At 37.0% G+C, this 72,089-nt stretch overlaps 5 protein-coding genes and 1 long non-coding RNA gene across 7 annotated transcripts in view; 2 read left to right on the top strand and 4 right to left on the bottom strand.

Annotated features, from left to right (window-relative positions):
* The first annotated feature begins 27,368 nt into the window (after nt 1-27,368).
* Nucleotides 27,369-28,238, top strand: LOC103958714 (calcium load-activated calcium channel). Its single transcript, XM_009371020.3, has one exon. It carries the CDS (start codon nt 27,384-27,386, stop codon nt 27,963-27,965), a length of 582 nt encoding a protein of 193 aa, XP_009369295.1. The 5' UTR covers nt 27,369-27,383; the 3' UTR covers nt 27,966-28,238.
* Nucleotides 28,239-33,644: 5,406 nt separating this feature from the next.
* Nucleotides 33,645-40,443, bottom strand: LOC103958729. Its single transcript, XM_048570466.1, has 8 exons — nt 40,201-40,443; nt 39,017-39,385; nt 38,674-38,933; nt 37,926-38,067; nt 37,378-37,749; nt 37,128-37,259; nt 36,454-36,582; nt 33,645-36,314 (listed from the first exon to the last, which is right to left on the bottom strand). Exons 1-8 carry the CDS (start codon nt 40,324-40,326, stop codon nt 34,041-34,043), a joined length of 3,804 nt encoding a protein of 1,267 aa, XP_048426423.1. The 5' UTR covers nt 40,327-40,443; the 3' UTR covers nt 33,645-34,040.
* A 2,866-nt stretch (nt 40,444-43,309) lies between these two features.
* Nucleotides 43,310-46,765, bottom strand: LOC103958739 (probable protein kinase At2g41970). The gene is made up of 7 exons (XM_009371049.3): nt 46,557-46,765; nt 45,606-45,859; nt 45,399-45,525; nt 45,039-45,312; nt 44,402-44,534; nt 44,221-44,307; nt 43,310-43,544 (listed from the first exon to the last, which is right to left on the bottom strand). The coding sequence occupies exons 1-7, from the start codon at nt 46,654-46,656 to the stop codon at nt 43,419-43,421; spliced, it is 1,101 nt and encodes a 366-aa protein (XP_009369324.2). The 5' UTR covers nt 46,657-46,765; the 3' UTR covers nt 43,310-43,418.
* A 4,775-nt stretch (nt 46,766-51,540) lies between these two features.
* On the top strand, nt 51,541-52,959 carry LOC103958758. The gene is made up of 3 exons (XR_001954180.2): nt 51,541-52,462; nt 52,632-52,770; nt 52,867-52,959. It is a non-coding gene; the product is annotated as an uncharacterized LOC103958758 (long non-coding RNA).
* Nucleotides 52,960-58,316: 5,357 nt separating this feature from the next.
* On the bottom strand, nt 58,317-58,877 carry LOC103960778. Its single transcript, XM_009373261.2, has one exon. It carries the CDS (start codon nt 58,875-58,877, stop codon nt 58,317-58,319), a length of 561 nt encoding a protein of 186 aa, XP_009371536.2.
* Nucleotides 58,878-70,777: 11,900 nt separating this feature from the next.
* Nucleotides 70,778-72,089, bottom strand: part of LOC103958772 (E3 ubiquitin-protein ligase SINAT2) — a 3,866-nt gene continuing 2,554 nt past the window's right edge. For both annotated transcript variants that reach the window (XM_009371099.3, XM_048570569.1), the window contains exons 3-4: nt 71,684-72,070; nt 70,778-71,484 (exon numbers count right to left, since the gene is read on the bottom strand). In XM_009371099.3, the coding sequence (XP_009369374.1) occupies nt 71,164-71,484; nt 71,684-72,070 (708 nt within the window). In that variant the 3' untranslated portion in view covers nt 70,778-71,163. The remainder of the gene's footprint in view (nt 71,485-71,683; nt 72,071-72,089) is intronic.

Here is a 72,089-nt window from a genome sequence, read left to right as displayed (position 1 = left end):
AAAACGAAGCAAAAGCTAATACTGTTCTCTCTCCCTCGCTACCTAGCGATAATACTTTTTATTTTATTTTATTAATTGTTACCTCTAAATAAAACTAAGCATGCAAGGATATGCATATTTATTATGTGAGGAAAGAGAGAAAGCGAAGACCGTAATAATAACATATTAGGGTTTGAGATTTAGGTCTGGCTTTTCAGTCTTGGAAGTACTTTCTTCACTGATACCTCCAGAACCAGACTTCCTCATGCCACCACTTCCTGTTGCCGAGCTCAGGGTCAGAATAGGTATCCCCAACTTCAAATCATTTTCAACATCAACATACATACCCTTCTTCCTCTTGTGACGATCTGCCTCGGCATCATTATCATCATCATGAACACGGTTCTTTTTAGACCCTACCCCAGTCAATTTCGGATTACAATCCCCCGCCGTTCCCATGAAATGGAAGAACTCATATGCCATCACTATAGTCGTGTTTTTGTCGTCGGTGGTAATGAAATTGTCGTTGCGAGCTGTCGGTGCCCATCTCAAGGGTTCAGGTGACAAAACCAAGGGTATGGAGCTGTCGTTTTCTTCAGCAAAGCTAGAGCTGTGAGCTGAGGATCTCGAATTGTTGAACATGGAAGTGGACTTAAACATGCTAAACACTTTTTTCTGTGATGGAAAGAAACTGGCAAGGCGAGAAGAAGGAAGGGCTAGAGGAAAGAGAGGTGATAAGCAAATGGAGCTTGCTGTGACAGCACCAAGTTGAGGAGGAGGAGGAGGGTATAAATAGGGAAAGGGAGGTCAACGGGGGTGGAGTATAGTGGGTTAAAACTTACAAGTGAGGAGTTTCTTTTATTTTGGTCAAGAAGTGAGGAGTTATTTAAGAGGAGGGTAATGTAAATTGAAAGTTGAGGATTTGGTTTGGGCTACAGGGTACTATAAACCAAATAATGCAACATACTACCACAATTTAAGAGACTTGCATATGCTTCCAGTACATATTAAATAAGCCCGTCAATACAAATCATGGAATTTGACATAACTTTATTATTACAGGATTTAGGTTTTGTGTGGAAATTAAAACCAACAAATCAGTCAATAGCCAAAGAATCATGAAGGACACTACTATACTAACTAAAAATAGTATAAAAAGGACAAGCATTATAAGCTTGTAAGCTGTACAATGTGCGTAAGAACATTCGAGCAAAATATTTTTTTTTCTCTTGCAAAGGGAGATACTAATGGCACTCTAAAAATGTACGTATGCACTCATCTTTGTATATTTTTTTTTTCTTCTAATATTTAATAAATAAAGAGTGCATGATAGCTTTTAGAGTGTGAATAACAATTTTTCAAAATATATGCATGCACCTATTGTAGGCCTAATTTATTGAACTGTATTTAGGACTATATGGGGAGAGGGCCGGCGGCAAGAGAGAGAAGAGAGAGATATGTAATTCTGAGGTGTGTGTTGTATCACTCCATTGTGCCTTTATTTATAGTAGTAGGGTAGGTTAAATCCTTACCCTAATAGGATTACAACTCTAATATGATAATATCTAACCCTAGGGAATATTCCAAGATATCCCTAGATACACTAGGATTTACACAATCATATTCATAATCTAATAGGACTGCAACACTTCCCCTTGAGTATGTAAATACTCAAACAATACTTCGCATCAGGTCTTTAGCAGTGGAGGTAGAACAATTGATGAAGTCATCGGTACAATGGGCGAATGTGAGTCTCAAATTTAAAGAAAGTATACATTGGTAGTAAAGCTCACAAAACCTCGCTATGGTAAAACCTAAGATATGTCAAAGCTCATAGACTAAGGAGAAAAGTGAAAAGTTTGCATAATGTCTAAAACAAAAGTCAAACGGGACGAAAGTAGTGAACTCAAGGGAGTATGAGCATCCCAGAATGGGTGTCTCATCAAAACCTCGTTAGGTAGCAAAAACCTAGTGGAAAAAATGCTCATAATCGTAGAAAAAAAAGTACATTAAGATCAAGTAAGTATGCTTCTGGATATTCCCCCTGAGTTAGACATAACTTCCAAATAAGAGAACTACAAGCAATTCAACTCAGATAATTTATGCATACCGATTCCTTGGACGAGCTTCTAAAAAGTAGACTTGGGCAATGACTTGGTAAATAGATCGGTCATGTTGTCCTGGGAACAGATTTGCTTGACTTCAATGTTTAGATGTTGTTGTTGCTGGTGAGAGTAAAATAATTTCAACGCAATGTGCTTGGTGTTGTATCCATTGATATAATCATAATTACATACATTTTCAGGCCCTTTAGTTTAGATTTTTGTTATTTTTTTGAGTGAATTTAGTTTGTTTCATTTAGTTTTATGTTTTTCTTAGATTTGAAGAGTGAAGATGAAGAAAGAAGAAAAATGAGCACTTTTGCAATTGAAATGAGTTTGGCATGCTAGAAGCAGAAGCTGTTTGTGCAGATCAGCCAAATTTACGGATTAAACTGTGCTTCCTCAGAAGAAACCAGATGTTGAACTTATACCATTGGAAAGATATGAAAGTTAGCTTTCAGAGGAATTTTACAGATTGTGATTCCGAGTTTTCTAGAAGACGTTATAGTGATTCTTGTACCAGATGTCGGTCAGCCAAGTCTAAGCGGAAATTGCAAATTCTATTGGGTTTGTCAAGTCATGATTCAGTCGAAGGCCAAAGCCTAAGATTAAATGTGTTGAGATGACCTTTATCCTATTTCAAATGGGTTTGAAGTAATTAATTGGGAAGTTTACTTGCCACATCATTCAGTCATGTAATACAAAGGATATCACAAGACCTAATTATGTTAGGACTTGTCTATCATATAAAGGGGGTTTTTGGGAATGTGCTTTTGGAGAGTCTAAGGAGGGGGTCGTAGCAAGGAGCAAAAGAGAAGAGCAGCATCCGCTGATTATCTTTCCTAAGTTTTTCATGTTTTTTAGAATTTTAATTATGTTTTCGTATTCTATGAGTAACTAAACTCTTTTCTTAGGGTTAGGATGATGCCCTAGCATGGATGTTTATGGTTTTTAATGTTATTCATTGAATTTCTAGTTTCTTTTAGATGAATGTCTAATCACTGTTTGAATTGTAACTTTTTGCTTGAGTTCTTTGATTGATCACCTTAGGACTTTGTATCTAGTAAGATTGGAAGATGAATTTGAGGCTGAACTAGCAATATAATTCAATTAGCTTCTTGTGGTTAAGTGAGGTAAATTACATTGTTGCTTGACAAAGAATAATGGTTTGTTTGGTTTCCTTGTTTTCTAGAGCATAAAGAGTCCTATTTGTTAAATTTATGCCTTAACCAGGATAGATTACATGTTAGGATATACGACCTTTGCCTAAACTAGGAGAGAATCATTCACTTAAGGAAAACTATGGTCTAATGTGCCTGACAAGGACTTAGATACTGGAATTATCATCTAAAGAATCGAAAGATCCATTGAATGCATTGAAACCTAAACTAGATTGCTTGTGGTTGATTCCGAATCCCTAGACTTTTTCATCACTTGCTTTAAAACACAACGTTTTCTTCTCTTTAATTTTAATTTTTATTTAAGGTTCTGTTTTTATTTGTTTATAAAATCATCACAACAAACTCTTCACACCTTTGATTGATTTATTAATTAAGATTGAGTCTAGTTCGTTGTTTGGGTTTATATTTTATAATTTTGGATTTGTGTGTCTTTAATATAACTAGATTTGGGTTAGTTTATCAAATTGGAGATTGAATTAGAATCCTCGTGAGAACGATACTTGGACTTGAAAAACGCTATATTACGATTATCTTGTGCATTTGCAAGTTTACACCATCCATTCTTTAACTACTCAGTACATATTGCATTGTCTGCTTTCAACCAAAAGCACTCACATGAGGTTTCATGCAAGGTGAGAATCTCAGCATGGTTCAAAAAAGTCGCAACTAGTGTTTGCTTGGTAGACCTCCAAGATATTGCGATGTCTTTAACGGTAAAGACATAGCTCGTTTGAGAACTTGCCCTATGTGGGTCAGACAGATAACCAGCATCTGCGTAGCCAACGAGGCGAAATCAACTCGAGGACCGAGGGAGACGGCGTCTTTTCTTGAGGATTCATGGGTGTAGAACAAGCCTAAATCCGTCGTACCTTTGAGGTAGCATAAAATGTCTTTAACACCATTCCAATGTCTATGTGCAGGCGCGTTACTGTATCTAGCCAAAAGATTAATAGCGAAGGAGATGTCAAGTTTACTGCATTGAGCCAAGTACAATAAAGCACCAATTGCACTTAGGTATGGAACTTTAGGCTCCAAAATCTCTTCCTCATCTTCCTTGGTACGGAAGGGATCTCGTTTAGAATCTAGAGTTTGAATGACCATAGGAGTACTTGAAGGCTTCGCTTTATCCTTATTAAAATGTCGCAACACCTTCTGAGTGTAGTTCAATTGATGTACTAGGATTCCATCCGAACAATGCTCGATCTCCAGGCCAAGACAATATCGAGTTTTCCCAAGATTCTTCATCTCAATTCCGATTTCAAGTGAATGGCAATTTTCTCAAGCTCTGTGGGAGTTTCGATGAGGTTCATGCCGTCGACATAAATTGTAACGATCGCAAATCCAGAATGTGACTTCTTGATGAACACGAATGGACATAGTTCATTTTTCACATTACTCTGACTCGTCAAATATTCATCCAGATAGTTATACCACATCCGCCCGCATTGTTTCAATTCGTATAGTGATCTACTCAATCTAATCGAGAGGGTGTTATGTGGTCTAGAACTATTTGAACCAGTCAATGGAAGTCCTTCTAAAACTTTCATGTAGATTTTCATACCTAAACCTTCATAGAAATACGCGGTTACCATGTCCTTAAGATGCATATTAAGTTTTTCAGAAACTACCAAACTGATAAGGTAGTAGAACGTTATGACGTTCATTACGAGGGAATACGTCTCCTTGTAATCAATTCCAGGGTGTTGACAGAAGTTTTGCACTACAAGGCGTGCTTTGTATCGTACTATTTCTTTCTTCTCATTACACTTCCTCATGAAAATCCACTTGTAGCCCACGGGCTTCATATGTGGTGGAGTAAAAGTTACGGGCCCAAACACTTTACGTTTTGCAAGTGAATCGAGTTCGACCTGAATTGCTTGTTTCTAGTTTGACCAATCGGTTCTACGCCGACGTTCATTAATGGAACGTGGTTCAATGTCATCACTAAGCATGATGTCGGTAACAATTGTATATGCGAATGCATCATCGACAATCATCTTATTTTGCTTCCAAACCTTATCCAATACTGTGTAATGGATCGAAATCTCACTATTCTCGGGAGGCTAGTTTGTCTCGACCAATACATTACCGTAATCTGGAATAACCTCATGCGTTGGAACAGATAAGTAAGCGGTGGTTAAATTTAAACTAGGTTCACTAGTTTGTGCCGTTTTCCACTTCCAGGGTTTTGAATCCTTTGAACCAAATGGTCTACCACGGTTCTGGGTATAAGAAGATGATTGGCTAGCTGCTAGTGTACCGAGCCGTGTGGAAGGTACAGCCGCCCCACCTTCGGGATGGTTCGGCCTTCCAGGGCGTTATTATAGCGTACATTAAGTACGTCGATCCTTGTAGGTACATTTGTAGCAGGTATATGTGATCTCGTCACCTTTGCTATCTCAGTAAAAGCATCTAACATACTTTCAACAATGCTCTGAAGATCTAGAATAAGTCACATTTCAGTTTCAGACTGAGGAGTGCGGGGATCTAAGTGTGATAAAGTGGGAGTAATCCACAACAATTCGTGGCATTCTGTAGGAACACTAGTGATCTTATCTCTCTTTAATGACAGGAAGACTGTCTCATCAAAGTGACAATCTACAAAGTATGCGGTAAAGAGATCTTCTGTCAAAGGCTCTAAGTAGTGAATAATTGATGGCGGATCATAACCAACATAGATTCTTATTTTTCTATAAGGACCCATTTTGGTACGTAGTGGGGGCACTGTTGGCATATAGACTGCACACTCAAACACATGTAAATGCAAGATGTCAGGCTCGTATCAAATACCAACTGTAACGATGAATGAGGTTGGGTAGCGGTGGGCCTCAGGCAGACCAACATAGTTGCATGCAATATTGCATGGCCCCAAGCAAATATCGACGATTCGGTTCGCGTAACTAAAGTTTGAGCTATGGTTTGAAGGCGCTTTATAAAAGCTTCTACCGTCTCGTTTTTGGTGTGAACATGGGGTACAAGATGTTCAATTTCAATCCCAACAGACATGCAATAATCTTCAAAAATCTGTGACGTAAACTCTCCAGCATTATCCAGTCAAATTGACTTAATCGGATAATCAGGGTGGTGAGCCCTAAGCTTAATGATTTGAGCTAGGAGTTCGCAAATGCAGCATTACATGTGGACAATAAGTAACATGTGACTAACGCATTGATGCATCAACCAATATCATGAAGTATCTAAATGGTCTACATGTTGTTTAGATAGGTTCACAAATATCCCCTTGAATCATCTAAAGAAACTTAGGGGGGTCGTGAAAAATCTTTGTAGCTGAGGGTTGAATATTCAACTTCCTTATGGAGCATGCTTTGCATGATAGATGACCGGGATAAGATTTAGGTGACGCTGGTGTGATACTTTGAGGATACGGCGCATCATATCTCGTCCAGGATGTCCCATTCGATCATGCTAAAGCAGGAGAATGCTCTGGAACCCAAGCATAGGGCCGACCACGTGGTGGGTCTCCACGGATCAAATAGTTGTTATGTACAACCCACTCGGGAGATGTTCTAGCTTCTTGTGAATACGCTTTTGGCCATATTCGTAAGAAGTGATACAAAGAAATTCAAAACCATTCTCTTCAATGGTTTGAACATGATATTGATTATCTCGAATATCTCTAAAGCTCAACAATGTTCTTTCAAAACGGGGAGAATATAATGTCTCTTTAATGGTTAATTCAGTACCATTAGACAACATTATATAGGCCTTTTTGTATTTTTCTATCAAGTTAGATAGGCCTAATAGGGTTATCAGAGGTGCATTTTTAGGCACGAAGTTAGTAAAATAATGTTGCTCACGCAAGATGGTGTGTGTGGTAGCACTATCAGCCAGATAACTAACTTCCCCACTAGTCATACCTAGAAATAAATTAATTTAATTAGTCACATGCATAAATATAATTCCACTCTTTCAATTAATCAATCGAGAAATAATATCCATAAAAATAATTATCCATAATTCAAAACAAACCAAAACTAAACAAATAATTCCAAAGACTTAGAAAAATTGTCCAAAATAAAACCATAAACCTAGAAAAATAGAGGGGGATTTGGCCACTAGGGGTGTAAAACACCCTAACCTGTCTTAGAAAAATACAACTTTATTCTTCCATGGGAGCGGATGCCTCCTAAAAATATGAAACCTTCATAGTTGTAGTAGCATCTTCGAAATGTTTCACATGCATAAAGTTAGTCTCACAACGGGAATGATACTTGTTAATAGTCTCGGGGGTAGCTTGACATACGAGTGACCAATGATCCTTTGATCTATAACGGTAGCACATGTCTAGCTTAGTGGAAGCCGATTGAATGGTAGATTTTCCCTTGTTCTTGAAGTTTGGGGCTTTGGGGGCAAAGAGTTGGTGCTTCTGGTCAAATTTCCTCCATTGGGTGAGCCTCTTCTATGTTGACATTAGGCCTATGGTGAGGCCTGCCGCCTATTTCCACGACCATGACGGGGTTTTCGTTGGTTGTGGCTACTAGAATTAGTTACATGTGCTTTAGGCGAAGCGTTCGAGCTAGTAAATCGAGATCAAATCCAAAAATTTGGTGAACTTCTGTGCCCTATATTGTTGCTACAGGACAACATTAATGGCATTAAAGGTCGAATAGGTCTTTTCCAGGAGATCATCTTTAGTTAAGTCCTCTTCACAAAACTTAATCAGTGATTGAATTCTACAAAGTTCAGAGTTGTATTCATTCACAGACTTAAAGTCTTGGAAGCGTAAATACTGCTAGTCTTGTCTTGCTTCAAGCAAGTAAATGTTTTTCTGGTGATCGAAGCGATTAGCCAGAGCAACCTATAGGTTGCGTGAGTCCTCTTCAGCGAGGTACTGGGTCTGCTGTGCATCATGGATATGTTTTTGAATGAAGATCATAGTAGTAATTTTCTGAGCTTCGTCAACTGGGTCGTTGGTAGGTTCCTCAATGGTGGCTCGAAAACTCTTTGCAGTAAGATGAAGCTTCATGTCATGAACCCACTTTAAGTAGTTTTTTTTCCAGATACTTCCAAAGCAGTGAAATCTAGCTTGTTCAAGTTTGACATGTCCCTCAAACAGAGGGTACAACAAAAACATGGTTAGTCATATAGAAAGTCATAGACATACATTGTAGGACATTCGGGTTCTATAGACATGTATTGGTTTAATTTAAGCATGAAAGCTAGGGGTTTCATGTGGTAAGTTTTGAATGAAAAACTTCGGGTTTCAAAGGTGCTAAATTCAAAACTATAGGTTCAATTTAGTTATAAAGTCTAGTTCATATATATGAGTACTTGCAAAAACACATAATACAATATAAAACTAAGTGTAGTGAATTTGTGGATTGCGTTTATTTTAAAAGAACCTGATTGGCAGAAAATGATTAAGCCTTTGATTGTGTAGAAAAGCCTCATCCATGATCCTTCAGTTCCTTAGCTTGAGGCAAAATCGTGCTGATAACGTGTTGTAGGCCTAATTTACTGAACTGTATTTAGGACTAGAGAGGGAGAAGGCCAGCGGCAAGAGAGAGAAGAGAGAGTGAGATATGTAAATCTAAGGTGTATGATGTATCACCCCATTGTGACTTTATTTATAATAGTAGGGTATGTTAAATCCTTATCCTAATAGGATTACAACTCTAATAGGATAATATCTAACCCTCGGAAATATTCCAAGTTATCCTTAGATACACTAAGATTTACATAATTATATTCCTCTCATAGGTTTATGTTGTTTGTGACAAATTGTAATTTTTTTGTGAGAAAACTGTTGGTCACGAACAACATAAACCTATAAGTTACCATATATTCAAATGCCTAAAGCTATAGGGCAATATAAAAGGGGATGTAAGAGTAGTTGAGAGTATGAAACTCATATCGGAGTTGGGCCATTCTTCATATTTTCAATTGGTTTTATAGTGGAATTTTAACTTTTTTTATGGTATCAAAGAATAGTTGTTTCATGTGGGAAGCCTAATGACCACACGTACTCTACATTACCCAATATGTATTGTCTAGGTCTTAGATTTGAAAATTTGTCACATGTGACTGTACGTGTTAAGAGTATGAATCTCACATGGAACAAATAATGGACCTTACATGTGCTTCTAAGTAATTGGGCTACTCCTCATTTTGTCAATAAATTTTATGGTGGAATCTAAAAGTTCTTCGATAGCATCTCTGATTATGTTCAATACTTTCAAGCCAAATATTAGAAAATTATTTTAGGGAGCTTTGTATAAAATTTATACTCCAACCATATATAAAATCTCTATTTTACAATGGTTATGAACCAATAGTATAGAGTTTTTATTTTAAATATTGTTAAAATATTTATAATCAATGCTAGGAACTCATTTTTCCCTCTCCAAATTTACGAGGTCCTACTCCTACTGGTATTGCTATTCTAAGGGCAGGATATAGAGTGTGATTGGAGACGGATTTTTCTAACTTCTGGTTAAATTTTAATTAAGGCTCATTTAGAGATCCCTTTGAAGATTTTCTAAGAGAATATGCTTAGGGGGCGTTTGTTGCGCCGGACTATCTCGGACTGGATTGGCTTCAAGGACTAAGCTGGACTGGCTTAGACTAGACTAAACTGGACTAACTTAGTGAAGCGTTTGGTGCAGTATTGGACTAAGAAGCTGGATAATAACAAATTCTAATATTATATTATTTAATATATAAATTATTAATATTTTATTATGATCTTATCTTTTTCTCCATCTTTTCCTACCATTTCCGTCCCACTCTTTTCCTCTTCTCTCATCGTCCCACCCTCTCCCTCTTTTTTTCCTCTTAGACCCCTCAATTCATGTCTCTTTCTCATTCCTGGTCAAACTCCTTATTGATTCCAGTCTCTATTTCTCTGTCCTCCCTCCCTCTCTAACTATGCGTTGTTCGAACGGAACCTCACGGCTTCAATTTTCCCGACGAGTTGCAGGTTTCCTGATGTGTTTTCCAGCCAACCCTCGTTAAATTGGATGAAGTTAGCACTGCCAAAAAATTCATCACCATCCCTGGACCGAGATCTTAGCTTTGAATGCTCGAATCTGTCATGGATTTGAAGAAGCCCAAACAGGCCGGGACTTCCAGGCCATTTTTCGGCCACATTCGACCACATTTTAGCCTCGATTCAGGTAAAATCGTAATCTTGTCACTCCCAGCTTCAATTTGGTATATTTTATATGAAAGTTGGTTGTGAAATGGATCTGAAAGAGAGTCGGAAAGTTAATGATTGATCTAGGTGACCGGAAATGACGAGGAGTCTGTTGGGAGTGGTCGTTGAGCATGACGAGGATGAGAAAGAGAGGATAGTCTTAGCTAGTCCCATGGTTATTGGGGGGTCTCGCTAAGACCTCTTAGTGAAGGGTTTTGTCCATGCTAGTCCCCTTTAGTCTCATTAATGTTAGTCCCAGCATGGAACAAACACAGTATTGGACTAATAGCTAGTCCAATCCAGTCCAGTCCAACTTAGTGAGGGCAAACAAACACCCCCTTAAAGTTTAGGAAAGTAGAAATAAGCAGCAAGGGCCACAACAACAACAATAACAACAAACTCTTTTTCCCACTAAGTGGGGTTGGCTATATGAATCATAGAACGTCATTACACTTGGTTTTGTGCCACGTCTACCATTAGATCCAAGTACTCCAAATCTTTTTTAGAGTCACTTCCAAAGTCTTCCCAGGTCTTCTGCTACCCCTTCGGCCTTGATCCTTTGTCTCATAGTCGCATCTTCTAATCGGAGTGTCTGTAGGCCTTCGTTTCACATGCACATACCATCGTAACTGATTTTCTCTCATCTTTCCTTCAATTTCGGCTACTCTTACTCTACTTCTGGTATCCTCGTTCCTAATCTTATCATTTCTCATGTGCTCACGCATCCAACGAAGCATTCTCATCTCCGCTACTCTTATTTTATATAAGTGTTGATACTTCACTGCCTAACATTCCATGCCATAAAACATTGTTGGCCTTATTGCCGTCCTCTAAAATTTTCCCTTGAGGTTTAGTGGCATACGGCTATCGCACAACACACCCAATGCACTCTTCCACTTCATCCATCCAACTTGTATTCTATGGTTAAGGCCTTCATCCAACTCTCCATTCTTTTGCAAGATAGATCCTAGGTAGCAAGGGCCAAATTATAATAATTGATGACTAAATCTCTTTCTATACTAAGAGAGCTATTTCCCTAGTAATTTCATGGAACAAATTAAGGGCTAGTTTGGTATTGTTATGCTTTGAAAAAAAACTGCTTCTGCTGTGCTGTGAGAATAAGCGGTTGTGAAATAAAGCAGCAGAGTGCTTGGTAAATTTTTTTTATAAAAGTGCTTTTGGAAAAAAAAAAAAAAAAAAAAAAAAAAAAAAAAAACAGTATGATAGTGTTTGGTAAACTTTTATGTAAACAACCGTGACTGTGTAAAATGACCAAAAATGGTATAATACTAGATGTGCTATTAATTTAATTTTCTTAACAAATATAGGTTAATTTTCCTTACAATTTTTAATCCACTATTGCCATTTTTTTTTTCATTCCAGCATTATCTAGTCATTATTCTTACAATATTTTAATCCACTTTGCCATTTTTTATTCCATTCCATTACCCTCTGGTCTTCTTTTTCAATGATACATATGCAAGCACTCCATCCAAATCCTCTCTCTCTGAAAAGCTCAAATCACCTTTTTTTTTTTTTTTTTTTTTGGTGAAAAAACCCAGATCAAAATTCTTCATTTTCGCCGCCATTGGGGTGCCCCGGTCCAGATCAACTGAAACCAGCGCAATGCAGCACAGCAGGTTCATCTTCAACCCTAATCAGACAAAAAGCGAATTCAATCACTGAAATCCGAATCCTTTCCAGCGCCAATCAAACGGCTCCGATTTATACAAAAGCAGGACTCGATCCGAAGCCAAAACGAACCTTAAAGACTCGGAGCTTCTAGTTCTAGAGAGAGAGAGAGAGACAGAGACTCATGAAGAGCTCTGCGCAACAAGAAGGAGAAATGGAGGAGGGTATTTCTGAAATTGTGAAAGTTTCATTAATTAATTACAGCTAAAATTGAAAGCAAGTTGAGTACCTGGTACCTAGAAGGCGACGACGGTGTGGCACTGGGACTGATGGAGAGAAAGGAAAATGAGGAGGAGGAAGAGGTGCAGTGGCAGGAGGGAAGAGGGGCGTGCAGAGTGTTTTGCAAGAGAGAAAGAGAGAGTGCAGAGTGTAGGAATCAGGAGACGGAGAAAGGAGAAAGGAGGGGGTAGTATTGGCAAATTGAAAAAATTCATTAACTTGGTGCTGTAGCTCCGTGTTTTGGATAATAAGCGGCTTCTTGAAGCTGCAAAATGTAGCTTCCACTTTTTGGCTTTTTTTCATGTGAAACTTTGAAATAAAGCTGTTTTGGGATATTTACCAAACACCAAAATCCCTACCAGCTTTTTTTCATCCCAGCTTTTTTTTTAATCACCTCAATCCCAAACTGCACCTAAGTATCAGTTCTTGGGAGAATTTTGAATGACAAATTGAAATAGGGCATGGTTACCCTTCTTGAAAATGTCGTCACTTTAATCTTAAAAACCATTTTTCTGGGCAAAGAGATAATCATCCACTTAGTTCTAATATACAAAAGGGCATCTCTTTTGCTTGGAGTAGTCAACACCAAAAATGATAGTCGAAGCCTCCAGTAGCCGTTTCTAATTACCAGTAAGATTGCATCCAGCTTTGCAATCAACTTCCTAACTGGTTCTTTTTTAATTCCCAATATTTGAATTGAACTTATCTACTTCTCTGCAGCCAGATATGTAAAGAACCAGCACGCACATGCACACACATCAATAAGATGAAAGAGCAGTTACAAATTTTCAAATACAAACAAAGACTTAACATATATTCCATGATGTCTCACAATTACATGCATTTTGAATTCATGGAGGACATAGCCTCCTACAGCTCATCATCAGTAAGCATGGCGACAACAGCAAGAAAAGCTGAAACAGTACAAAGACACTAGAACTGGACCCAAAAACAATAAGAAAAAGCAAGTATTCATCTCTCCCACTCCCTCTACCTGGCCATAACATACATATTTTTTTAGGGAATTATTATTTGCACTCCAAATATATATATAGCTCCAAGTTTGAAGAAATTGTTTTCGGAGTGCAGATATCAAGCTCCCTAAATTTTATTATTACTTACTACCTCTAAATAAGCTAAGCATGCATACAAGGATGCATATTTATTATGTGAGGAAAGAGAGAAAGAGAAAGAAATTAACTTATTAGAGTTTCAGATTTAAGTCCAGTTCTTCAGTCCTGGAAGTACTTGCTTCACCGTCACCTCCAACAACGTACATATACTCCCCGTCCTCCCAATCTAAACCAGAATCGGACTTCTCCACGTCACCACTTCCTGTTGCCAAGCTTAGAGTCACATTAGACATAGACACTTTCAAATCATCAACGACACCAACATACTTACCCTTCTTCTTGTCATGATCCGCCCTGGCATCGTCGTTGTCATCATAACCACGCTTCTTTCTTTTAGAACCTGATCCAAACCCTAACCCTGCACCCCATTTTGGATTACAATCCCCCGCCATTCCCAGGAAATGGTAGAAATCGTATGAACGCATTCGAGGCTTGGTTTTGTTAATGAAATCGTTGTAGATAGATGGCGGTGCCCATCTCCAGGGGTCATGTGGGAAAACGTAGGGTCTGAACCTGAGATTTTCCCGAGCAGCGCGCGCAACCTCATTCGCACGGAGATCGTTTCGCTCTTTCCGGTGAGCGTTCTGGTGGCCTCCCAAAGCCTGAGTTGTTGGGAAGGCCTTGTCGCAACTATTGCATGCATACTTGCAGGAACCATGATTATGAAAATAGAGACATGAACCAAGGATTGGTGACATGGGGTACATCATTGAAATTGAGGTATCTGAGGTGATAGGGTTGCATGGAGAGATGCTAGGGCTACGGTTACATGGAGCGATGGTAGAGCGGTGAGCTGAGGATCTGGAATTGTTGAACATGGAAGGGGACTTGAACATGAAATTCAGCATCTTTTTCTTGAGATGGAAAAGAAATAGGAGGCCAGAAGATGGAAGGGAATGAGGAAAGAGAGGTGATGAGCAATGGTGCTTGTGTGTAGCACAACTGGAGGAGGAGGGTATATATAGGGAAAAGGCAGGTTAATTTTGTGGTTGCATGGGTGGGGTCTAGTGGGTTAAAAGTGAAGGATTTTGGGTTTTACACCCACAAAACTGATGAATTTGCTAACATACTCTCTAATACAAGAGGAATTCAATGGTATAGCCCGCGTATGCATTAGGGAGTTTTACTACGAGGGTAATGTAAATTGGAAAGGAATCTATCTGAAAGTTGAGGATGAAGTTTGGGCTAGGGTTTGAAGCAACGTGGGAAGAGGAATGAAGACTTGTACAAGCTTCATGCATTGGGTGAGTAGGAGTAATGACACCTGGACTAGATGGCCAAACTTATGACTCACTAACCTGAGTTCTCACCAGATAGAAAAGGACTAACTAGAGTTAAGTCAGTGTAGTCTCTAATCACTTTTGAAACTGCAGAGTAGTTACATGCACCTTCGGTTTCACTTGGTCAGGCTCAAAGCTCGCAAAGACAAATTGTTTGGTACAGGAACTCTGCAAACCAGCTAAGTAGACCAAACGATGCCCTCATATATATGGACTGCCCTAATGTGGGTCTGAAAAGAATAGGTAAACTATCGATTTAGTAACTGAATTATTATTTTAGTAAAAATTAAGTCTTAAATTTTTTTTTTATATAAAATAAATTTATGTCTCTAATATTATATTCAAATTAACCTATTTATTATCTAATTTTTCATCAACAAATCACAAGATACAATGATAGAAAAAATTTTAATGTTCATAGTCAATTAATCATTTTTTTTTCTTCACGCAGTGCTATCTGAGTTTTAGATAATTACTAGAAACGGAGTAAAGTACTTTGTCTTAACACAAATAAATAAGATTCTAAATTACCTCGGTTAATGTATAGAGTTAAGAGTGTATAACCAAACAAATCTGTCTTGTTCCTTTTGAGTCCAATAGATTTCATTAATATGAGCAGTATAACGCCTGCGTCTTCAACGATCACTTTATTGGCTGAAGGATAATGAAACCCCTGTGAACCATAGTTGTGTGAATGATTATTAAATCTTGATTGACATATTAAACTTCTTGTGAAATTTACATGGATTAACATCTAGAGTGGGTGACATTTCACTTAATTTTGTATGGCATTTGTAATATTAGTTAACCTTCTCACACTCATTTCATGGACTTCCAAATAACGAGTGCAAAATATCAACTTTGGAGTGGAATAACATCCTTCTTATGAGGAAGTTAAGGTTGAGGTTGGGCTTCGCACTCAAGTTAATCTGCTTTGATATCAAAAATTGAGGTTTTATCCAAAAACTAATTGATAGAAGAGTACCTCAAATTCTTATAAATACTTGAAATATTTCTTGACTTATTCTAATGCGGAATAACGCTCTACATACTCACGTCTTATCGAGGTCATGAGTCACTAATGTTTGAAGGGTTAGTGACGCTTTTCAATCGTAACCAAAAATGTCCGAATCGATAGTTGGATTACAAGACTTGCAAAATCAGTGGCCCTGAAGAAGTTAGCTTCAAACTTAAGCCATGCAGATCTGTTCGGACATTTTTTTTTTTTTTTGCGACGTTCTCTTAACTGCAAAAATTACTCCCCAGAAAAAGACATAATAAATGCCATCTGATACTACCAACAACTGCCTTCCATTGAGATTTTGTCTTCAATTAATTATGAGGCATGCAACACTTTTCATATTTTTTGTACCATATTTATACAAGGTTTTTAATAGAGATATAACCCAGCAACATTGTCTTCCTCCTCTCTCTTTCATTTTTTAAAATATTTTTTTCTTGTATTATGAGGAGTTATGTTTATGTCTCTTCTAACTAGATGTACCTTTTTTTTTTCAATATCAATAAAATTCTTCTCATACCGTCAAGATTTTCTGAAGAAAAAAAGAAGAAGGTATGACCGACAACACATGTAGGTCCCAACTTTATTAGAGAGGTGATACAAATGTGGTATGAAAAATGTGATATGAAAAAATGTGATAAGAATAGCATTTTTGATCGGTTATACTTTCTACTATACAACTAGATGTGATTTCCACTCATCGATTTTCTCCTTGTGCACTTCTCCTCTTGTTTTTGTCATGTTTCTTTGATTCCGTATTTATCACCTAATTCTCCTTTAATTTATTTAATCTAAGTACTAAAAAAGTGAGTACATCCCTTAATTTAGTACAGTGATTTTCATGCACTCTTTTTAGTCTCTCACATGCCTTGTTTAATCCTGACCGTTGATTTTCTTTGATTTAGGACTAGTTTGGTATTGTTGTGCTTTTTAAAAAAAATGTTTCTTGATGTACTGTGATAATAAACAACTGTAAAATAAAGTTATTGAGTGTTTGGTAAAAAAAATTTGTAAAAGTGCTTTTAACAAAAAAAATAGTTTCTAAGTATTTGGTAAACTTTTATATAAATTAATGTGAATATGTTAAATTAATGAAAATGATGTGGTATTTAATGTGATATAATAATTGTCAAAGAAAATAATTTAGGGGCAATGATTGTAATTTTTTTAAATATGTGGATGTATACTTACCATTTGAAAATTTCATTAATAGGCACTGATTACTATGCTTTGAAAAAAAAAAAAAAAAAACCACTTTTTTTAAGCATGGTAAATCCTGCTTCTGTTTTTCTATGTTTTTCTACTGTCATTGATAGCAATTTAAAAAGAAAAAACACTTTATTTTTTGTTTTACCAAACATATTTGATGTTCTAGATTTTCTAATAAGCTGTTTTTTTTTCTTTTTTATTTTATTTTATTTTTTTAAACACTACAATCCCAAACTAGCTCTTATTCAACCCAATTTTCAAAAATAAAAAGCAGTATGTGGAGAAGCTATAAAAAGAGTATAAAATTCCCTTAAAATATGTAATCTGTTGCAGTCCTGTCCTATTAGATTAGGAATGTGATTGTGTAAATCCTATTGTATCTAGGGATATCTTTGAATATTCCCTTTAGTAGTTAATATCATATTAGAGTTGTAATCCTAAAACGGTAAGGAATTAACCTTCCCTACTACTATAAATAAAGGCACAATAGGATGGAATAGAACACACCTCACAATTACACATCTCTCTCTTTCTCTCTACTATTGCCGCACCCCTCTCTCTATGGTCTCCATAATCGTTCAATAAATTATACCTACAACACGTTCTTGACGCTACGCTAAAGAGAGTTTATTCTTCAATCAGGGGAGTATTATGTTTTAATCATTCTTTTATGATTAATTTATTATTTTATTGAATTGATATACATGCTATTGATTCAATTTAATTTTTCTGTGTTGAACGTGATACAATGTAATAGAGATGCAATTCAGGCTTTCCGAGAAAGATCTTCCACAAATTCAAAGGCTTTTATTGTTTTCTACCAATCAGGTACACTTAAAATAAAGGAAGATATTTGAAACGACTATGAAGCATGAAAACATTCCCCATGATGCATGAACCCCCTACATTTATATTTTTCTTCCAATATATATATATATATATATATATGTATATATATATATTGTATATGTTTCATATTTGTCAATATATATATACACGTTTCATGCGTTACGCAATTTTCGCTATGTGGAATTTGTGAGTCAAAGAATCAAAAGAAATTAGAAGCAATTAGGGTTTTTCAAACCCTAAGATTGTCGGGGAAAAAAAAAACAATTAAACTTTTGGGAAAATTTTGCGGCTGAGCCCAGCCTCGAGACGCACCAAGTTTGAAGCTTGGGTAAGCGACTGGACAGCCTTTGTAGGCTTAATGCTCAAATTGGACGCAGCTTGCTGCTTGGGTCCCTGGTGCATGGGCTTCAAGCCCTCGGTCCATTCCAGAAGCCAGCAAACGTGTTGGGCTTCTTGCGCCTCGGCCCATCGCCAGTAACCTTTACACTGTGCTGCTGGGCCTCGATCCAGCTCGACCCACTTTCAATTGCAAGCTTGCAGCTTGCTTTATATGCTAGGTTGCACAGTAGCCTTTCCCAAGCCCACTGGCAGCAAAAAAATTTCTACTTTGATGGGCTGTTTATCTCGGCTTGCTGACACATGCAACCATCTAGGTTGTTTTTGCAGCCATGATCCGAGCCCAATGGCCTACAACTTTTATTTTTTTGCAAAGTCGTGTATTGCAACCAGCCCACTTATGCTAGGCTGCATCTTTTTTTTCGACCCAATGCCATATTTTGGCATCCCCTGTTTCTTAACCATAACCAAATATTTTTGGGACGTTTTTTTGTTAATGCTAATTAAGCTATTATTCACTTGTCACTTGGCCTGACACCAATTGAAGCTAATAAGACCCCGAATGTCATTATTTTGCTTCCATGATCAACCCCGTATGGTCCCGATCTATTAAATTAATTAAAAGTGATCAGCAATCCATTAATTTGACAAGAAATCCAAAATTATTGACTTGAAGATCACTTTTGAATGTTAACGATTCAATAATTTATTTCTCTTCTTTGAACTGTGACATCCTTTCGTAGTTCACTTGAGTTCCTGAAGCAACTCAAATCTACTACACTTAAATAAGCAGATTGCATTATGTGTTCTTGCATAAACCTCTCTTTTATGAACTAAACGTTCATAAACTAAATTGAACCTGTAGTTTCAAATTTAGTGCCTTTGAACCTGAAATTTTCATAAAACAATACACCCATGAAAACCATGTCTTAGAACTTGAATGTTCTAACTTTGATGCTTATGGATGATTCATGCTCATAGCACCAATCACAATCTTGTTCCATCCATTTAGTGGATTGTCGAACCATAACAAGTTCGATTTTCCTTAATTGTGGACGTTTCTAATAGAAACCACTTTATGTGGGTACAAGACGTGAATCTCCACTTGACTACCAAGAAGCTGAGAAACCATTGTAGCCAACAATGGCAAGAAAGAGCTAAATAAGCCTCCACCATGATCTTCATCGAAGACTTATGCCCGAAGCATTACCTATAGAAGTACCTCCCAAACAAGGATTCCTTGGCTCTTTGGCTCGCTTCTATGGACCGTCTGATCATGAAAGATATTGCCTGAAGCGTATTATGATTACGTCCATGAATGAGTACAATTCTGAAGTTTATACATCCCATCGAATTTCGACTGGAGAATACATTTTCTCGTCATTCTTTGTTTTTAATTCACTCCTGAAGCAACAAGTGTAGAAAGTGGAAGTTTATCAAATTCTCGGATTTGATTACTACCAATGTGAGAGAAAGGTATAGACCTAGCTTCGACTGGAGTCTACCGAATGGTATAAACCCAGTTTGGTTGCAGTCAACCGAATGGCTTAACCTAGTTCGGTCAGAGCTTACCGAATGGTGATGCCCTGTTTCAACAAGGATGCACCGAAAGGCATGCTTTGCTTCGGCAAAGATGTACTAGACGGTATTGCTCTACTTCGACAAAGACCTACCAAGCAGACCCCTCCAGCTTCAGCTAAAGCCTACCGAACCCAATTTAGGGTTTGTCTCTTTCACCATCCAATTTCGAGTTTGTTTTTTCAACATATGGTAGAATCAAGGCCTGCTAAGGTATGGCATCATGCCCGAAGTGTGATCCATGGCACCTAAGACCTAAAGCTTCAAGAATAAGGGATATTATTTTCAAACCTCAACCCTCATAATCTATTTTCATCTTGATGAAATAGATCATTGGTTATGCACCTGTTTGTGCCCCTACCAATGTCAATAAGGAGAACCATTCTCGTAGTCAATATGTGAAACTAATTTTGCTTTACCATATATCGTTGGAAGAGTAGAATTTTGACATGGATGACTTTGTTGGCCGAATCCCCATAGTAAACCATTTAGTTTATGAACACTTTTCCATGTTCTTAGATTCAAGTTTGGTGTATATTTTAGTTATGGATAATCTTATTGATATTGTCCTCGAATATGAGTTAATTGAATCATGTTTCTTGTATACATGTGACCGAATTCAATTAAACACGTGATTAGGTACTAATATGGAAAGGTTAGTTATCTGGATGAATTCGATACTATGCACACTAACTTTACACCTAAATCACATCTCTAGCAACAACTCCAGGTTTATCCAACCTGATTAAAAGCAATGGTACACTCCTCGTTGTATGAATGATACTACCATTTAAGAGATCTTATATTCTCACCGTTCTGGGTTTTTAAGGATATTCAAGATGGCAATGATCATAAATGAAACCACTGAAGAAAATAGAGTGAGATATCTTTGCACCACCTCCAGAAATGAGTCTGAAGCTTTGATTTGCGGCCAATGGGTTATCTCTCAACTGGGAACACACCACATGTAGCCGACCTGGAGCCTGGTGATTGAGCAGTTTACTTGCTCTGGCATGACCATTTAGGACACTTAGGTTAAACAATGATGCTACGACGCATCTCCTTACTCGATGTACGGATTTGGTGCCTACAAGCACACTTAGCCTAGCCTGCTCATTAAGGAAATTAATTCTCTAAATCATCCCTTGGAAAGATACGAAATCACCCTTTTTCATAGTGGATTCGAGGGAATATATGTGGACTAATCCAACCAAAATGTGAACCATATAAATACTTATGGTTTGGGTTGATGAATCGACAAACTGGTCACATGTTTGTCCACACACATTGCTGCTAAACCCCTTGGCCGATTAAGGGTTCACTACCCTACTTATCCCTTAAAGTCCGGGAAACTAGATAATGCCGGAGAGTTTATATCGACGGTTTTTGATAAAGTATTGCATGTATTTTCGGTTTATAATTGAACATCGAATTCTCATGTTGACCCCAAATAGCCTCGCCTAGTGATCATAAAGCACAATTTAAATGATCGCCCAGAATTTGGCGAACATACCAAGTTTTCGATTTTTGCCTAAGGCTATACAATCTTATACGCAGTTATGTTGGCTGCCTTGAGGCCTATTGCCACCCAACCATTTCGACGTAATAGTTGGTTAATGGGTACGATCTTGATTTTTTTGTATTTACACATTTGGGTATGCATTCCATGTGCTAAGTTGCGCCACCGCAACGTACCAATATGGGTCATCAAAAGAAGGATGTGAATATTTGTCAATTATGATTCTCCTTCATACTAGCTCTCTTAGAGCTCTTGCATGCAATCTTTTTACCATTCATTTGCCAGTAGTCACTTCAATGAGACAGTATTCCCACCATTAAAGGGAGATAAGAACGTCAACGTTCCTGCAGAACGACGCGAATTTGCATGGATGTTGCTCACTATGTCTCATCTCGATCTTCGTACCGCACAAGTGTGATAAGCAAATGCGATGTATTCTAGCTTTCAGAATGTTGCTCCAGACACATTCCTCTGATCTAGCTAAAAGTGACGAGATCATATACCAGCTGCAAACATGCCTACAAGTATAGACGTCTTAACAGACGTCGATTCAACATCCCCAAAGGGTGTGCCGCCCTTGTTTGATGCTTTAGACGCCCTTATTGGACGGTCTGGTACACTAGCGGATAACTAATCAATCTGTATTGGCCTGGAGCATGGTAAATCACTCGGTTCATAAGATTCACTTCCCTAGAAAAGGAAGACACAACACAAAATGAATCTATTCTTGATCGCTGTCTCAAATCATTTCCATCTCATGAGATTAATCTGGATTACTCATGAGACTTGAAGTTCTTGGTTCAGTATACTAGTTTGGATGAGAAAATGGAATTAAAATGAGATTACCATCGATGATGTTTTCATTTATATGTAGCTACTGACATAAATGAAAAGCGATGATATCGAACCGTGTTCCGTTGATTAAGTGACAACGTAGAACTGATTGGATAACCGAAATTACAATCCAGGTCAAATTCCTTACCAAAGTGTGTTTTAGACTTGTCGTTCCTACACTGCCCAAAGTAACCCTGTTATGTTATAAATGGGAAATGAAGCGTTACGAGATGAATGAAATAGTGCGATATGATGCAGGCCTTACGGCACAAGGTTTCTCTTAAATGCCATGTGATTGATAACAGCATTATGAAATGTGGTTAATGTTTCCTCCATAGGGATATAGATATGGAGATTTACGTGTAAGTTGCCAAAGAATTACATGGATTGACTCAAATAGTTCTAAACCACGAAACACCCTCTCAACTCATTTGAGGCGTTCACTTAAGGATTGAAACAATCTGGCAGATGTGGTATACTCATCTAAGTGATTATTTGATTAGTCAAGGATTGAATGAATGCCCTTACGTGTTAAACTATGAAGTTTTATTCCATATTGCTAGAGTTACAATTTATGTCATTACCACGAATCTCACTAAGATTCTAAAAGAGCTTGAGAAAACTGTCTCGCACTTGAAGACGGAATTTGAGATGAATGATCTTAGGAAAACTCGTTTATGCCTTGACCTGAAGTTCAAGCGTTGTTCTGACGGTACCTTGGTCTACTAGTCGAACTACACTCCGAATGTGTTACCTTGGAGTATACATATGATCGTCCAGACATTATATGCAAATGAGACCCTTGAAGAGGTTATGGAATCCAAAATTCCATATCTAAGTTCAACTTTGCGCTTCGTTGTACTTAGCTCATTTTATTAGACAGGACATCTCTTTCACTGGTAAAGATGCAGCACCGCGCCGACACATAACCACTGAATTAGTATTAAAGACGTACCCTGAAGGTACTACGAATTTGGGCAAATCCCTACGCATCTCGAGCGGATCCAACCCTCATGATCCTCGGAATGATGCTTGCCTTGTTGTTATGCTGACGCTGGTTACTTATCAAAATCGCACAAGGCAAAATCTCCAAATGGTTATGTCTTTACTGTCAAGGGATATTGCAATATCTTGGAAGTCCACTATATGACCTTAGTTGCGAAATCTTCGAATCATTCCAAGACTCACCTTACTTCACTACGCCACAAGTGAGATATGGTTAGGAGTTCTTGTTGAGCATATTCAAAGTACTTGCTGTTTTTTATCCATCATTAAGTCCCAATGACGATCCATGAAGACTATGCCACATGTATTCGCCCGACCAAGACATGATACATCAACGAAGTCAACGCCAAGACATATTGCGTCTACATCAGCAAAGCAATAGGAGATTAAAGTCATGTAAGCTGATCCCAGACAACCTTTCCAAGCTCTACATGACGTCACTGCCGAAGTCAACCTTCCAGAAACTTGTCCAAGGAATTGGTATGCCTAACTATCATATGCAATGCTTGTAGTTCTTATTTGGAAGTTCTATCAAACTTAAGGGGAGTATCTAGAAGTATACTCACTTGATCTTAATGTACTCTTTTTCCCTATGATTAGGAGCATTTTTCCTACTGGGTTTTTGATACTAAACTAGGTTTTAACGAGGCACCCATCTTGGGCTAATCATACCCTTGTGAGCTCTTTTACTTGCGTCCAGAAGACGTATAGTTTTGACTTAATGCAACTTCTCACTTTTCTCCTTAGTCTATGAGCTTTTCTCCCACCTTGAGTTTTACTATAGCAAGGTTTTGTGAGTTTTACCATTTTATGCATTCTTCCGTTAATTTGAGACTCACATTCGTTTATTGTGTCGACGATTTCATCAACTGTTCTTACTTCATCGATGAAGACCTGATGCTACATTTGTTTAAGTATTTACACACTCAAGGGGGAGTGTTACAGTCCTATTAGGTTAGAAATGTGATTGTGTAAATCCTAGTGTATCTAACGATATCTTTGACTATTCCGTTTTGTAGTTAATATCCTATTAGAGTTGTAATCCTAAAAGGGTAAGGAATTAACATTCCGTACTACGATAAATAAAGGCACGATGGGGTGGAATAGAACACACATCACAATTACACATCTCTCTTTCTCTCTACTATTGCCGCACCCCTCTCTCTATGGTCTCCATAATCGTTCAATAAATTAAGCCTACAACATAATCAACCTTCTTAGAGAATTGGTAGCCAATTGGAATGAATTTGAGTTTTAAGAGGGCTCATGTTCTTCTAAAATTGGGTAAAGCTAGTATGATTTATACACGAACCCATTAATCGATTTCGTTTTGAGAGGCAAATGGAATTTTACTACGGGCCCAACTATTTTTTTGGGCTTGGGCTTGGGACTTTATTATATTAATTCAATTGTGCAAAGATCTCATATTTTCCTACTACTATTATTAAAGATCCAATCGATGATCATCATCATCACTAGACCTGGTAGTTTCTTAAACGACACGGTGACACGACACGAAAATGACATGAAAATAACTGGTTTCAGGTTAACACGATAACTAATCAGGTCATTATCGGGTGACCCGTTAAGAACCCGTTAATAACAGGTTCTTAATGGGTATACACGCGGGTAACACATAGGTAACCCGTTTCGTCCTGTTAAGGAAAATAAATTATAATTTTAAAGTTTAATTACAAAAAAAATTATTATAAAATACAATAGCCATATTGTATACATTGGTATATTCTATATTAAATATATATTTTTGTATTATTATTCTATATAAGTTAAAAAAATTAAGTTTTATTCATTTATTTATTTTTATTATGTGAGTTTCTTATTATCATTAACAGGATAAATTTTACTTAACATGTTGTTGTACAAAATTAAAATCAACTAGTATAGTATTAGTATAGGCAATAAGACATTCCTACAAGTATGAAAAATGTGAAAGAATATATAAAAACTCATGATTTATCATTCCTCCATGAGTAGACAATAGTTACACTTACATTATCGTTTAGATTTTTAAAACCCTCCAAACCATCATGAATTGTGTTTTTTTATTTGAGTGTAAAAGTAATAAAATTAATAATAATTACTGTAGAAGTGTACGAAATGTAAAAAAAAAATAATAATATGTATATATATATACATTTCTTGAATCCTCTAATAGATCATGTTTTCAAAAAACAAAATCTGAAAAAATAAAATTTGGTGAGAAAAATGAAGCATAAATGTAAACAACAATCGATGGTTAAATTTTAATCAATGATTTATATGATTATAGGGGCACATTTCAAAGTTATGCCCTTCACGAAAGTTGTAAAGCTTGTCATTACGAGCATTTATATATATTTTTCTATATTTTTCACACTTCTACAGTAATTAAAAAACTATTAAAGACTTTACTTAAACAATAGCCATATAATCAATGAGAAGAGAGTGCTAATGTAGAAAGCCTAACTGAAAATATCATCAATATAACTCTTGAAAACAATATATCAAGCCAAAGTTCCCATACTGTTTCCTATGGTGATTGATGAGAATTGAAGAGTTTGATTGTAAGAAAATATGCAAGGTTCCAAACCTTGAAACATAACTCCCTTAATTTTGCAAATCTTTTGAACATTTGATATTTTGTAATGTTCTAATGTTTTTATATTTTTTATTATGCTCTTATTTTGGGTATGTAAATATGTAATACTTGAAAGACAAATGCGTTTTTGTGTTTTGAATGCGATAATATGATATGCATATACTCATTTAGTATTATGTTTTCATTTGATTATTTATTGGTTCAAAATATATGTTCCTTAACGAATAACAGGTCGAGTTATATTACCTATTAATATTATCGGGTCGGGTCATTTTACCTGTTTATTTTAACCAGTGTCACACGACACGACCCATTAAGATATCGGGTATGATACGAAAATGACACGAACACAAGAACCATGACACGAATGCCAGGTCTAATCACCACCACCTTGACTATACTACATTGCTTTGAACATCAGCACCTCCACCACAGACCACACCACCTCGACCACTACTACGTTGCAATGTCAATCAGCACGAACCCATTTTGTCATAACCATCATCCTCATACCACGACCTCTTATAATATCTTGTTTTGTGGCTATTGTCATTACCATCACTATGACTGCCACCTCTATTACCATCATTGTATATACCTTGTCCATCCTCGCAACCACCGGCACAACCACAACCTCTTATGACCACTTGCTCTACCGCCATAACCACCATTACCATGACTATTGCCTTTACCACCATCATCACCACCCCATCAAGACCAACCCCCCCTACCCACCCCAAAAAACCCCATTCGTCCACCACCCCAACACTCACCATCTTTACTATTATCCCCACCACCAAAGGCACCACATTACTACCGTCTTGCCAACAATCACCACTTGGCATTTCCACATTGCCGCTACTATCTCAAACAACCACTTTGCCATGATCATAATCACCAGTAGTAAAATTTTGAAAACATCAATATTTTATTAATTAAATTGGTCATAAAAAAAAATCCATGAATCCATGTTAAAAATCTCAAAACTCCATTAAAATCAATATAAAATTCAATCAAAATCCTCATGGATTTATGAAAGTATCAACTAAACTGCTTTAAAATCCATGTATTCATACACCTATGAAAATTTATCAAACTCTATATACTACACAACTCCCCCAACCTTTTTCGTTCGAGACTAGGTTAATAACTTTTTGATGTTGACTTACAAGCAAAAACAATTGAAGGCCGCTGAGATTTCGTTCGGGAAAGATCTTATAAAATTAGGGTCGCTGGGAAGTGTTTTTAAACAACTAAAATCACTTTTGAGAAAACTGTTTTTTGAGGTCCAAAAGTATTTGAACCGTATTTTGAAGAAGCACTAGTTATGTATTTTTTGAAATAAGCATTTTAAAAGTTTTTCTCAGATTTATTTATATTTTTACTAAAAATTGATTTCAAAAGCATTTTCGACTATTGTCAATCATTTTAAAAGTATTTACATTCCTTTTACATATATAAGAATCTACCAGTAGTGGTAGTAAATATGAATTTTTTAACAATTGGGTTAATATTGAAAAAATTCAAAAAAAAAAAAAAGGAAGCCCAAGTCGCAAGGCCCAAGACCAATATAGGCCTATCGAAAAACTCCACCCACATCTCACAATCTGAAGACCGAAGTAAACACACCACCGAATCAGATCACACACTCCGACATTCCAATTTTCTCGCGTTTTCTCGGCGATTTTCCGATGGCCACCACCTCCTTCCTCTCCGGCCTCAAGTACTCCGACAGCCTGACGGTGGTGGGCATATCCGTCTGCACGGCCATCATCTGCGAGGCGATCTCGTGGGTCCTCATCTACCGCACCAACTCCTACAAGTCCCTCCGCTCCTCCATCGACAAAGCCGCCAAGAAGCTCGAGACCATGAAGACCGACTCCTCCTCCGCCGCCAAAATTACCAAAAAATCCAAGACCAAGAAGATCGACCGCGTCGAGACCAGCCTCAAGGAATCCAGCCGGGATTTGTCGCTCTTCAAGTTCAAGTCCGGCGCCGTTGTCGCCCTCGTCCTCTTCGTCGTCTTCGGGCTGCTCAACTCGCTGTTTGAGGGTAAGCCGGTGGCGAAATTACCCTTCAAGCCCTTTGGGCTGGTGATGAAAATGAGCCACCGAGGGCTGCAAGGGGAGGATCCGACGGACTGTTCGATGGCGTTTTTGTACTTTCTGTGCTCGATCAGTATTCGGACCAATTTGCAGAAATTCTTGGGCTTTTCACCGCCGAGAGGTGCCAGTTCCGGGTTGTTCCCCATGCCCGACCCGAAAACCAATTGATGGGTTCATCACTCAGGACTCCATTCAATGCCTACTGGGTTTGTTCCAATATTTAGTATTTTTTTTAAGATATTAGATTGCGATTGGATATTGTTGTTGTTTAATTAGTGTTCTAGTTCTCTAATGACAATTAGTATTTGCTTTTATAATTTTCTCATCATTGGATCTCTAAAAAGGGACGAATTTTACTCCTTTTTTGTTATCAATTTAATGTATTATTTACCAAAATGTGAACTTTTTGTTAAGTAATTAAGCTGTGAACAAATTTATGCACTCAAAGATGCCTAAATTGCTGCTACGTTGAACTGAATTATGTTTTCTGAATTGTGCGGCAATGGTTATGAGTAATCGAACTAAGTAATGGCAAGGGTTCGATCATGTCAAAGTTGCGGTAATGCAATTTGATTGAGTCTCCGTTTATATCTTTGTGCTGTGAATTTTCTCTTATGCTCAGCTTCTGTGAGTTCTGTTCTAGTCTGGAATTGGATCCTTTCTCTTGAGAGCTGCATTTAAGTTGTCGTTGTCGGCATTCTAGTATGCCTTGTATGCTAAATAAATTGTTTTGTTGAACTTTATCAACAATTTGTTTCGTATATGCTGACATCAAAATGTCTGCAGCATTGTAACCTGTGACCATTACAATAGTGTTGTTTTTCTGATCCTAGTTCTGTTTTCCTACTTTGGATCGTTTCACTTTTTGAATTGATTTTTGAAGAACCGAGTAATTAAAGGAGACACACACACACACACACACACACATATTCCTGTCTTTGTATCTGTTTGTGTACCATAGTGCATAAAGTATGGGTTGTTTAAAAGTCACAGTTTTGGTTAAGGTCATTTCTGATAGCACGCAGTCTTGATGTTTATCAAAGTGGAACGTTGGTGTGAGTTTGAATCTATGTATTGTCATATAAGCTCTTTTGTTTTACATTGCATAAACTATGGTATCAGTATGTTCAGCGAAAAGTTGCGTTTGTCTTTAGAAGTATACTAATTAAACTTTGATCTTATAAGGGAGTGTATATATATCTTACGGAGGCATATATAGATGGTATTAGCAGGATGAACTCTGCCTTGCACACAGAATTGTGAGAGTTTGGATGGGACAGGGGATGGAAATGGGGATGGAAATTTGGAAATTGTAACTGTTGTAATTACAGATTAACGCGTTTCCATCCGTAACTGTTGTTATGCAAGAGTTGTTCTTTCCGTTAGTACTATGGTGCGGGTGGGAATATTAGGCTTGTTATGGAGTTGATGGGCTCTTGTGCTCGATTCTTACCAGTTTGATGGCCTTACGACGGTGTTAATGCTTTCACTGGCTATCTGTAGACATGGAAGTTGTTCGGTTCTTGACTGTGGTTAGGGGTTACTCTGAACTCTTGTATAATGTTGCCCGCCGTTTCAGCATATCTTGAGTTCAAATCTCGAGGGCAAAAGTTTTTTTATTCGTTCCAAAAACAGAAAGAACAACTCTTGCATAACGGCTATTCTGAATTTACGACGGACATGTCGATCCGTGGCATAAGAGCAATTCCACCGCTGCTTTTAGGGGTGGAATTGCTCTAGGGGTTGTCAAGATTGTATGATGCCCCGGCCATATACAAATTTGTTCTTTGGGTGGAAATTGGAATGTAAATCTCAAAGTTATAATATTTCAAAGACATCATCCTATGGAGGTGGGATAAATATTTTATATGATAAGAAGTTAAGAAGCAATGTTACTTAGAACTACGTTTCATCGATACACATTTTCGCTTTCTTTAGATTTGACTCTTTATAATAAAATTTTGGTTGTTTTATCGCATTTTTCAGAGATGCTCTCATACCACTGGTTAGAAATTTACGTTAATAGACTTAATTTCAGTAATAGACCCTAAATTTATCCACGATTAATATTTCTTGAGCCTTCACTTTGTTGGAGTATAAATGATTTGAATAGGTGAAATAAAAAGAAAAAATAAAGTTAATGCCCCAGTTTTTATGTGGGAAAGATTTGTTACATGAGTTTAGTACCAAAATTTTATTAAGGGAGGATATATTATATCAAGCTTGTAACTCAAATGATAACTCGCATTACTTCTGCACTTAAAGTTTTTAGTTCGATTCTCCCGTCTCACATGTCAGCACCAAAGGTGATCCCAAACATGGTCGCGCCAACATTTAACGGCTGGCCAGATGGTCAACTTTATAAAGGATGTTAGGGTAAAGCTCATACTTGGCATCAACTTTGGTTACAAATAGTAAAATATTATCAATTTAAACTATTCTTACCATAAAAATGACAAAAGGTTTAAATTGATAATATTTGAAAGCTTAGCAGTGTAAAAATTGAAATCTCGTGATTTATTCTAAAATTTAACCCTAAATTTTGAGGTGTAAATATGATTTTAATGAAAAAAGGTAGAGATTCGGACCAAGTATGAAAAGAGGATTCAAGAAATATTAATTTTTGGGCTGTTAGTGGGCGGATGAGAGTGGTGTTGCGACGACTACACCTTGGCTGCTGTTGCAGCATGAAAGGGAGAGTGGGAGAGAACACGACAATGAAGATGATAAGAGAGAGCGACGAATTTATTAATTTTTTGGGCAGTCAAAATTTTTTTTTTAAATTTATTTTTTTTCTATATTGCACAATGGTCAATATTTGCCACGTCAGTAAAAGTATAGTCAATGTATTTGTCACGTTATCATTAGCGGTTAACGGACATATAACATTGCATGAATTCATAAGTTAATGTATGATATTAGAATGTTTAAAAGATAAGGTATGCATTTGTTATGAAATCTAAAGTTAAAGGTGGTAAAATTTACACTTAATTTTTTGTTACTTTCGTTTGAGCGATATAGGATAGAAGAGTTTCTTTCATTTGTGCCAAAGGAAACATCTTAACTTTTACAGAGTCAACAGTACTCGGTTCTGGTGAGTTTTTTTCTCAGGATAAAGTAGCGGCGGAAATGGAACCCCGAAGGGTTCAAATTAGGGTTTAAGGGGAGAGGAATCGAGCTATCAGGACTAAGAGCTTTGCAATGATTGCCATTGAGAATAATGTTTTTTTTTTTTCTTTCTTGTTCTTATATGCAGAGGTTCTGATCTTAAAGATAAGTGTAAGGGTGGTGATAACAAGTTGAACCGAGCCACTTTCGAAATATTAACAGAAACCCTTTTGGTTCATTTCTGTTAATCAATAATTAAGCTTCTTGAATTGGTCATTTTACACGAGAAACATCCTGAAAGGAAAATCAGTAGTTTTGTGCGATGAATTCTGTTTTCTCATCTCAGTCTCTTTTCGTTCCCTTGCCTAGCTGCCAGTTCCTGCCTTGTGCGATGAAACTTGACGAAGTGTTTAAAACACTTGGAAGGTGTTTTACACCAGGTGATTTTCTTGCTGAGATTAATAATATCATCCATTTTTCTTTTCATTCATGCTTGATATACTACTGCTACTTTGCCTTGATGAAGTGTCATTAATTGCCATAGACTCGTCCTCACGTTTTATTCTGGGCTCACCCAAAAGTGTCATATTTGCCTGTATGACTCCATAAATTGAAAGTTTCGTGTTAAAATTAACAAGGAGAAAATCTTTTGGAGAGTGATAAATCTGACATTAGCTGGTGCATTCTTTCAAAATATCACTCTTGATTCTGAGTTGTGGCTGTTCCTTGTATAGGTGCGAGACTGGTTATTCACCATCCCCAAGGAAGAGAAGTTTTGGAGCAGCAACGACGACAATATCCAGATTTTATAACTTCTGACTTGCCTGAAAAGAGTGCTTTGGAGGAAGCTGCAGCAGAACATTCTTTCAAATTAACCGAATTTCTCGATAAGCCTGGTTTTTATCTTGCTGTATTAAAGTTTGTTGGGGCCAGAAACTGATAGTTGAATTAAACTTTGACAATTTCGTGTGCAAGAAACAATGGATTCGACTGAAATTTATAGATTCACATTGTCTAATTTTTGAAAACTCGTTTCTTTTGCCCTGCTCCCTGCGCTTATGTTTCTTTTGGGCCATTTAACCCCTCTGCCGTGCTGAGCAAGTTAAGTAGCTTCTGCTTACCTCTGTTTGAAAATTGGACTCCCGTTTAAGGTCATTGAACTTGTTCACCAGGCATTCGAATGGGAAAAAGTTGTTTAGTCCGACATGTTTTTCTAACTTACGTGGCATATGAATTACTAAACTTCCATCTTTGAACGAGCATGTAGAAATTAACGATACTCTTTATCTTGTAAGTTGTTTGCCGGACTGGTCGCTCGAGAACTTTGATCTCTACCCCAGCCCAATGAAAAAAATGGGATAACATCTTATGGACTCGGGGGAAATGATCCCTACCCCAACTCACAAAATTAATTTCTATGGGTGGCGCTACAAGCTAGGGTGCACCTCAAGCGATTGGATAGTCAACTTAATCCAACCTTCACCCTTTGAGTTTGGATTGAGTTCAAGTCCATGTGAGTTTAGTCGGGTTCATGTTTAATTGAGTTTGGGCTTACTCAGATTGGATTCGAGTTCGTCCAACTTTATCAAGTTCAATCTTATAACCCCTTATTTTGCATGATTTTTCAAATTTTGAACCAAACAACGTCAATCTTAGTTAAAATTTCATTTACACATCATTATTCACACAGAAACTAAAGCAAACCACTTGGATACCATTTCCAATGTTTCAACCATGCAAAGTTGAAATAAAATTACAAGACATATAACAAAGCTTCAATAAATAAATAAAATGTAAAAGTAACATTATCTTTCATTATTAACAAGGAAACCGCAAACAAACTTCAAGTATATGCATTCCAAAACTTCTACCTAAGTAATATAGTATATATAATATGAAGTTGGATGGGTAATATGTACATGAGCAAATTCGGACTTAAAATCAAGTTGGGGTTGGGTTGGTATGGGGGTCAACCCAACCCAATCCAATAAACGATCGAGTTGAGGTCGGTTTGGGCAGATTTTTTCTTCATTCTAACCCTCCCGATTGGATTTGAAATCGAGTTAGGCATGAACAAATTCCGGCTAACCCAACCCAAGTTGCACTCCTACTCAATCGTGCACCAAATTATGTGGCACACATTCTACACCATATAAATGTTTAGGATAGTGTTATTTGCATTCCAAAAATGTAATTGTACACTCCTTATAAGAATAATTTTCTTTCAAATTCACTTGACTTAAAATAAAAATTTGATTAGTGACACTATTTAGTACACAAATTTAGTGTGCCTACCGCTATTCATTTTTTATGTGAGAAAGAGTTGAAGGCGAGCCACTTCATTCTTTTATAACATGCATTGTATAATACTATTTAAACATAAATAAATAACTACTATATATTCCAAAAGGGGCGGGTTTGAATCGAAGGTTAAAATATCATTTCCTCTTGTTACCATCCTCTTTCCTTCCCGCACTTTACTTTGTCCTTTTTTTTTTTTTCTATATAAAAATTTTAAAATAAGATGTTGACGTGATTTAATCGTAACTGTTTAAATAAGAGAAGAGAGAATGAAAGAGAGATTAGAAGGGAAGAAAATTCTACTCCGAAGAAAATCGTGATCACTAGATGAATATCAATCTAATGGTAAACAAAATTTCAAGCCATCAAAATTTATGTAACAGAGAGAATTTCAGTGAGCATAATAAACTTGGAACTGAATGATTTGCACTGAAGACAACACATAACTTCCTCATCATATAAGCTCCATTATTTTCATCATCCAAGAAAATTCTTTTAATAAGAATGTTTCAGGAGGTTCAAAACCCTAAAACAAGCTCTAAAATACAAGAGAAAACTTCCATACCAACAAATTCTTCATTAATTAAGAAAAGAAAAAAGAACACTCTTCAAACTTTGTAGCACTCTCCCAACCTTTTTCTCTCTATTTAAGGGGAAAAAAACAATGGGGCGAATGAATAACTAAAACGAAAAACGCAAAACTATTGAGCTAAAAATTGGAATTTTTCAAAGGAAGATTATCGAGTACCAAATACCAAGTACCACAAACCTTTGGTCGCCATGTAAGAAGATAGGGGACTGCATTCCTCAACAGCCACCTCACGCCCTCTTACCTCAGAAGAATTGAAACCTTATGCCATTACTTGCTGCAAACAGGTTGTATTCTTCAATGGTCGCCTCTTTCTTGTAACACGCCTGATCATTCTCAACATGATCCGAACATTTTAAAGGAGAATCCACAACAGTCTGATCTTCCGAAGGCATATATCCTGGTGGATTAGCAACAGGGCCCCCATAATGGAACAAGGAAAAGCCATCATTAATCGTATGCAATTTTCCAGAATTATCATCTTGCGCTCTTTCTCCAGTTGGTGGTGCTTGCCTTGAATATGCTCCACATGGATCCACACTCTCTGTATTAGCTTCATTGGGAGAGTCTTGCATACACGGGGTAGATATCTGATTCTGCTCCTCTCTGTTGATGACTGACCGATAAATTGGAACGGGGCCAGGGGTAAACAAGGGAGGTACGTGCTGCACAGGATACTGCATGCAGAAGCCTGAATTTCCATTTATACCATACCCAAGAGGACCAGCGTATAAGTAGTGGTTTGGAAATGTTAGTATTCCATTTGCTGGAGCAGCAGGCCATGAAACTGGACTTTGTTGATAGTAACCCATTGTTGAAGGACCTTGAAAAACGGGGAACTGTACATTTTGGTTATGCATCGGAGAAAGCATGCCATGATGCTGAGAACCCACATTAACAGCAGACAAACCATTATCAAAACTCCGAGCAATTTTTGTTGGATTCCCAAAAACGTTACTTCCTGCTCCACGCAGTGAAGGACCAATCGGTGTCCTGCTTTCCATAGACTCTCCTCTTTTTTCATTCTGATTATTCCCCATACCAACTTCATGGCACTCTCGGAAACCATTTTGAATGAATAGAGAAGTTTCCTTTCCTCCTGATTGCTGGCTGGCATCTTCTGAATCTGATGTAGACGAAGATTCCTGATGTCCATGATTTGATGACGTTGTATTGGTATCTCCCTCACTTAGGCATGATGAGCAGTTATCGGAATTAGAAGTGCTGCTCACAGTGGGGTCAGAAGTTCCATTTGATGCAGAGTCAATGGAACTAAGTACAGAACTGACAGGGCATAATCCAATCTCCTCATAAGTGGGTTTCGCTGGGTTGCAAGAATCCTGTGCTCCCGCATGAAATTCACTCTGACAGTTGACAGCCATTCCTGTGCTGGATTTTCTTGATTCCTTTAAGTTCTTATCCTCATAAATTTCACCTGTATCTGCCCCATCTTCACCTGTACATATGTCACCAGGTGACTTCATGATTTTATCTTCATCCTTGAAAGCAGATGACCGCAAGGTAACATCGGAGTCTGAGTTACTTCTAGTATACAAGGGCTCCCATATTTTCTTGGGATGAACCAAATCTCTACCAGGATTGTCCCCATAATTGATTTTGCTTTTGGGTCTTACACAACTAACTTGCATCTCTCCCACTTGGTTATACCTGTTACCGCGATATAATTGCTTGGACATATCTAATGCAGATTCTGACTGACTTGCAGTTTTATCCTCCCATCCCACTCTGGCAGCAGAAACATGGGGCTCTACCTTTGCTCTATATTCAGTGTTTTTGTTACAGCTGCAAGAATTGAATTCGTATCTGTCACTCATCCTGTTACTTGGGGAGAGAAACTTGTCAGTAAACTTAGGACCACTATGTCGACCATTGGACTTCAGGGCATTCACTCTTGATTGCCTATTTGATCCATTGATAACCCTTGATGGAGTCTCAAAATTATCGGCATTACATCTCGACTCGGATCTACTAACCACAGAAGCACTATCTGAAACAGCAGCATATCGGCGCTGGTCAGACCACTTCAAAGATGCCTCTAGTTGAGCTTCTCTCCTAAATTTCAATCTCCGTCGTGAAAACCTTGATTGCTCAACTGTAAAAGAACCAGTATCACCTCTTCCATAGGTAATTTCACCATCAAGACTAGCATGACAGTGGTCTTCACTTTTTGAAATGATAAAATCATTTTGGAACTGATCATCAGGAATCTCAGGAGATCCAGGCCTAGATAGAATCTGATCATCAGCTTCACTAACTGAATCCTTGCAGCTAATGGAACTATTAGGCTCCTCATCAGCATTTAGTGATGATTCTTCCTTTGAGACAACATCAAGAGCAGGAGTTTCATTTACTTCAGAACATTCCGTATCTTTATCTTTCTCTTTCCCTTTCAACCTCTCCTTTCTTCGCAATTTTTTCTCTTTTTCTTTTGTTCTTCTCCTCTCTTTGCGCTCTTCTTCTTCACGTTTTTCTTTTTCTTCCTCTTCTAGAAGCTTCATCTGTAGGGAAAAGGTACAAAATCATCAGAAGTGTTCCTCCTAAATCGTAAAATGGCTGTTCTCATTTTTCTACCTAGTATGTTATCTTTTGAATATATGACAAGATTTATTCTGTCGGAAATATAACAAGATTTAAAACCTGCTTTTCAAGCGTAATTATATCTTTGCAAGCAATGTGAACTCGTTCTTCCAGCAGCTTTAGTGCAAGACAAACAAAGATGCTATGTGCATTTTGACGAGCTGTTCCTTCTCTAAATGCTTTTTCCACCTAAAAGATGGGCATTCAGAATCAGACAGAGAATACGTATATTACAGTCACACACAACGTTTGTATACTAACAAATCTGCCAGCATTTCCACGCACACACAGTGACTAGTTGTAGAGCATCATGCCAACATAAGTTTACTTTTGTCCGGAACCCAAAAATTTAAGCACCCCTGAACACCCTTTCCCCACCATAGTTTCTCCAAGGAAAATGCAAGTTCTAAATACCATTTCCTCAATGGTTATATAAAAAGGTTTAAGTAGTAATAATAGTGAACTATTGTGATTGCATTCCCTAGACACCATTGACAACACTAGTATTGACATGATTCCTTCCATAGAAGATATAACTGATCTCTCTTACTTTCCACATTGCACCCAGATGTCTTACAGACTGAATTGTATACTACCTAACAAGGTTTAAGAATACACTATGGTAAATGAAGGATCTTAATTTATGTTAACACAGGTAAACAAACAAGGAGTTGAGTTTATAAAATGAACAACGACGAACTTAACACACAATAACATCAGCAGACTGAACATGCCTGTTCCTTGAAAATAACAGTTGCAGCATCTAGAAGAAATTCTCGAGCAAGTTCAGGACTCTTTGCATGTTTTTGTGGACGGGAGCATTCTCCATCCAGTTCATTTCCATCTTTGTCCATGGAATCATCATCCTGACAAAACACATTAAATAACAACACTGCATGAGGTCTAACCTCGTAAGATATAATATAGATCTCGACTGCCCCTGGAGAACATAGATAATAATAAGCCCTTAGGGATCTTAACTACCTCTTCTTCCTCTGCCTCTTCAGCATGTTCAAAAAATCTTCTAATACTTTCTCCTCTTGTGATTGTTACATAGCCGTCTCCGACTATAAGCCTACAGTGAACACATTCTTGACCCTTTAATGCATGAGCTTTTACAGAAAGCTCAGTGCAACGGCCATCTAGTTTCCAAGCCCTCAGGGTAATATAGCATGCACTTAAACCACCGAGCTCTAGATCATTAACCTTCACACTTCCATTCATGCCAACATTTTCAAATTCCAGAATGTCAGATTTTCCCTCGCCTGTTCCAACAGCCCACTCAAAATGATGGTATGTCCCAACAGTGTCAGCAAAAGTATGGCGCCAATCAGCTTGTACTGTGCCATCAGATACCTGAGATGACAGAAAAAAAGGGATCAAAATGCCAGTCATATCATCTGTACTTATCACTAAAAAATAAACAAGGTCCAACTGTCCAAATTTTTTATCTCACCAGTTTGCTCTAAAAAGATTTAGAGAACACAGAAATCAGAGACAATTCAAAAATTAAAAAACATATGATGCCAGACCTCATACTGAAATGCGGTATCTGCAACACAAAACCAATTAGTGCAGCGAGGTTCCCTCCGCAAGCGCTTCAGCTCCTTTAGCTCCTTGAACTCACGAATAACATTCCTTCTGCAATCTCTGCAAAATCTCTTGCTATCAAACCTGTGACAGGAACATCAAAATCTTAAGACAACCAGAATAAAAATAACCGATGAGAACTGCTAAGATATCTAAACATAAGGAGGTAATTGGTGCAAAAATAAATTACATAACTCTATTTTAAGCAGTTTTAGAGGACCAAACAACATATAAATTCATGCTAGATACAAAACGGCCAGATGTTGCAAAATGAAAAGCCACTGGTAGATTAATCTTTCGTGCTATTCCTTTTTGTTCACCAGCATAGTTTTTGGTGAGGATTTTTAAATACCATCAATATACTTACTATGTGCACGAACCCAAATTCAAATTAATTCAAAAAAAAAAAAAGAGTGTTTCAGGCCTGTGTAAAGCCGTCAAGGATGCATCAGCTAATAATGGACATCTATTTTACCAAATGAAGCTACTTTTCTCTTCCCTATTAGCTTCACCAGGCTGAACATCCTCAATATCATTACTAATAATACAGTCCCAATAGTAATAACCAAAACTTCCTCCACAACCCAAAACTAAACATACGCCGCTCCTTCAACCAGAAAGAAAAAATACATCACTTCCACTATTTTATATTGAATTTCATGAGAAAGGAATACATAAATGGCCAAACACCTGTACATGAGCCTCTCAATAAAATCCTCCTCCTTCATCCTAAGAAGAGACTGTCGAGTTTCCTCTCCGAGTGCTGACCAGAAATCTACCAATGTATCGCAAGAAAGCCTGGCAGTGTGCAATGCACATGTTTCTCTTGTTCCATGTCCTCTGCCATAACTTGCCATTCCTTGGCTTATCCAACCCCGACCTCCCCCACCGCATGCATCAGGATAGAGCAACTCACGTTCTCGTTCCCTTGCGCGTGCACTGTCAAACACCTGATTCAAGCAGAAAACTCAGCTACTAGAAAAAAATTGGCTTGAACGCAATCTCATGAAATAATAAAATCATCAGAACTTACATTTTGAAGTCCCTTGAGAGACTTACAATACAGATAGCAATCAATAAGTGTCAACGACCCCTCACGCGTTATGGTTAGACCACCCCAAGGATGGACAGATGGATCTGGGATTTCATCATGGCACCCATTATTAATACTTGATCCACCATCTTTTTGATTTTTTGAGGCCCTTGACCTGTTGCAGGATAGTTGCCCGCCCGTTCCCTCCTGCTTTAAAGACTTTCCATACACAACAATCTGCAAAAAACCGTCAAGCAGTAACCCATTGCATCTAGAGCAGTACATGTTCTTCCGAGCTTGCTCAAAAAGTGTTTGCTTGTCAATCCTGAGAAGCTTCTGTCGAGCTTGTGGCGACAGATCACTCCAAAACTACGTCAAAAGTAGATATAACTTCATAAGAGACTTGTCAGTCATCAATGAGTAAAAAAAAAATGCCCGCATAATTATAGGTTATCATACAATCCGTAAATTGCCAAATGTTATTGATACTACAAGGAACTTCATATTCAATCCCAACCACAGACTCTATCAAACGAACCACAGACTGGGAAATGCATATCAATTATCAAGAAGCAATGAACACAACTTTTCTACCTGTTGCTTCCTTGTGACGATGAAAGAGTCTACATGTGTGCGTCTGTGTTTAGGTTTTATGTCCAAGCCTGTAAGTGTTACTAACTTACTATAACAAAGTAATAAAGATGCACTAGATTTGGTATAACCAGACAGCTTTATTTCAACTATCCTGCCGGAATAAAAAAAAATTACAACTTTTCTTTCTTTTGCACATACTTTTCTTCCGTTACCTCGCATATGAAGATCCTTTTGGAAACAAAAACGTAACGAGAAATGCTTTCCGATAACGGTACACATTACGCAATTATCAACTCAAATACATAATTACAAGATTATATTCTCACTAAGGACATATACACACACACACAAACAAGTCAAGTGGATCTGATTAACGAAACAACGATATTCCAACGAAAACTAGCCCTCCAATGAACAATCACACATGTACAACCTCATAACTTGTTAGTACAATATCCAATTCAAACTCAAAACACCCATTAAGTTCATTAATCAAACACAATACCAAAAAAGTGATCCAAATTAATCTCATTTATCAACCCAATGTCAAAGCAAAAATCGAATAAATTAGAAGAAAAAAAATGAAGTACCTTCTGGAGCTGATTGTAGCTAACATCGTCGCGACGCTTGGACCAAAATCCGTTGGACGAAGACAGTGAGTAAATGGGCGACGAACCATCACTGAATTGGTCATTTCTCTGAGCTAAACCGGGCATATTTGGTTCAAAATTCTCATTCACCGGCTCTTCCCATCCCCGGGCACGCGTTCGCGGTCCGATTCGGATTCAATCCGATCGAAAATCGAGCATTCCAATCAATAAAACCAAAAGGGGAATTAATCTGGGAATTATAGATCGAGGAATGGATGGTTTTCGGATAGAAATGAATTGCGTCGGAGGTGAATCCGATTGGGATAGTGGGTTGAATTGAAACGGACTGGATTGGATTGGATTGGATTGCAGGGTGAGAAACTGAGAAGGGAGGGGATGTAATGGGGGTTTTGGTTGAGGACGGTGAGATTTGGTGCTGCGTATATATTTGCAGAGAGAGAGAGAGAGAGAGAGAGAGGAGAGAGAGGGGAAGGCTTTGGTGATGGTGGCTATATAAGGGAGGCACGGTTAAAACGAAATGAGCGAGAGAAGGAGAGGGGGAGAGAGAGAGAGAGAGAGAAATACTGTTCCGTTAATTTAACAGGATTAATTTAAAATCCCAAGCTAAAATAATTTCCTAGTTGTACAGTACTCACTATTCGTCCGTATCTGACTTATGGGGGCCCACTTCGTCGTTTCGGTAAGAAAAGCACATTCTGTCGCCACTATTTCCACGTAAATTACCAAAATTGTTCATTAGAAAAGAAATTACCAAAATTGTTCTTTCAAAGTGGGATCATTTTATACTAACTTTCTTCTACATCACAATTTAACGTTAATTTTTATGTTAATATTATAATATATTGTGATAAAAATATAAAGTGACAAAATGTCTCACTCTTGAGAGTCTTCTTAGCATTTCTCTAAAAAAAAAAAAAAAAAAAAAAAAACCAAAATTTTCTCTTCTCATATTCAGTAACTTTGGGTCAGATATTGTTCATCCTTGTATGCTTATTTTCGCAATCAGGTTTTTCACATAACAATTTATGTCAAAAATGCTACTTTTTTTTTAGTAAATAACAACTATCTTTTGAAGTGGCATTGGATGTGTTGGACTTACGAGTTACATGAATGTTATTATGATACTATGTAAGTTGTTTTTTTGTCTCTATGTTGCTTATATGACAAATGGTAATTCACGTCGCATCGATTTCGGCGTACATGCAAGTCAAAAATTGATCAACCGAGTATTACGTCATATAACAAACATGTGAGATTGACAAGGGAGTGTATTGTGTAATGATTTGTAAATTTATGATTGTTTTTATCAAACTAAAAAAATATCAACCAACTTATCACATACTTCAAATTACATTTATCCGAAGTGTAATTGATTGCAAAAAAATTTAAAACCTATTCAACCATTAATTAATCTATATCTAATTTTAAGACTATAAGTAGCATTTGGTTTGCGTTGCGCAAAAGGTATATAAGCCCGATGGAGCGACGATGAGAATGGAAAACCCCACGAAGGTTGTATAAGTAAGCCTCGCATACCAAGCCTATCAAGAGTCAAATTCGAACGACAAATAGTTCCTCGGTAAGTGCTTTTACACTTTTATCGAATGTTTATTTGTTTTTACACGATAAGCTAGCAATAATGTGATCAAATTCTCTTTGACAGTAATTGAATTTAAAACTTCTCATTTTCTTATATTAGAGAAAACACAAGAAGTATATATAGGTCCTTTAACACACCCCTAGCCGCACCTCCCTCTAGGGTTTGACACCTAGGCCCTTTACCTGTCAAGCCCATTCGCTTGTCCGCTTTAGGCTTGTGACTTTTACACCTATTTTAGTTAAATAAAATCAAATCGAAGTCAAACCCTTTTTTTTACACTATGATTCAGATTCAAACGAAGCCATTTCAAAACCATATAAATCGAATTATTCGGTATAGCTTGATTTGGTTCGTGTTTCGATTTTGATTTTCAATTTCATATGTGGACCTATGATATTCTGTCCAATAATCTAACACATGTTATTATAAAAAAATTAAATTAAAAATTGATTAGTGAGCAGCGCTGTTGTCCCTTGTCCTATGTGTTGACATTTTGCTCCTTTGTTAGGATGGGATGGCATAGTGTAGTCACTCTGTCGACACATAATGTTTGATACATTATATGGCGTTACATAACATCTTAATTATTTAGGGTTCATTTTAATTTGTTTTTAAAAATGGTTGAAAGTATTTTTTGAAAATGCTTTTTGAATCAATCTTGGTAATGAACATTTTCACTTCCTAAAATATGGCACACGCTGCCTTATATTTAGGCCAACGCTGTCACAGCTCAACTGCCATAATCTTCATTTTCTCCTCTATTTCATATTATCAGAGGGATGAGCCAAATGTCTAATTCCAACAACACCAATATTGTTCCCAACTAGTTAATTACCACCTACACAGTTCGACATGTATGAGGTTTTATCACAAAAGGCTTTAGTATTAGTTGAAGTGGTATGAACTTTTGTACCAGAAATAATGGTATCTCCAATTATAGCCCATCTGGGATGTAAAATATATCTTTTCTCACCATCCCCAGGGGTTAGAATTAAATAAAAAAAAAAAAAAAAAAGAAGATATGTGAGATATTTCAACACCTGCCGAGTGTCATTTGCAAGTCCCTTGCAGATCACGTATGGTCATTTTCTAAAATAGCCAATTGGCTCTAAACATCAAAGCTTTATGCTACAAGCTCAATTATTCGCACTCAAGTGTTGATTTCATACAACAAACACAACTAACTGTGGCCGAGGCTCCCATTAACTCCGCTTTTTGGTTGTAAGTTTTCTCAAGTATATATCACAAATCTCATTCAAGCAGATCGTCTTGCATTCACAGTTTGTATATGTGTTGATGGTATATTTTTTTGATCTGAATCATAGTTTCTAAACCTTTTCATTTCAAGTGACATGAGATTTAGAAATGAAAAAGCAAATACAAGAGAGTTGATTGAACTAGAGAATAACTAGGACTGCTTTCTTGATTAAACTAGATAAATGACAAATTCGGAACGAATCCTTGTAATCGACAGTGTATCGATTCAGTGGAGCATAGCGTGGGAATAGGATTACAAAGAAGAAGATAGGTTACAAAGTACACGTACACAAGACAAGTTGCTGATTCTGCATGCATGCACGTGGTAGAGTATACATGGTCAGGCATTTGACTCTGGGCCTGCAGGTTTTGCGTTTAGCAGTGGCTGTAAAGCCTTCACAACGATGGTCATGTTTGGCCTGAAGTCAGCTTCGTACTGTACACAAAGTGCTGCCACTGCTGCCAACTGAGACATTGCGCATGAAAACCAAAGTTTTAGAAACTAATTACATGTCAAGTTGATAGCCTAACGTATGCCTGCCTTATTGAAACAACAAAGCAAGCGTTTCCCATCAAATCATCCAGCTGTAGTGTCGTATAATATACCCACGCCCATCGATGGCTAATAGTCACCCACGCAGGTGTGAGCTACTACTAATATTCACACTCTTAGTATGTCGTCCTGTGCTTTGAATTAATATATGGTAATATTAAAACACTAAGAGAAGGAGTAGCGCATTATGAGAAACTAGGAGTGTGAATAGCTTTACCCTATGGGCTCATTTGGTGTTTAGGTGCAATATATTCAAGTTATGTTGAAGGAAGAAGTGAAAACTTGTTTCCGACTTGAATGTAGAAGATTAATCACTCGTTAAGTAAACTTTATTCCCTTCCAATGCTCCCCAAAAAAATGGAGAACTGGAAGAGATGAAACTGTCTAATCCCTTGTGATGCCCTGAAAAATCATTCACCTCTACCTTCAATATACCTTGAATTTTATGAGTTGCCCAATTCATTCCAATTCTAGGCCCCAAACGAGTCTTACAACTGTTAAGAGAATGTGAATTTGGTCATTTTTTTTTTCATGGGATTCCTAGATTGTTCATAGTAAGTTTGTTAAGAGAAAGGATGTTAAAGCAAACCTTAGCAATTGCCTTTGGTGGGCAGTCATTGTTTAGCTTGGGATCAACACACTGCTTTACTTTGTCCTCGCTCAATCTTGGAGTTGCCTGTAATGTTTAATTTGTATGTGGATTCAGATTAGAGGGCTTTAGAAAGCACTGCTAAAAGCAAGTTAGAGAGTCTTGAGAAATTTATGAGTACCCAAGTAACAAGACTTTGTTGCCCCTTTGGCATTGTATGATCTACAGGCTTTCTCCCTGTCAAAAGCTCTAGTAAAACAACCCCAAAACTGTAAACATCACTCTTCTGAGTAATTTGTCCTGTCATCGCATACCTGAATAAAAAATAAAATTAAAAGCAATGATTTTATAATTAAAGGAGGAAATTACAAGCAAACGTAAGGAGAAAATATCATGCACGATGGCAAAATGCTAGAGTTAGTGCAGATTATATAACGGGTTCTATGCAAGATATGTATCTACTCAACCGTGTTTTGGAGATCATAAAGGTAAGATGCTTAATTATGTTTTCTTGCCAGTTGTCTGACAATGTAAGACGCTTAATTATGTTTACACAGACTACATGAATCTAGACCATTAATAGGTTGATTTTTGTTTGAATGTGATCTAATTCCACAATACGAACATAAGTCTAAAAAGAGAATATTACCCTATATATACAAAACTTAGTATGTACCATATCCATCACTATATAACCATTATAGGGGACAGAAATACATCAAGATCAAGCTAACATACCACTTCTAAGCTAGTAATGTTCCTTCAATTAGATTAGTAGAATCAAATCAAACATTCAGAAAACAATAACCGAGGCTTACTCAGGAGCATGATAGCCAAATGTTCCCAAGACTCTAGTCGAGTGCAGTCGCGCTGCTGTGTCTGATGACTGATTTGTCAAGTTGAAGTCCGCAATTTTGGCAACATGGTCATCAAAAAGCAGGACGTTGCTAGATCTGATGTCGCGGTGAACTATTGAAGGTTGAACCTTTTCGTGGAGATACTCAAGGCCTTTGGCTGCACCAAAGGCAATTTTAATTCTCTGATTCCAACTAAGAACTGGACCCGGTTCAGCCCCTTGTACTCCTTTCCTTCCTGCAGCAGAAATAGTGGATAAAACGAATTGATTTTCAACGAATTGTAGAAACAAAAACAAAAGCAAATTATGTAACTGAGTATACCATGTAATATGTCATGTAAAGATCCCATGGCTGCAAACTCATATATCAAAATTCGGTTATTTGCCTCCGAGCAATACCCCATCAATTCCACAAAATGCCCATGCTTAAGTCTTGACACTGTTGATAACTGCACAAGATTGATCCAGCATTTTATTTAAAACATGCAACATTGTCTTTGTCTAGAAAACATAAGGCCCCAAATCTTACTTGTGCTGAAAAATCAGAGTCCTCTTGTGATGAACCCGTATCCAATTTCTTTATTGCAGCAGCCTTACCATTACTCAATTTTGCATGGAAAACCCGGCCATAAGAACCTTCTCCTATCAAAGCCTTCTGACCAAAGTTACCCGTTAACCTATTTAGTTCATCCAAAGACATAGATGGTATTTCGATGGGTAAGACCTTCTGTGGAGCTCCGCTTTTGACCGTATTAGAACTCCTTGGCTCTCCCCTGTCATTGCCTGCAACACAATGGAATGGTTTGTAATGCTTGACAAGGTGCATGCTAGTTTGTGACACAAGTATGCATATGCATGAAGGTTGAAAATATGTTTGACATACGGAAAGATTGAATTTGTTAGTTTGTTGTCCACCGATTATCTAATTAACAACTTAATCTTTGACAAGGTCATGTGATCATTGTCTGACATGGTATCAGAGCTCTCGTTTCTATAGGCTCTCAACATCAAACCTCCAACCTCATTCCACACCATATTTATTCCAGTTACATTAGATTTTGCCCGCCCTCAGTCACCATTTGGGCTAACCCCAAAACCACTTATTTAATAATCCGTGAGATGAAATTTTCCGTACAGGTGTGCAGTCATCTGAATGGTTATCCATTCCTATCCAATCCTAAAGGCCTCATGACGGGTCGAGCAATTGTCTAACAGACTTAAGCTAAGAAGTTGGACAACCAAACTGCTAATACAGCCGCCCATACTGAAATTCCTCAATAATTAGTAGTAACGAGCTGCATTTTTGCTTAAGAAATGGATTTTGACTTGACCTAGCAAACAAGTTAATAGAACATTGCATGGTTAATTAGAACTTGTCATTCGAATGAAATTGCCCTCTAATAATTACCACTAACACAATGGTCCTCATAAGTCACAATATGGCAAATGATTTGAAATTAAGAAAGATTAAAAAAAATACCTCCTCCTCCTCCATATGTATTCCCACCTCTGGGTGGGGCGGTGTATTGATTAGCAGGTGGGCCGAAGTTTTCCTCCTCCGCACCCCCGCAACACATCATTTTTCAAGTTGTGGTGACACAGCAAGATTAACGACCCATGTATCACCACCAATTGCTAATTTTCTACACAATTAATTTTATTCAGCACCAACAAAAATATTTCTGAATAAAATTATTCCTGCAATTCCAAAAAATCCCACATCAACTTATCTACAATAAACAAAAAGGAAAGATCAGCCTTTAAACTGCATCTATATGTTTCGTTTTTGTCCAAAATTTATGAATAAATATAAATACGAATCAAACAGAAGACCAAGAATTTAAGATCTATTTGGTTTCTGGGTAACCAAAATAGAAAATGAAAACCAACCATAAGGATGATTACATCTTGTTAAAAATATATAATAAATATATAAACCAATCACTTAGAACAAATCTCAAAAGCAACGTGGACAGTTTTTACGGAAGAAGATCAACGGAAATATGATTCAAGTTGAAGAAATGCAGGTTGAATAAAATGATGAAGTGAAAACTGACCTGGGAATTTAAAGAATGGTGAGGAACCAGAGGAGGGACAGAGAAGAAGCGGAGGAAGAAAACAGCAACGTTTTGATAAATATTTGTGTAGATTTGTCTGTGATGGACGGGCTCTCTGTTTTGGGACGACAGAGAGAGAGAGAGAGAGAGAGAGAGGGAGAGAGAAAGAAAGAGGGCACGTCATGCGTCTCTGTTTCGCGGGAAACTCGGGCATAAAACAAACCCTACCTCGTCTACGTTTAAATGTCACCACGTTGCACGTCCCCCTTTCTATTTGCTATTTCTCATCATGCATGCATGATGTTTATGGTAATACAACCACCAAAACTTCACCATACGGGTGCCCTTGTATGACTGGCTGGTGTGATTTGGGAGTGTTTTAAGTTAATGGAAGACAGAGCACATGCATTAGGTGTGGGGGAGCAAAGTCAAGCGGGATTAGGAATAAAATGTATTTTTGACAGAAAAGCTACTAACACACCTTGACAAATTAAATAATCACAATAAAAAGGCAGTTAATTAAAAGATAGCCTTGCAGCAAGTCATAGGACTCAGAGCATTTGATTACTAACAAAACTCAAAGGAAGTGCGGTTTGATGCATACTTGATTTATTTGGCCTTATTCATGGATTTTTTTTGCCCTACATTCTTCTTAGAGCTGTTGGATTGATCTTATTAGAATTACCATAGTTTAGTACATTCTATTATTCTTCATTTAAACTTTATTTCTAACACTCTAAACGGAAGTTTCAACACCTACAACAAAGTATTGGTTAAGAAAGAAAAATTAGTGCGGCACACTACGCACGAGTTAATTATATGTTCTTTTAATTGAAATAACATACATAACAGTTAATCGCATGTGAACAATGTAAAAGAATGCATTAAAAACATATAGTTGATTGACTAATAAATATTAAATGGTAATTATTATTTTATGTTTTCATTTTGTGTAATTTTGTTTCCTCTACTGCAATTACAATCGTGTCTGCAGAGAAAAAAAAAAGGTACGAAAGTAGGTGCAATAAGATATGCTAAATTAATTTCACAGTTGTGTTTGTATATCTTGGATTGGCATGTGTGGAATCTTTCTGCAAGATCATTTATATTCGTTAATTTTTTTTCTGACAGTTTATCTATCTCATGAAAATATGAAAATTAATTTTATTACTGTCTAATATAGAAAATTATGGACATATAAAATCGATGCATGAAGAACACGTGCAAATTATTTTTGTAGTAAAGATGTCTTTATGTATGCAGAAAGGTGGAAGGGAAAAAATAAAAATTGTTTTTGTAGTAAATATGTCTTTATGTATGTAGAAAGATGGAAGGGAAAAAAAATAACTCTGTATGCTGCGCGTAGTATCGTTATGTGAGAAAAAGAACTTTTGCAAGGAATTATTTTAATGGGTTTGTGTTTGTTCTTGGATTAATGAGAAGAAGAACGGCAGCGGCAACAAATTGGAGGCGCCAACACCACCAGCAACAACGGGGGTGAGGTGAAGGGAGACGGAGGTAAGATGAAGAAAGAGGAAAGCCCCATCACCGTGTCTTCCTCAAGGTGGTCAAATGTGTCAAAGCCTTTGGAGGTATAATAATATATCCTTCAAAACCTTTTGCTTAATTATTGCATAATAAATCCTCAAGGTTGATCTGCAACTAGTGACTTAGAGAGAAAAGTGGTAGTGTGAGAGAGCGATCTGAGTAGTGGAGGAATTGAGGTAGTGCAGTAGAAGAAGAAGCAGAGAAAAAATGGGGACGCTTTAGACGTGGAGGAAAGCCTACGGCGCTCTCAAAGTCGGCCTCTCGCGCATCAACAGCGATTACGCAGTACAAATTCCTTTCCCTTTTGTTTAATGTACCTTTATTTAATCAATTAGAAGCAAAACAAAAATTGAACGTGGGATTCAAACATCCATGTCTCTGCCTTTGCAAACGGGGCAGAACGTTTATACAGAGGAAGTAAACCGTCAATCAAAACTTCAAAGTCTTGGCAAAGTCACATGAAGAAACACAATAGAATTTGTTAAGTAAAGTGTTAACAAATTCTATTATCTAAACTATATATTAATAGAACTCACTTTATCAACAAAAAACCAATGAAATTACAATTACAATTATTAATACATAACTGGAAAAAAAAAATGTGAGAAAAGAAAAAAAAAATGAGGCATTAAAGTAATTTCCAACAAATAACTTTTTGCTGTTTTCTTTTTCCTATACCTCATAGCCATGTCATCTTATCACTACCCTCTAAACTCACTCTCTTTCTCTTTCTTTTTCTCTCTCCATAACTGCCAACACTTTTTTTTTTTTCTGATACCTGCATAACTTCTACCAAAAAATTAAAAAATTAAAAATAATATTTGAGAAAAATGAAAACTAAAAATTATATTTTTCATGGAGGATGTGATCTTTGCTAGTGTTGCTTAATTGTTCTGTTAACAAGATGATTCGATTTATATTCACGTGATGGTAACGAATAATTTTCTGAGTTCTATGACTTGCTTCAAGGCTATCTTCTATTGGTGCGTTTCCGTATATTTAATTCTAGTTTAGTACAAAGTTTTTGCCTTATTTTGGTATATAGTAGTATTTAATTAATTGATTTCATGCATGGTTAACCCTATTTTGGTCCATGTTATTGTAGTCTTAATTAGGTTAAAAATGCAATTGTGTAAATCCTATTGAAATTCTATAGTATCAATTAGATAGTGTTCTAATTCCGTTTATTTAACCAAGCAAGAAAATAGAAACCGACAATAAACTATGGTTTAGATATAATCCATATATAATGAAGATTATATTATCTTCCTTAATCTATATATAGGATGACACAATCAAGCAAAAAAATACAAACTGACGATAAAGTTTGAAGTATTTAGATCATAATTTATTTTCATTAATTAATTATCTCACTAATTGACTATTCCAACTTTTGCAACAAGGATAATCGCGTTGGAAATTTTGAGTAGAAATTTCATTGTCCCACATTTATCACTACCAAATGGTTCTCTCATTTTATAAGGCTTTGTCCCTTATAAAAAGTGATTGAAATGATGGACCATGGAGAATAAAATTAGGCTCAACCTTGGGGTTGGACTTTGGGTGTACTAATTAATTGATAATTAATATGTAATTAATTATCAAAAATGGGCCTTGGAATAAACAAAACAAAGAAAATGTTGAATTCAAGTTTTGACATGAAAGACTTAGGTCAAGCCGATGTCATTCTAGGAATTCAAATTAAGAGAAATAGTGAAGGGTATGTCCTTACACAGTCCCATTATGCAGAAAAAATATTACAGAGGTTTGGTCAATTTGACTGCAAACCTGCTGCAACTCCTTTTGATGTTGGATGCAAGTTGGAGAAAAATAAAGGCAATGCGATATCTCAACTTAAATATTCACAAGTAATTGGAAGTCTAATGTACTTGATGAATTCGACTAAGCCTGACTCAGCTTATGTAGGAAGTAGGCTTAGTAGATATACAAGTAATTCGGCACAAGAGCATTGAGATGCTTTAGTAAGAGTGTTAAGGTATTTGCAAAATACACTTGACTATGGACTACACTACACAAAGTATCCACCTGTTGTAGAAGGCTTTGGTGATGCTAATTGGATTTCTGACACTACATAATCCAAGTCGACAAGTTGATATGTTTTTACCTTGGGAGGTGCAGCAATATCTTGGAAATCCTCTAAACAAAAATGTATAGCTCATTCCACCATGGAATCAGAGTTTATAACTTTAGACTTGGCTGGAGACAACGTTCTAAAAAATACTAGGCGCTAGTCGGCCGTCGGGCTAGCGCCTAGAGCCTAGGCGGCTAGGCGGATTCACTACAACAGTTTGAGTCTTTTACGACTTGGCAAATACAACATACAATACTGGTATGTCATAAATAATATCATTCACGACATTCATAAAGTTCATGTCGTAATACTTGTGCATAATCTCACATTCACGTCAGTACTTTTGTGCAAGTTGTTAAACACAAATATTTACGGCTTAAGCGTTGTGTATCACATTTGACAATTTATACGACACACTTTCCTTCTCTTTTAAGGCTTCACGTTATGTCGTAATGTGAATTTTTCATATATTTGTGTCCGTACCTTTTATGACACGAATGACACGTCGTAAATAATGACTCTAACTTTGGAAAATTATTATGTTATAAACAAGCCAAATTTTTCTAGTCAATCAATAGACAATTTGGCGCCGAAATTTTTTTTTAGTTCCCGCCGAAATTTTCCCCACCCACATTTTATTATTTTTTTATTAGACCAATTCATGTGTTTTGGGGTGCCCAACACCATTAGATTTGTTTTAGTTTCCTAATGTTCGAAAATAAGCTTTTTGGCTTTTTGGCTTTATTCTCTTTTCTTTCTCCAGAGTCCCCAGCTTCTACGACTCATCAGGCTCTTCGGCCGGCCATGGTGATTTCCTAATCCAACACATCTCTCTTTTTTCCCTTGTTTATTCTTTTTAGAAAATGCAATTTCAATATTTTTCTTGAAACTTTTGTATTTTTAACCATTTGGTTTTATCCTTTTCAATGATATAAATGTTGAGTTTGTAATTATGAAAAAAGATATAGATTTCAATCTTTTGTCTGGTGCTATGTATGCATTTGTGAGTATTTGAAGGAATATGGCTTGAATGAAAGTGAAATGGTGAAATTTCTCTACTTGATGCCTTTTATTGAGTTTCAGTAGGGGCAAGAAGGCTAGAGTTATATAGGGGTGTTTGGTTCTTGCTGTAATTTGTGTGGTCTGGACGAAAAGAAATAAAGGGCTTTTGAAGGTATGGTGGAGTAGGGGCTAAGGAGCTATGGGATAACTTGGCGAGGAGTCTATGATGTTGTAGGCCTACTAATTTTTCAGATTTTAGGAGGGTTTTGTTTCCCTCATGCATTTCTATTTTCCTTTAGTGGTCCTCTTGACCACTTTTTCATTGGTTGTTTTATTGTCTTTGTTGCAAGAAAATTATTTTGTCTTTGTTGCAACCAGAAGATGATTAGAATCCGGGAGAAAAGTAGTTTATTAGCACAACAATTCCATGCAATTACAATTATGAATCTTTTTTATTTTTAATGCATCAACTGAGGGAGCATTTGCTGATGACTTCAATCATTGAGGGCAACATTATTTTTAAAAGCTCCTAGTTGACTTCAATCATTGAGGCCAACCATTTGGGGAATTGCAGCAAAGTATGCTTCTCTTCTTGGTGTCACGGCAAGGGAGTTGGTTCCCATTACCGTAGATACATGGAAAGAATTTGCTGATGACTTTAAGCATCAACTATGGGAGCATGTTCAGGTAATATAAAAACCTTATTATGTTTTGATTCTGATATTTAAATTAGTTCTCTATCAGTTTCAATAATTTAATGTTTTATGTTTTAGAATAAATTTGATGTTGATGAATGTCATAAGAAGTATTCATTACAAAAGATTTTAAAGATTTCAAATCATTGGCGAGATCACAGATGCAAAATGCTTAAGGAAGTGTAGAAACAAGGAGAGCAAATTGGTTTTAAGCGTGCTACAAAGCAAATCAAGCCTGATAATGTGAGTTTGGTACAATGGCGAAGTTTTGTTAAGAAACACTTAGGTTCAAAATATAAGGTAATAATATTTCTTTTCTTTTATTCAAATATATTCATTCTATTTTCAGTACTTCAAATCCATAACAATTATATTGAATAAATTTTGGATATATAGGAGGTAAGTGAGAGATTCAAGAAAATGAGGGCAAAGCAAACTATGCTACACACAATGAGTCGCAAAGGCTATGCTCGCCTTGAAGATGAGATGGTAAACTACAATTTTTATTTCTATTAGTCATATTTTACTTTTGTAGATTTTCTGGTTTAAAGTTTCAATGTATATTTCATGTATGTTTGTACAAGAGTGAAGAAGGCATGTTGCCTTCCTAATCTAAACCTTACACAAACACATTACCCCAAGCAGCCTCCTCCCTTAAATCAAGGGAAAGGTGATTTACATACCCTTACCCTAAAAATTACAATGAGCCTTACCCTAGAGATTTACCGTAGGGGTCACCTTGGTAGTAGACTCCATATGCAGCATCACAACAACTTTTTAACATAATTGCAAGTGGTGCTGCTGTATGAAGACTATGATCTAATATTCTCTCTTAGTGCTTTTTTTTTTTTTTTAATTTCTAATGATGTAGATAAGAGAAAGTGAAACACCTAATGCAATAACAAGGGGAGATGTATGGATTCGTGGGCACACAAGAAAATCTGGTGAATTTTTAAACGAAGAGGTTGCAATTGTAGCGGTAATGAATGGAACAATTTATACTCATTTGTATTAGTATTATAGTCTTTATTTTATAAGTTAACATTTTGCTTTTTCATCGTAGAAAAAAATACAAAATGCAAATAAGAATGTAATAGATGTTGATAAAAACTCTATTAAGAATGATGATCTTGCCAAAGCGCTTGGACCCGAACGTAGAGGTAGAGTAAGGGGACTTGGGTTTGGTGCAACACCTTCACAAGTGAGTGTTCAAACATATAATCGTGAGAGAGTTATTATGCTGGAAAAAGAGTTGGAAGATTTGAAAAATACTATCCATTTCCTACTAGTTGGACTGATGGGGAAAAATGCTAACTCGGTAAGTACATTTTTCGTACACTTTATTATTATTATTAAATATTAAATTAGCATCAAACTCATAAATTATGGTCTACTTTAATGGCAGTCTCCTTGTGTTAGCACAAATCATCAAGGATCTGGAAACTTACCAAATGATTCAACCAATCACCATGCTAATTCAGCAAACCATCATGCTACTTCTTCCAAGCCTCAAGCTAAATCTTCCAACCTTGATGCCTCTTCTGGTAATCTAAATCATAATTCTCCCAAACCTCAAGGTACTAAGTGAAAATTACTAAATTGGACAGGGACTAGAGAAGTTGTTGCACTTGCTGAAATTGCATCCACAAATCCTCAAGATTTGGTGCATTTTGTGCCACTTGGACCAAATCATAAGAAAGTTTGGGTCCTTGAGATACTTGTATCTAGGATAAACTTACCTCGACCAACACATGAGTTTTTTCTTCTCAACGATGCACTCCTTAGTACAATCGCATGGCCAATCGAATCTATCTCCTTTGACTAGCTCTTGATTAAAAGGTACTAATTTTGGTTGTGATGGTTCACTAACTTTATATCAATTTCTACTTAGTTTTTTCTTGGTTTTTTCTCACTTACTAGCTATATATATTTTGGTCCTATAGATTTGAGATTTAGCTCAACGCTTCCTTCTTGGTATGGTGCTCTTTTGTGATGAAATTGCTTGCTCCATGAACATGGAAGGTGTGCTTGGGATATTGCTTTTTGGTATGATGTTGCCTTATATTTTGGTCCTACATATTTGAGAATTAGCTCAAAGCTTCCTTCTTGGTATGGTGCTCTTTTGTGATGAAATTGGTTGCTCCATGAACATGGAGGGTGTGCTTGGGATATTGCTTTTTGGTATGATGTTGCCTTATATTTTGGTCCTACATATTTGAGAATTAGCTCAACGCTTCCTTCTTGGTATGGTGCTTTTTTGTGATGAAATTGGTTGCTCCATGAACGTGGAGATGGAGGGTGTGCTTGGGATATTGCTTTTTGGTATGATGTTGCCTTATGGTCATCATTAGTTTCCTCTATTAACTTTAGGATGTGCATAAGTTGTAAGAGGAACAAAACAACTCAAGTTTTTTGTAAACTTCCAATTGTAATGTAATTGACATTTTTACTAATTAATCTAAGTATTTAGAGTTTAATGCGTTTACGATGATTATTGTTATCTTTCTATTGTACTCCTTACAATACTAATTTAGATGTTATGAAGTGAGGCCCATCTAAAATGAATTGTTAAAAATAAAAATAAAAATAAAAATAAATGTAAACTACGACATGCAAAATCAGTCGTAATTGTTGATGGTAGTCTTCTTTTACGATGTATGCCGTAATTGCCTTCACAGTATTACGACACTCAATAAACGCCATATCAAATATTAATTACGGCACACAGGTATGCCGTAATTGCTTTTGCAGTATTACGACACTCCATTAACGCCGTATCTAATACCAAGGCACATAAGGCACGCCTTAAAGAGCATTTACGACGTATTTTGCTTAAATTATTCACGGCTACTAGGGAACGTCATATTTGACAAAACATCTTTTACGATAGGGGCTTTTATTGCTTGGGGGATCAAGCCATGAATAGCCGTTTACGGCGCCCTTTGTGTGCCGCAAAAGACCAATTCTGTTGTAGTGATTTAGGTAAATTTATTGTAAATCTTGTAAATAAGTGCATATTGACACTTACAAAAAATTATACTTGTATGAAATCCATGGATAAGATAATAAAAGAATGATAAAATGCAAAAAGAGTATCCAACAATGTCTCTCCAATAGATAGGATTTTTTTTTTTTTTTAATGAATTAGATGGTAGAAGATGAAGTTCATATGATAATAAATATGTACTACTTAATAAATATTTTTTAAAGATTATTTATTATATAGTGAACTTAAAAAAAAAAGTAAAGATGTAAACGTTGTGGTTTGTAGTTTGTAAAAAGGAAGGTATGGCGCACTGCACCAAAAAGGGATGTGGGGCACACCACACAATATTCAATGTATGTTACAATTGATCAAAAGTTAATTAATTTAAAAAAATAAAACAAAAAGTGGAGTGGTCATGTCTGTCACGTGGGGGAGTGGGAAGACAGAAACTTATTTCTATCTTCTTCTTCCTTTCGTCTTCTACTTCTTCCTTTCGTCTTCTTGAAATGCAGAAGGCAGAACTAGAACAAGAACGCAGCTCTCTGCAACAGCAAAAAGTCCAAAATGCCCAGACCACCTAGGTCATCAAGTCGCCCGCCTAGGCCGCCCAAGCACCGCCTAATCTGCCTCTGCGCCCACCTAATCCTCTTGCCAATTTTTCTCCCGATTATGAGCTAATCGAAGTGGTTGGCCACCTTGTAGCGCCTAAGCCGATTTTTAGAACACTGGCTGAAGAAGAAGCCGAGTGGCTCAAACATTTTCTGGAGGATATTCCACTGTGGCAAAGCCTGTAACTGCTATATGTATACATTATGACAGTATGGCCGCGCAATCAAGGGCCAAAAGTCATGTATACAATGGAAAGTCGCGACACATCAGGTGTCAGCATAATACCCTTAAGAAGTTGTCCAATGGAATAATATCCATTGATTATGTGAAGTCAAAGGAAAATATAGATGATCCTTTGACAAAAGGTCTACCAAGAGAGCAAATATTATTTACATCGAGGGGAATGGGTCTCAAGCCAATTCAATGAATTGGACAGGGTGGAAACCTAACCTAACTGATTGGAGATCCCATGGTCTAGGTTTAATAGGCAAACTGGTTCAGTTTGATTCAAAAGTTGAACACACAACTTACCCATTCTTATGATAAAATGTGTGTTGTCTGTTGCATTCGAGGGGTTATGTTTTATACATTTAATGACATTAATATCTTGTTATCAAGACGAAATGGGGCTGCATTTATGAGAATTGAAATGGCTAAATTCTCTAAAACTCCTACGAAATCCGGGATCTGTTTAGGGCCAAAATGAACACAACCGTATAAATTGACATGCAGACATGATATGTGTGTAGCATATTGTCTCAGTTTACTATTGCGGTGAACAGTTCAAGATCTTCCACATCCACTGCGTCACCAAGTAAACCCGATATGTTTCTACTAGGGTAAGTTCAAGTCCAAAAGACACTTCATCATATGCATAATGTTGGAAAATTTAGGCAGCTAGTCATACATTTGCATTCAAATGTAGGGTGTTATAAGTAAACTGGTGGTGTTTGAATGAAATTTCAACTCAAATGTAGGGTCTTGTTGGAAATTTTGAGTAGAATTTTTGTTGTCCCACATTGGTCCCTACCGAATGGTTCCCTCACTTTATAAGGCTTTGTCACTTATAGAAAGTGATTGGAGTGATGGACCATGGAGAATAAAATTGGGCTCAACCTTGGGGTTGGATTTTAGGGTGTACTAATTAATTGATAATTAATATATAATTAATTGATAATTAATATATAATTAATTATCAAAAGATGGTTAGGCTCGGGCTCTAATAATTAAATTCAATAAGCAATTTTGAATTTAATTAATCTTTTTTGTTTTTTTCAAATAGACTCGTCCTTTCAGATGAAGTCTGAGAGCGTATGAAAATATTTGAGAAAAAGATGGAGCAACACACCCTTTGCGTTTAACAATCGCCTTCCAAAAACATGTATGTTGCGAACAGACATATGCTCACTATAAATACATGCATCTGCATATCATTCAACTCACTGAAAATCATCAATCCATACATACGAAGCATATTGAGAGTACCACAAAGAAATTCGCCAGAAGTTTAGTTTTGTGGTGCTGGAATTCTGACTTAGATCGTTGAATCTTGATGAAGCAGACGTCCGTAGAACTACAAGCACTGAGCAATGACGAAATTTTTGTTTCAAGGACATTGCGGTACGCAAGCCTCGATTTTCTGTTTATCTGCTTAAATATTATTTCATTTTGTTTATACTCTGTAATATATTTATTCACATTTATTATTAGCATATATAAGTTTATCACAAATTGTTGACATATATCCAACAAAGCGCATTACGATCAAAGCATAGTCCCTCCTTCAATTTTATTGAGGAGCTCAATTGCTATGCCCGCAAGCTTAATCAAATCCTCCACACGATTGGACACTTCGGTCTTGAGAAGCCCATCATTCACGACCTCAAAGCTTTCTTGGCAAGTCCGCGCATAGGTATACCCAGCACTCAACTGGAGACTCGTATCCTTAGGGCCTGTTTGGGATTGAGGTGCTTAAAAAAAAAGCTACTATGAAAAAAAGCTATGAAAATTTTTAGTGTTTGGTAAACTTTGAAAAACAGCTTTGTTTCAAAGTTGAGGGTGAAAAAAAGCCCAAAACCAAGAGATGACAAGAAGCTGCAATTTGTAGCTTCCAAAAGCAGCTTATTTTCACCCACACACGGGTGAACAGTGTCCACGTTTAATGAAATATACCATAACCCAAAGCTGCCCTCGGTTTTCCCTTCACCGACGCTCTCGCCTTTCCCTTCTCCAAAACTCTCTCGCACGCTCTTCACCTCAGAGCTCTCTCGCATAACCCGAACCTCAGGCTCTCTCTCGTTCTCTCGTTCTCTCGTTCCATCATGAACTTCCACTCGGTATTGGACGGCTGCGCCTCGACCAAGCGCTGCAGGATCTTGAGCGCCTCGTCGTCCTCGCCGTTTTCGAGCTTCTGCTGCAGAAGCGATTTCAGGGCACCGATGGCTTCCGAATTCGAACCCAGGAAGTCGGACAATGTCGGCGGAGGTTCGGCTATGGCGAGCAAAGTCGATGATTTGGTGGTGAACACGGCGGCGGTGACTCCGATGAGAATGGCGGTTTTGGCGTAATGTTTAAGAGTTTGAAGAATCGGGCTTGGGTTGTTGTGGGTGTTACCTGGGATGAGGGGTCGGTGGTGGTGGGCGGCGAAGGAGGCTGTGACTTTGAGGGCAGGGACATTGTGGGAATTGTGGGAATGGGGAGGGTCAAAACGGAGAAGGGAAGGTTGGGTTGGTTTACTGGGAATGAGTTTGTATTGGAAGAGAGATGAGGATGTAGAGAAGGAGGAGGAAGCGAGAGTGGAGGAGGAGTTCATGGTTGAGCCGGCGGGTGCGGAGTGGCGGAGATGACAAGGTTTGGGAGGTTTTGTTTGGGGTTTCTGTGGTAGGTGGGAGGTTTGGGAGGTTTTGTTTGGAGATGACAAAGTTTATAAATATTTTTCTTCTAAAAATAAAATATATTTAGTAATTCACTTTTATTTGTTAAGAAAATTAAATTAATAGCACATCTAGTAATATACCATTTTTGGTCATTTCACACAGTCACAGCTGTTTTACAAAAAAGTTTACCAAACACTATGATACTGCTTTTTGTTTCCAAAAGCACTTTTACAAAAAAGTTTACCAAACACTTTGCTGGCTTTATTTCACAGCCGCTTATTCTCACAGCACAGCCGCTTATTCTCACAGCAGCTTTTTTTCAAAGCACAGCAATACCAAACCAGCCCTTAATCTTTTGATGAAAGGTCGGGGTGCCGGGGGTGCCTAGTTGGTCCATAAACGCCAGAGCAGTGCGAAAAGATTCAACGGAATCCTCGAACAATTTGACGCAAGACTCACGGGATCTAGTATTGCGTCGGTCGGGTTGTTTGGGGGGGGGGGGGGGGGTGGGGTTGGGGTGGGTGGGTTGGGTGAGGTTGGGGCGGGGGTGTGGTGGTGTTTGGGGGAGAGGAGATGCTGGTGACAAAGTCAAGATCGGCATGGGCATTGGTTAGACAAACGTTGATAACATCATAACATACTTGGTGCGTTGTACCTTTTCAGTGAATGGGGATCCGGCGGTGGGGCAGGAGAGGAAAAAGAGGAAGACGAGGGAGAGGAGAAACTGAGTCGTCATTCGTTGGGTAGTGTTCATGATTGCCAGGGATCGATGTGTGGTTGTACACGTACTGGAGTTGTGCTGATGGTGGTGTGGGGAGGGGATTTACATAGTAGAAAAGAACTTCATTAGGGTGAGTGGTGACGTGCGCTCAGGTAGTATTGAGCTCTTACAATTGTTTTATATTTTTTAGCATTCACAATATTTTGAGTAGGTATTTTTGTGTTTGATTATTGCATGGATGAAGTAATGAACTAAAGGTTTGTACAGAAAATCTTGCTTTTTATTGTTCTTTTGGAATGAAGAAAGGGATGCAGAAACAAGGGGGTGATGTGGAATCACAATATTTCAACGTAAAAACAACTGGATTACTCCTAATAGTATCTACCAAAACTAAAATTATATATCTAGTTTTATTTTCTTCTTTTTTAAGAGGAAAAAAATTAATGGGTACTACTTTATGGAGAATGTATAAGCTATGCAAGCAAACATACATATATATTCCCTATCTTACTTGGGCAACCTACGCATTTGTCTCTCTACCTTCATACTCCACAGTCTATAAACATCACATATTCAATATGGATTTGGCATCAATTGTTGGTTTATCAAAATTACAACGTGGTTACTTTGGGTAGATTTTTATTAACAACGGAGTTAATTAACAGTCAACAAAATGAAATTATTAAAAAAATCATGAGGTCTATAAATCCTAACAACATCAGCCACTCAAAAACACAATAAACTCAAATTAGCCAATTTATCAGCCGCGGAAATCATCTCAATATTAGGGTAGCGTTGGTTGCCTCTAAACAATAGTAATAAGAGCTACAATATAATCTTCGTACGTGCTGATCCTTTAGAAAACTTCATCCCAATATCACATACTTTTGTACAAGTACCACACCACCGAATCGAAGATCACATGTACGCCTCAATCAATCACGTATTCCCATTGGTCGAACCACACAGAGTCAACCTATCTGACGTTTCACAATGTATATCATTCCCTCCACTCTCCCACTCCTGAAAAGCTCTACATATATCCATTGAAAACTGGAACGTAAAATGATTGGCCAAACTCTAAACTTTAACCCCTAAACACTCAATCCTAAAGCTTGAATCCTAAATTACACTGCCATTTTTATCTCTCACATATTTTTATTAATTTTTTATCATTGAATATAATTTTAGCGGTTGCAAACGGGTTACAATAATTCTTCATTAAAATAAGGAACGTGACATAGGAATCTTCAAATGAAATTTGATCCCATAATAAAAAACCATAGTTACCCATCAAATTTCTGAACTTTATCTTCAAATTGAATTTGTTGGTGCAGGTACACTACTAGTGGAGCCAACGCGGGGAAAATTGGTGGATATGACCCCAACAATGTCATTTTACCCTTACTCATTATAACTGATGACTCTAAATGATATTCACGAAAAACAGGAAATTTGGTTGATGTTTTGTGCAAGTAATAAGGTTTTCCAGAATTAATATATGCAATGCACTAGGACCAAGTAGATAATTTGACTAATGATGTAAAAACAACCGTGTAGGTCAAGATCATGTATATGGGTTTAGGTTAAGTATATGAAAATGAATGTGTAACATGACAACTTCTTAATCATGCACTTAATTGGGTTAAGATCTTGGTTTCGCCAATGTGTACTTCTAAATTATGCATGTGTAAGTGTTGGTAAGAGTGAACCTTTTATGTGTTCACTTCTTGAATAAAAATGCTCGTACACAAGAGAAAAAAATAGTTAATTAGAAAAATACACGCTGACAATTATAAGTTTTAAAGGTCAATTGGAGAGTATCTTCTCAACTATTCACTTGTCGTGTTCTAGCTGACATTTAGATGTAAAATTTTTGGTTTCATTATCTGATATCTATGTATATCTTTTCAATGAATTTTTTTATAAAATAATATGTTTACCGATTAATCGAGTAGTTCTTCCTTTTAATATTTGTCAAATATTTTTTTGTGATTCCAATCTTTTATCATCATAATTCATTTTGGTAGAACTCAAATTTCTATCTGAAATTATATATCTCTTTTTCTTATCTTTTGTAAATTTTTTTCTATTTGATTTATGATTCTATCAGTCAGATCTTCAATCTTTTTAATTTTTTGGTAGAATAGGGCAAGTGCTATTGTCTTTGTACGGCTGTAATCATCATTCCATGAAGATACTATTCATGTTATAAAGTAACTTGACTGCCACATGTTATTACTTGAAAACAAGGGATCAATAAGAATGAAGCTTGGGGCTTCTTGGTGAGGGAACTTGGTGTTGCGAGTTATACATTAGTTAAAGTGTAAATAGTAATTTGTTGTCCTATATTGACAAAGTGCATAAGTAATATCAATTGTAACTCCTATATATACTCCACTTTGAAGATTAATGAACATATAAGAAATTTTCAAATATTGTCATATATATATATATATGTATGTATATTTGGTATTTACCATCTTTAGTTTAACTTGGCATCAAACCACTTCGCTCTCGATGATTTGCGTGCTTTAATTTTGTGCCCACTTTTGTCTTGATTTCCTACGTCCAAAAAATGAAATAAAATAAGTGAACAGTATAATGAACAATTTGTGCTACAGTGTTCTAGTAAATTGTTTTAATTCCGCTACTTATCTTTTGTGCCTTTATTGTTCGTGGTTTAGCAAAATGGCTCAATACAATCATAGTGTGGGTATGCATCTTGGTGGAACAAATATATGGATAATTAATACTGAAGCCACTGATCATGTGACTGGTAACCCTAGAGTTCTTGAAGAGTTACGTGACTATGTTCATGATCCATATATTACTAGTGCAAATGGAGCACCTTCCCCTGTGAAGGTAAAGACGCTATCTCTCTTATTCTGACCTTATCACTGGTCCATGCTTTATTTGTTCCCAATGTTAAGTGCAATCTTTTGTCGGTAAGAAGACTACTTGATACCTTATATTGTTCTGCTCACTTCTACCCCATGTATTGTTATTTTCAAGACATTCAAACTCAGAAGATAATTGGTTGTGGTAAAAGAATTAGGGGTTTGTACATCTTGACTATGGAGGATATTATTGTTTTAGGTTCAAATAATCATCAAGTTCTAAGTGCTAAAGTGGATGACAGACATCAAATTTGGTTGTGGCATCGACATTTGAGACATCCATCATTCAGTTATATGAAGCATCTATTTTCTTCTTTGTTTCGCACTTGTAGTGATTCAGAGTTCAAGTGTGAAACATGTGTCATGGCTAAGAGTCATTGTGCTTCCTTTCCCATAAGTGATTCTAAACCTACTTTGCCATTTGATTTAATACATGCTTATGTGTGCAAAGGTTACTTCTAATGGATTCTGTTGGTTTGTTACTTTTATTGATGATTGTATTCGATTAACTTAGGTGTTCTTGATGAAGAATAAGAGTGATGTCCCTTTCTTCTTCAAGAATTTTGTACAATGGTGTCTACTCGGTTTCTGACTAAAGTTAAGGTCTTCAAGTCTGATAACGGAGGAGAATATATGTATCACACTTTGACATACTTTTTTCGTGACCAATGTATTATTCACTAGATGACTACTCTGTTTACACCCCAACAAAATGGTGTTCGAACGGAAGAATCGTCAAATAATGGAGGTTGCTCGCTCCTTGATGTTGGATAAATGTGTTCTTAATCATATGTGGGGTCATGCTGTTTTGGTTGCTGTGTATTTGATAAATCGTGTTCCAATTAGGGTTCTTGATTTTCAAACACTGCTTGATGTGCTACAAAAACATGTTTCTCTTGTTTCTATATCCAAACTTCCTCTGAAAGTGTTTGGGTGTATTGCGTATGTGCATGTATACTCTCATCAGCGGAGTAAACTTGATGCATCTGTTCTCCAATGCATATTTATTGGGTATCCTAAGAATCAGAAAGGCTATAAATGTTATCATCCTCCAACTTAGAAAACCTATATTACCATGGATGTCACCTTCCACGAGGAAGTTTCACATTTTGTGAAGCTCTCTTCTAACTCTCCACTTTAGGGGGAGAGGGAGTAAAATGCAGATTTGAAGAGATGGTATGGATGATGTGTTACAGGCAGAGTTGGGGACATAACCTATTATGTTGCGTGATACTGACCAATCGACTATAGATAATGATCAGGCAACAATCATTCCCAAGACTATTTCTATTGACAATCGGTTAGATGTGCCCAACGAGTTGCCTGTTGTTGGTATGTCTGACGAATTACCTTCTGATGATCGGTTGCCTACTGCTGGTATGTCTAATGAGTTGCCTGATGATGGTTCATCCATTGATGATTCTTCTAACAGTTTGGTACAAGATGGTGACATACATGAGGTAAATTCTGATGATTTTTCTACTTATCAGTTGCCTCCACAACCTAATCGTGGAAAACCTAAAGTACAATATGAGCTTGATATGCATGCCAAAGCCAAGTATCCTATCAACAATTATGTGTGTACTCATCGTTTGTCCAAACCATATGCATCTTACATATGTCAGCTATCTAGTGTATTTATTCCAACAAAATTTCATGATGCTTTGTCTGGCCCTAAGTGGTTTAATGCCATGAATGTTGAGATGGAAGCTTTGGAAAAGAATTCCACTTGGGGTTTGGTTCCTTTGCCAAACAGGAAGAAGGTTGTTGGATGTAGATGGGTGTTCACTATTAAGCATAAAGCAGATGGTTCTATTGATCGGTACAAAGCCAGATTAGTTGCTAAGGGTTATACTCAAACCTATTGGGTGGACTATTAGGAGATTTTTGCTCATGTTGCCAAACTTAATACTGTGTGTGTTCTTCTGTCCTTAGGAGCAAACTAGGATTTGCCCCTATTGCAGTTTGATGTTAAAAATGCTTTTCTTCATGGTGATCTCAATGAGGAAGTTTATATGGATCTCCCACCTTGTATCAAAATATCTCTTGAAAAATGTGTTGTGTGCAGATTGCGAAAGACTTTGTATGGTTTGAAACAATCTCCTAGAGCATGGTTTGGGAGGTTTACAAGTTCAATGAAGAAGTTTAGGTATGTCCAGAGTCATTCAGATCATACTTTGTTTCTAAAGTGACAATTGGTAAGCTAACGACATTGATTATTTATGTTGATGACATGATAGTGACTGGTGATGATCAGAAAGAGATACAACTCTCTCAAAATTACCTAGCTACTGAATTTGAGATGACAAAATTGGATGAATTGACTTATTTTCTTGGAATTGAGGTTGCACGATCTAAACATGGTATTTTTTTGTCTCAACGGAAGTATATTCTTTATTTGTTAGCTGAAACGTACATGTTAGATTGCAAACCTATTGATACTCCAATTGAGCAGAATCATTGTCTGGGCTTATTTCCGGATCAAGTTCCTACTCATAAGGAACAGTATCAGATGTTTGTGGGAAGATTAATTTATTTGTCTCACACTCGCCCTGACATTGCTTATGTAGTTAGTGTGGTAAATCAGCTTATGCACTCACCCAGTGAAGCTCATGTGGATACAGTAATCCGTATTTTGAGGTACTTGAAGATGGCTCCTGGCAGAGGCTTGGTTTTCTCCAAAAATGGTCATTTGAATGTCAAATGGTATACAGATGCAGATTGGGCAGGTTCTATCACTGACGGCAATCTACATCTAGATACTTTACGTTTGTGAGTGGTAATCTAGTTACTTGGAGAAGCAAGAAACAAGAAATCGTGGCTAGGTCAAGTGCTAGAGCTGAGTTTCGTGGTATGTCTCATGGTGTATGTGAGTTGTTATGGTTAAAAACATTGTTGAGAGATCTTGGATTTAAAACCCAAGGGTGCTATGAAACTCCATTGTGATAACAAGGATGCTACTGAGATTGCTCATAATCTAGTGCAAGATGATCGAAAAAAATATGTGGAGATTGATCGACATTTCATTAAGGAAAAATTGGATGCTGAAATTATTATGTTTCCGTTTGTGAGATCTGAAGATCAACTCGCTGATGTGGTTACTAAGGCTGTGTCTAATATTGTGTTTTCCAACTAGTGTTGCGAGTTATATATTAGTTAAAGTGTAAATAGGAGTCTGTTGTGCCACATTGACGAAGTGCATATATAATACCAATTGTAACTCCTATATATATCCACTTTGGAGATTAATGAACATATAAGAAATTCCCAAATATTGTCATATATATTTTTGGTATATACCATGTTTAGTTTAACTCTTTGTTCACCCCTATATTTCTTTTTCACATATGAATGGTTAGTTAAATCTCAACTGTTCACTTGTGAAGAAAAATGTACGCAAAAAAATTTCCCCTTGGTAAGATGTCTTAAATCTCTCGACCTCATATGAATGGTTAGTTAAATTTCAATTGTTCACTTGTGAAGAAAAATGTACAATGAAAATTTTTTGCTTGGTAAGATGCCTTAAATCTCTCGGCCACACCAAGGAGATGGATTAAGAATTAATAGCACATCTTTATCCCAATAACTTACCTATGTCTTACTTGTATATTCTCTCTATCTCTATTTGGATTAGTATCCAGATTAGTATCTTAAATATCAAAGCGCCTAACGAACATACAAATGAATAACAAACTAACTAATTAACAAACTGAAGAAAAAAATTGACTATAAACGAGTATAATTTTAGTAACTGAAAACATAGGGCTACATTGTAACTTACTTATATTAACTACAAAAGAATGTCACGACAACTATAAACATAGGGCAACTTACTTATATTAACTAATAACAAAACAACCTGTTTATAGAGAGCTAACCCTAATTACACGCATATATTGCACGCGAAAAAAATTAAAAAGTGACTAACGTCATGCTCACGTAAGTCTTGCCTGCTGGCACAAACTGAGCTTATATTGCTGTGACATTTGAGTGGGCTTGGCATTCTCACCAATTGCACTCTTGGATTTGGATCGTTGGAACCCCTTTTTAAGGTTGAAGGGCAAAACAAGAAACCCATTCCTTTGCCCAAAAGCAACCGGTGGAGGTGCGGAATCCAAATCCTTAACCCTCAAGAAAACCTAACGCTTAAAATACGAAACCATCCTCAAATGTATTGACCCAAAATGCTAAATAATTAGACTTTCCAACAATTGTTTGGTGAGAGAGAGTGTCGGGAGTCGGCACAGGTTGAGAAGTTTCTCTCCTATAACGAACAAAAAAACTACTGGCACCAGATAAGGCTTGATCACGGCGCCTCCTTTCCGGAAACTTTACGAACAAGTGCAAGCATATTTTGAATAACCTTCTTATAATCCTCCACCCTAATGGACACGTCGGTCTTCAGGGGACCCTCCGCCGCCTCCTTAAATCCCTCCGTACAGGTATTCGCGTCGTCAATCACACCGGTTCTCCACTTCAGCACGTTATTTATCTCGAGCCTGGGAAAGGGAACTGGGGGAGCTGAGCAGGATCATCTGCTTAAGAGAGTTGCGAATGCGGCCTGCAGCGGTGCCAAAGGACTCGACGTAGTCGTGAAGGGCGGCCACTGCACGCGGGTCGGCTGGGCAGGGGATGCCGGAGACGCAGTCGGCCATACGCTGGGCACCGGTTAGGCTGACGCCAAGAGCATCCTTGGCGAGCTGATCCGTTTCATAGGATGGCGATCCGAATGTTGGGATTGGGTGGGGGAGGAATGCAAAGAGGAAGATGAGAGAGAGGAGAAACTGGGTCGTCTCGTGCGTTCGGTATTATTCATGATTGCATGCATGTGTGGTTGTACATGTACTGCGGTGGGGGTGGCAGGGTTTATGTGGTAGGGGAAAGAAACCTCATTTTAGGGGAAAAAAAAACAATTTTAATGGAGCCTGAAATCAAATCAAATCAAATCTTGTTAAAAAAAGAAAAATAATAATTTATTTTCTCCAATAATTTTTCGAGTAGTATTAATTTATAAATTAACCCTAAAAAAAGTTCTTCCCCGATTAATTTCTTCTTTTTTGTTTATGGACCCTAATAAACTACGACCAGAGCAACTGGAAACCAAATCACCAATTAGACCGATATATATTACAGCAACATTAACATGCAATGAAACCCAAAAGTAGAAGAAAACGGAGTCCAACTGTACAAAAAGCAACACAAACCAACTATTTATGTTGCTCCCACTGACGATAAAGTGGGACTTAAATCACTAGTAATCTTCATTAATTAACTCACTAAATCAACAACTCCAACGCCAGCGGTCAAAAACTACTAAAACCGTGTTGGAGCAATAATAAAAAGAGAGCTACTAGACGCACCTCATTATCTTTTTTTCTCACACACCTTAAAAAGTTAAAAAATTAAAATGTTATTTCTCCACCCACTATTATTCTCAAAATAACCTTTAATATATACATACATATGAAATTATAAAATTGTCTCTTAAAAAATATAACAAATAATATCTAAATGAAAACCACTAAGGTCTGCAAATTCAAATGGAAACGATAGAGGTATCCAAATTTAAAAGAATTCGACAACAACAAATTCAAAAATACGATGGACAAATTCAAATAATCTACACACAAATTACTCTTCTATCTTTTCAATAGAAACATAATCTTCTACTTCTTCCATAGAAGCGTCACTTCCACCTGTTCAATGAAGAGGTCATCTTCTAAGTCCGTTGATATTTTGTTACTTTCTCTGAATGAAAGGAGATGAAAATATGAGTTAGGGTTTAAGGTAGACAAATCGTCTCCCACACCCAAACTTTAAAAAAAAAAAATTAAGCAAAACAAGATAATTAATGTCTTTATCAGTCTTTTTGCAAATGGACAAATTTGTTATTAAAAAATTCATTAAAAGGTGGGTGGGAAGATAAGACATTGAGGTGGGAATAACATCACTCAATAAAAAAATATGAAAATAACACAAGAATTCCAATAATAATAATCATAAAGAAATTCACAACATCAATTATATATAGAAAGTTAGAAATACTAACAAACTTAGAGACAGAGGCTTGCATAAATGCAATGTCCTAAAGACAGAATTTCGCCCCTACTCTTGTGCTTGTAGTTTGATAGGTGTCCATCTCCCAGGATTCAACAATCTATAATCCAAAGTCAAAGCACTTCAATCTTCGGACTCTGATGAACTTTATATATTCCGTACTCTCAAGACACGACTCGGAAGACAAGTGAAGAATGAAAGAAATAGAGTGGGAAAACCCGATTTCTCAAGAGTAATTAATTATGTTATTTACTACTTCTCTCATGGCTTAGTGTTATTGGGTTTGTATAGAACCCAAGTGCCTTTTTCTAAACAGCATGACCAACTCTATACAGATACTTTGCGGTTCGCACCACTTTTATAACCGTGACAGCCAATTAGTATGACATAACCATAAGTAAATTAGGGAAAGGTTACAACTATTATGTTTTGAATACTACACGGCAAGTGTTGCATTCTCTGCATGAAACACTTCACGAACTAATTTTTTTCATTCAAACTAATATTAAATATTATAATCTCTACTAATTAATAAAATACTCATTGTCAACCAAAATCTTATGAAATTATCAGTTTAACTCTCTAATTAAAACAAAACATGTATAAGAAATATGGGGCAGAAATGTAATTTCACATAATCAAATTTTGCTCTTTTTTTTTTTTCAAAACCTCACTTACATGTAATCATAACATATCTCTAATTACAAAAAATAAAATAAAAAAAAATATTCTCACTCCCACATTCTCTATCACTCTCTTCCTCTCTCCTTCTATTTCAAAAACAAAAATAAAAAAATTTCTCTCACATTTTATGTGTGCCCATATGTTAGTTTTATATTATAATATTAAATATCCAACAAGCCAGAGTTGGAGGCTCGACTTTGTCTGCTCAGCAACGCTATTAACGAGCGTGACGGCATTGCTGGTCACCTTCTTCACATTCTCCACCCGGTTCAACACGTCGGTCTTGGGGGGCCCGTGCTCCACGTCATCAAACACGTCCGTACATGTCTCCTCATCGTTAAGCATGGTGCTCATCCACGTCTGGACGTTGCTCATCTCAGTCTCAGCAAGAGAATCATACAGCAGATAAAATGTTTCCTGCAAATTTGAGACTTCCATCAAGTGAATCAAATCATTACAATCTCGCGTATTTTGCTATAGTGACGTCTCTTGCTAATAATAAAAAGTTATGTGTAAGTTTTTTTTTCACAGTATTGTACCAATGACACAGAATGCTAAAATGACAGTGTACTTATGTCATTGAAGTTTAGCACTTGAAGTACGCAAAGTTACCTTTGCTTTGTTAATACAATTGATACAGTATATATGCTGCCAAGCTCACTTGCTCAGTGACTTTGATTTGCTAAAAAGTATAAGAAAACTCTTGTTTTCATCACTCCTGAGTTAGTCTTTGAGTTATAAACCCTTACTGAAATTCTTCTGTGAAAGCAGCAATTATTCGTGGTTTATCACTTCCAGAATTCTAGATACAGTCCATATTTTCACAATACTTGAGATGCCGATTTCATGATACCAACTAATGTGACAGTGCTTTATTTGTTTGTTTTTTTTCCTTATCTGAACTTACTCGGAGACTTGATCTACACACAAAAACAAAAAATTATCACATCAGTCAATAATAAAACATTGGCATGAACAAATTGGTGACTCAAATTATTGCTTGACAAATGTGTCGCTTGGACATTCCTCTTTTAAAGCACATGGTTGCCATGTATCATGTCATGTTCCTGCCACATTTTTTTGGTATGAATTGACCGAGTTATGCTGTACTCCAACCCAAAGGAGCAGCTGCTGCTCTATTTTGAAGGAATATCATAATTAATGAGTTTCATTCTCTCCTTCCACTTTAGTGTAGATAATATCATTTGTTCAAAAATACAAAAATCATGTTCTCTTGCTCACCAAGTGACCAAAGATTCATCGCCACTAACCTTTGAATTTAATATCAAAGGTTGAGACTAACACACGATTACACGAATAGCACATCTAATTATTCTCCACCTATGATATCAAATCAAAGGGTAAATAACCACACATCACATGGTCATCCGGTGACCATGAGAACATTTATGCCCAACTAATTTGCCAACAATGCTAGTTTTGCAGAAGCTTGATTCAACCTGGCCGAGAAAAAGAAGAAATCTCTTGAATGGATTCATAAATTCAGACCATATGGTGTTGATGGCCACATTACATCAGAAACATACATGGCAATAGGTGTATTTAGATATATATAAAGCCAAGGACTTTGTGTCACTTTTGAGGGCAAAGCACACACAAACACTCAAACCCATCAAATAACTCAAATATCCGTTTTCTGACGCTAAGCTGCAGCTCTGATCTTACCGAGGCAGCGGTCAGCAGATAAGTAAGTTTTCACAATACCCTCCTGCTCAGTCACTTCAACTTCAAGTTCAACGAAGAAAACAAAGCGAAACACATTGACGCTTCAACATGGAGCTACCCTAGACAGTCTCAGCTTTTAACTGTACACCTAAACACCAATCATCTATCCAGATCTCATTCTTCTTTCCATATACGGCCAGTAATCCTCAACTTTAGTTCTTGCCTATCCCCACCTGAGAAATAGAGAGCCAGATTCCTCTGAATAATGAGTCCATCCTGGCTGTCACGGACTTTTCTATGACTGTCGCGGATACTCCTAGGGATACCCTGCCATATTAGCTTACGGCCATTAGCACCAACTTCCAAACTATAGCCGAATTTCTTAGCCTCAATATCATCACCCATGAATCGTAAAAAGGCCATGTAGACTGGAGCCATTCCTAACTGGAAAGCCTCAAAGTGCAAACAGAATTGTCTTCCGAAACAATTGAAGACCTGCGGGAGAAAACATAATTCAATATGCCGGTCAGTAGTACACATTAAAAAATTAAATTTTCCAAGCAGAATCAATATGAATATTGCTACTAAACATTGTACACGCACCAAAAATGAAAAATTAAAAAAGGTACAGGGTTTAACTACACAAATTTATAGTTTTTGTAACACTTTAGAATATTAAAATTAAAAAACTTACGGTAAGCATCCAAGTTGCATTTTCAACTTCATTTGGGTTTGCTTTAACATATCTATGGTTGAAGGTGCACCCATCATGCATGTCAACCTTGTGATCCTCTTTAAGATGAGCAACGAGAGTAGGGATGTCACCTGTAATAGAGCACTCAGATCCAGCATAAGGGCAATTATATAGACGAAATCGACAGTGTTGTTCATGTTTGAGCTTGCTGTAGTAAGGAAAAATATCATGACATCCTAAACTCTGGTATCTGCATGGAAGTTCCAATGATTCAGCAACTTTCTCCAAAGCCAAACACCTTATATCGCCAAGCTCATAGCGGCAAGTGGGGCAACAATTGTGCACCCTTATCTTGCAGTCAGAACATACTGTGTGGCCATTAGGACACTGCAAAACAAGAATTTTA

Source organism: the organism of the source record quoted next, unplaced genomic scaffold (genome assembly GCF_019419815.1).
Source record: "Pyrus x bretschneideri cultivar Hongxiangsu unplaced genomic scaffold, Pyrus_bretschneideri_v1 Contig53, whole genome shotgun sequence".
Taxonomy (NCBI): domain Eukaryota; kingdom Viridiplantae; phylum Streptophyta; class Magnoliopsida; order Rosales; family Rosaceae; genus Pyrus; species Pyrus x bretschneideri.
Note: the sequence above shows the minus strand (reverse complement) of the source record. Positions and strands in the feature narration are given on the sequence as shown.

Excerpts from the sequence above, each read along its gene's own strand:
- LOC103958714 (XM_009371020.3), top strand. The coding sequence starts at position 27,384 with ATGGCCACCACCTCCTTCCTCTCCGGCCTCAAGTACTCCGACAGCCTG.
- LOC103958729 (XM_048570466.1), bottom strand. The coding sequence starts at position 40,326 with ATGCCCGGTTTAGCTCAGAGAAATGACCAATTCAGTGATGGTTCGTCG. Across the intron at positions 38,934-39,016 it reads CTCTCAAGGGACTTCAAAAT|GTGTTTGACAGTGCACGCGC; the intron begins GTAAGTTCTGAT and ends TGCTTGAATCAG. Across the intron at positions 36,583-37,127 it reads CTGTTATTTTCAAGGAACAG|GTGGAAAAAGCATTTAGAGA; the intron begins GCATGTTCAGTC and ends CCCATCTTTTAG.
- LOC103958739 (XM_009371049.3), bottom strand. The coding sequence starts at position 46,656 with ATGATGTGTTGCGGGGGTGCGGAGGAGGAAAACTTCGGCCCACCTGCT. Across the intron at positions 44,535-45,038 it reads TTTGGCTATCATGCTCCTGA|GTATGCGATGACAGGACAAA; the intron begins GTAAGCCTCGGT and ends TTTTTTATTCAG. Across the intron at positions 43,545-44,220 it reads CACCAAAGGCAATTGCTAAG|TTGGCAGCAGTGGCAGCACT; the intron begins GTTTGCTTTAAC and ends GCAATGTCTCAG.
- LOC103960778 (XM_009373261.2), bottom strand. The coding sequence starts at position 58,877 with ATGAACTCCTCCTCCACTCTCGCTTCCTCCTCCTTCTCTACATCCTCA.